Source organism: Marmota flaviventris, chromosome 10, assembly GCF_047511675.1.
Source record: "Marmota flaviventris isolate mMarFla1 chromosome 10, mMarFla1.hap1, whole genome shotgun sequence".
NCBI classification, from domain to species: Eukaryota; Metazoa; Chordata; class Mammalia; order Rodentia; family Sciuridae; genus Marmota; species Marmota flaviventris.
In genome coordinates this window covers 91,120,964-91,193,052 of record NC_092507.1, presented here as the reverse complement: position 1 = coordinate 91,193,052, position 72,089 = coordinate 91,120,964, and the positions used below count along the sequence as shown (strand labels likewise).

General features: G+C 34.6%; 1 pseudogene; it reads left to right on the top strand.

Moving 5' to 3' along the window:
• The first annotated feature begins 31,334 nt into the window (after positions 1-31,334).
• Positions 31,335-44,118, top strand: LOC139707392 (cytochrome P450 3A19-like; annotated as a pseudogene).
• The last annotated feature ends 27,971 nt before the right edge of the window (positions 44,119-72,089 follow it).

Sequence of the window (72,089 nt, the reverse complement as noted above, 5' to 3'; positions counted from 1 at the left end):
GATATTAAGAGAAGAAATTAAATGTTTATTTGAATTAGAGCCTATGCAAATACATATGATTATGATTTGTGAAAAAATTTCAAACAGAAAATTTATGACTGCAGAAATTCACTGAAATTATGTGAAATATATATACAGAACCATTGACAATAGCGGCAATAGCTATTGCAACTATGACAGCATTTATATGCCACATATCATGCTGAGGCTCATAAATGTACTATGTCTTTGAATGATGATAAGAAATGGACAAAAATCATTGATTTCACTCTCAGTTTACAGATAAGGAAATAGAGTTACAAAATATTTTATAAAGGCTTTTTGGGTAATAATCAATAGAACTGATATTTGGATTTGAGAATTTTCTCTCCAGAACCTGTGTTTCTATTCACTGTTATGCTTAAATAGTACAAATAAGACATAGTAGAGGGCAGGAGATCAGAGGAGAGTCACTTATGGAAGTGTGGCATACCAACTCATGGAAAAAGCAAAACAGTAGTCTGACTTGGGAAGGAAAAACCTTCATCTTAAATTTATAATCCAAGAAAAATTTAAGTCTAAATAAAACCTCAAACTTAAGAGTGTAATTAATGTAAATTTTTTCACCAAGTTTAGCAAAAAGAGATAACAGGAGTACACACTACTATAAACTCAATCAGTAATGTTGCTTAAGTTAGATTACCAACAAGTTTATAGCCAATAAAACAATAGAATTAAGACATGATTATTAAGCTCTTACTTAAATTAGATTTTTAGTACAATTTTTATGCTGTAAACTTGATTCAGAGTTCATCCTCACTCCATGCATGGAAATTAAGGAGCAAGATAATTTAGGAATAAACTTCATTTTTGACAAGCCACATACTTTACAAGGTTGCTGAACAAATCCAAATGCATAAGCAGCTGTAAGTGGTGTAAAACGATAGTTCTCCAGATAGTTCTCCAAAACAGAGCCTTAAATGGCTGTGAAAAAGAGCACACCTGTAACCAGAAAAAGATTTGGGCTTGCTCTTGTCTGGAATTTCTTTGTTCAGAAAAACAATAAATGTGGCTTAGGAATCCTATAACCCGTTTTCATTTTGCCTTTCCTGGAATTCTTGGAAATTCTTAAGTTTCTCCCCCACTCCTCTAAACACAATCAAAATAAGATGTGCATGTTCTTTTTTTTTTTTAACAGTCATAGAGTTTATTAATTTTTTCATTTGGAACAAGCTGCACATTAAACAGTGTATATAAAATCTGTGTGATTTTAAACAAAAAAACTCCTTGAGTTACAGAGGATTTACATCCTGATAAACCCATGACAAGTTAAAAATATTATAGGTCAAAATGCAGTTAATCCACCTGACCTACCACACATCATAACTTAGCAACACAGCACACTGTAAAGCTGGGCAGCATGCATGTTCTTTTTTTACAGAATTAGCAAAATATCAATAAGGTAAATGTACTGAATTTGTAGCATATTTGAGCTCACTAACTATAGAGACCATCCTCTAAATGCAGGTCAAAGTATATGCAATTCTTCATGCATTCAATCAAGTATGTTAGTATTCTACAGGTAAAATATGTTTTCCCCTCTATTCTGACCTCTATTTTCAATCAATTTTGAAGCTTTAAATGATTAAGCCTTCAAATAAATAATTAACATGTCTGTGATAAACTGTGTTTGTCATAAATAGATGGCAGACACAGTTTTCCATTGAAAGCTGAGGAAAAGTACCTTGTTAAAAGATGTAACCTCAATAGAGGTAGTAGTCTACAAAGGACCTTTATTTCTTACAACTTTAGAGATCATCACAACATACAGTATAATTTCTGACTACTGGAATTATGCCAATAACAGTTTATCACACTGCTAAAACAACTCTTCCTTTAGTGAACAAAGACCACATTTAAAATATTATTTTTTTTTAGATTTCACTGTTTTTTAGGTAGAAATAAATTTTCATTATTCTAAGTTACAAAAAGCATTCTCGCCTCTTTTTCATAATCCCTTTTCAGTTTTTTATAATTTCCTCCCTTCTTGCCATCTCCATTCTTGCTATAAAATCTAGTCCTAACTCTGGCCAAGCAGTCTCTAAGAGAATCTATTTCATGCCCCTCTCCTTGCTTTTGGTGATACTGGTCATCCCTGATATTCTTTGCCTTATGGATGCAACATCCAATGTCTACATGTGAACTCAGAAGGCTTGCCCCTGTGTCTCTGTATCCTGCACTTTTCTCTTTCTGATAAAGACACCCTTTATTTGATTTGTCTGTCTTAATCCATCTTGATATACCTTCTAATTCCTTTTGCAAAGTGCCTTATTCAAAACAAAGCCAAATTTTGAAATCTGGGAGGACGAAGATTTTGGGCGAGACATCATGTAACCCATAAGAGCAATGATATTTTTTAATCTTATTCTCATTTATATCTATACATTTTATGTTTACAAAACTAATTTACTTGTTGATGAAAAATAGATTTCTTCTCCCCCCAATTTTCCAATTAAAAAGAGGTAAAAACTGTATCACAGTCACTTTCCAGTTGTATGGTCTTTAGGAAATAACAACTATGGATTTTATTTTTTCATCTGTATAAAGATATTGAAAGTACTACCCTAGCTTTTGCACAAATATATTGAAATCAAAGAAGTGTAAAAGTGATATAAGTCAGTAGAGTACAGACCACAGACACCTTTGATGTTTTATTCTTACTTCAAATGTATAAATTAATGTTAACTTGCAAATATATGATTCACTCATCCTACAAGAATGCAACTATTTAAATATTATCTTTTTTGAAAAGAGCAAGAATATAAAGATATTCATGAAGCAATTTGAGATTTTTTTCTACTATTTTCAGATGTCTCCTAGGTTTTAAGCAACTTTTAGAGAATTGTTATTTTAAAACTTTGCAGTTTTCAATTTGATTTACATAGATTTGATTTTTCTCAGGTATTTCATTAGTAAATTATGTAATTATAGCAATAAACACTATTAGCAAAACCAGGTTTTGGGATACATACATGGCTCTTGATAAGTGTTTCTTTTAACTGTTGCAAGGAAACAGCATGGCCTTGTTAAAAAACAACCTAGTTACTGGTGGTCAGAATACAGGGGACATTAATTGGAATGATTTCTGGAAAGAAAAGAGAATTGTAGTTAAGAAGTCTTTTGGGGCTAGGGATGTGGCTCAAGCAGTAGCGTGCTCGCCTGGTATGCATGCCGCCTGGGTTCGATCCTCAGCACCACATACAAACAAAGATGTTGTGTCCGCCGAAAACTAAAAAAATAAAAATTAAAAAATTCTCATATTCTCTCTCTCTCTCTCTCTCTCTCTCTCTCTCTCTCTCTCTCTCTCTCTTATTAAAAAAAAAAAGAAGTCTTTTTGGTTACCTGGAGGTAAGTTAAGACAACTTTCCCATTACTTAATTTCATGTTCCACATGAAATATTTGTCTCCCTCCCCTATATTGTTAATTCCTTAATGATTTATTGTACTACCAAATATATTTTTTCTCTCTGTGAGAATAGTTTACATTGTCTACCAGGTTATATGCCCATAAGTAATATCTTGTTAATCTTATATTTTTTCATCTTCTCCTGACATAAACCTTATACATACTGAATTTTTCCAAATAGATGAATGTTTCTTTAAAAATATTGAATTAGTTTTTCATTAAATTAGAAATGTATTTTTGGGGGAGACATTGTCATTATTTTTGTTTTGTTTTGTTTTAGTACTTAGAAATTTTTTGGAGGCTTTAGAAATAATATGTGATATGCTGTTTAATTTGTACTATTTTTATGAAGAAACTTCAAGGAAAATAAAGATTTATCTATGATTCAGAAAAAAATAATGCTGATATATTTCTAAAAAGTATAAATTCGTTATGTGTACTTAAAAATCATGTGTTTTTAAATTTTAGCAGTTCAACTCTTTACATATTAGATAACTATATTCTATTAATAATCTGTATTTCTAATCACATAATATTGCATTTTTGGTTTTGGACACAGGTATGCTTATTGATAGAGATCTTCATTGTTGATTAATTTTTCCATAAACACAAATCAATTACTGTACTACAATAAATACAAATTTAAAATTAAACAATGTATCATAGGTTTAAGTCACAATAAATATTCCAAAGTCGAGGAAATATGAAAATTAGATAAGAATTCTATTTGCCTTTATCTTTTTTTTTTCTTTTCTGCAGTGTTTGAGTTGGCCTTCCACATGTAAAGCAAATGCTCCATGACTGAGCTACAGCCCTAGCACCAGAAAACCACTAAACTGAATTTAAATTATCTAGTGCATTGTGGTATCTGAGTACCTGGTAAAGAGTGTTCAATATGTGTTTGTAAATGTATTGATTGATTAATTTCTCTGATTATTATATTAGTCATTTAGCACCTATCTCAATCATCAGACTATAGTATTGTAGTGCTTGTGTTTAAGTCACTCTTATTGTACTTAACAATAGCTTCAAAGTACAAAACTAGCCACTCGGATATGACAGTGAAAAGCCATAATGTACTTCTTTTAAGTGAAATGCTGAATGTTACCAACATAGTCAGGATAGAAGAAAAACCATATGTGGAGATTCCTAAGGTCTATAATATGAAAAATTATTCTAGCTGTGATATTGTAGAGGATAAAGACATCATTGAGTTTTTCTGTCTCACCTCAAATTCCAAAAGTTATGGCAATAGTAGTTAAAGTTGAAAAGGAATTAAATTGTGGTTGGAAAATATAGCAGAAAATGTGTTCTGATTGAGGGTAATGTGTTGTGTCAGAAAACATGAAGCTGATATTATGACTTATTGTTGTGACTCCCTTACTCTGCTTAATTCATAAATGAAACATTGTCATAGGTGTGTTGGTTAGCTTTCCACTGCTATGACAAAATACCAGAGAAAAATAAAATTAAATGATTGATTTACTTGGGCTCATGGTTTCAGTCCATGATCTGTGGACCCCATTGTTTCTGGGTTTGTGGCAAAGCAAAATATGGTCAGGAGTATGAGGTGTAGACAGACAGACACACATGTACACAGAGAGATAAAGAAAGCAAATTAAAAAATAAATAAACAAACAAAAATGAGAGAGACTGGGTTGGGTTTCAATATCCCCTTCAAGAGCATGTCCTCAATGATGTAATTTTCTTCCATTAAGACCAGTCTCCCAAAGCTTCCACCACATCCCACCAGCACCATGGTCTGGTGACCATGCCTTCAACACATGGTCAACACATGGCTTCTGGGGCACATTTAGTATCCAACCATAACACTCCACTCCTGACCCCCAGAGGGTCACAATGAAAAAAAATGCATTCAGTCAATCCTAAGAGCCCCATTGTCCAAAGAGATCCAGTATTAGTGTAAAGACCAATTCCAAAGTTTTTGCTGAGATTCAAGACAAACTCTATTGTGATATTCTGTAATTTAAAAAAAGTAAAAAAACAATTTACACACTTTCGAGATATAAGGCACAGGAAACATACCCATTCTAAAAGGAAAATAAAGGGGAATATGAAGGAAGGATTAGATCAGAGCAAGACCAAAACCCAGAAACCCAGAAGGGCAAACATTAAATCTTTTTTTTTTAAGTTTTAGGTGAACACATATCTTTATTTTACTTTTATGTGGTTCTGAGGATCGAACCCAGTGCCTCGTGCATGCTAGGCGAGCACTCTACCACTGAGCCACAACCCCAGCCCCAAACATTAAATCTTATCACTCAATGTCCAACATCTGGGGCACATGAATGACATGAGCTCCAAAGGACTTGGGAAGCCCTGCCACCACAACCTTGTTAAGTCCATAAAGCCACCCTCTTGGCCTGGCTCTACTTCCTGTCTTCAGGTTTCCACAGCACGAGTTTCATGCTACGAACATATCTAACTTCTTGGGCTTTCTATTGCAGCTTCAATTTCACTCTTATAGCTTCACACATTGCCCTTTCAGAGAGTTTGCAATGATTGTGACCCTGCAACCCACTGGCTGACCTTTCAAGCTTTCCTTTGAAATGTCAGTGGAAGCTTCCATGACCCCATAACTCTAGCTTTCTGAATGCCTACAAACCAGCATCATGTGCATGAATAGCAAGTGTTACTGCCATCATGGGCTTTCTGGAATCACAGTTGCAGCAGCCTCTGAGTAACTTTCTAGCTGAACATTAGGAAAGATCTATATAAGTAATGCACAGGAGTGCGGTGCATTTTCTCAAAAAAAAAAAAAAAACAAAGTCTTTGAGATGGGTGCTATCTTGCTGGTTTCTGAGATACCTTCAAGGCATGTTTTCTATTATCTTGGTGCCAAGTATTTTACTTCTTTTAAATGGTTCTAATCTCTAGCAACTACACTCACCTCTACTGCAATTTTAATGTGTTCCTTCCCCAGGAGCTAAAAATCTTGTATCTTCATGTTCAGCATCTGGGCACATGATGACGTGCGCTCCAAAGGGCTTGAGAAGCCCTACCACTTCAACCTGGTTAGCCAAGGTTACTAGGCCAACACTGCAAGTCTTTCATATCTTTCTCCTTTGTTATTCCCAATTCTCATGTAAACATGGATGAAAGAAGCCAATAATATCCTGTGCCACAGCCTGAATGCTGTGCTGCATTGAAAATTACTCCACCAGATAAACTAGCTTATTGCGTTTAAACTCTGCTTTACATAAAGGCTCAGGACATGCACAAAATTTAGACAATTTCCTTTCTAGAATGTAACAAAAATGGCCTCTAGTCCAGTTTCTAATAGAGTTCTCATTTCCATCTGAAACTTCATCAGCACAGCCACATTTCTATATCATCTAGTCTTCTAAACCCTCAGCAGAATTGCGGGATAATCTCTACTTAACAATTCTATTGTTTTCTCTCCCCTGGTTCTCCAAACTTTTTCAAGCTCCTCCCCTAAACCATTTTTAAAGGCTTCTGAACCACATCATAAAAGATAGTCACATTAATAACCTTGTTCCTCAATACTAATTTTCTGTGTTAGTCAACTTTCAGTCACCGTGTCAAAATAATTGAAAAATAAACTTAAAGGAGGAAATATTTATTTTGGCTTATTGTATCAGAGATTTCAGTCCATGGTTGGTTGGCTTCATTGATTCTGAGTTTGTGGAAAGGCAGAACATTATGGTTGGGAGTGTGTGATAGAACAAAGATTCTCATGTCATCAGAGCCAGGAAGAAAAAAAAGAAAAGAAAAGAAAAAAGGAAGAGATAAGCACTGGGTCCCAGCATGCCAGCAATGACCTAACTTCCTCCACCAGGTCCCATCTCCTAAGGTTTCATTACCTTCCCATAATGCTTTAGTCTGGTGACCAAATTTTCAACACATGGATTTGGAGGAATATTTGCTTTAGTCGTTTTTTTCCACCACTGTGACTAAAAGACTTGACGAGAACAATTTTAGAGAAGGAAAAGTTTATGTGGTGCTCACATTTCAGAGGTCTCGGCCCATAATAGTCAGCTCCATTGCTCTGGGCCTTAGATGAGGCAAAACATTATGGTAGAAGAGTGCAGTGGAAGAAAGCCACTCAAGATGTGGCTGTAAGGAAGCTGACCAAAGGCTCTGTTCACCAGGGACAAAATATAAGTCCCAAAGGCACAGCACTGGAGATGTGCTTGCAGTTACTGCCCTGTTAATTCATTCAAGTAGATTAATGCACTGATTGGGTTAAGACCTTCATAACCTATCATTTCACCTATAAATTTTCTTGCATTATGTCTCACAGCAGCTTTTGGAGGAGACCTCATATCTAAACCATAACAACATTTAAAAACCATAACAATTCATGTGCATGTGAAGGAAAAACACAGTATATATAGGAGGCAGTAATACCCATGGTTTGCTGCATCTACTGGGGGTCTTGAAATATTCCTCACAAATAAGAGAGGACTCGTATACATGTACATAAATTGAGCATTTCTTAGTTTGATCAACAAAGCTTGTTACAAAAATAAGGAGATACAAGAATAATGGGGAATAAAGATATAAATCTCTAAAGAATAATTAACTTTTCAAGTCTTTCTATTATTATTTCTTATAAAGTTATTCAATATTCACACAGGAAGCCAGAGAATTTCTAAGATTGTTAATAATCTGGCCCTTCTTACTCTCGGAAAATGACTACTCTCAGACCAAATTGTGGGGGGAAAATAGAGTAACAAATTACACACTCACCACTGACAATTAAATAAAAAAATAAAAAATTCCATGTAAGGTATAGGTTCCTCCTTTACTCTGTGCATTCATTTCTCTTTCTAAATTACCCCTCACACTCTTATTTTAAATTTTCTGTTTCAATGTTCAAACCACTGTGCATAAGAATTGAACTTGATTTTATGTATTTATGTTTACAATTAGATGCCTAGCATTGAGTTTGCTGCCCAGTAGACAATGGGAATTCACTACATGTTTGATTAACTATAAGTGACAAATGAAAATCAGTAAATATGAAATGAATTATAAATTACAAACAGATGACTGAATGTCCCTGTGAGGTGTTAAGAATTCAAAGATAAATTATACATCTACACTGAAGTAATATATTCATTATGTTTTAAAGAAGACAAGCAGATACACAATTCATCAATACTGAAAGCTGGGTTGTTCATAAATCCAGCAAGATTATTCATAAAAGTTCCAGAGGAATACAGGAGAGATAATGATGAATTCTGGTAGTAGTCAATATGGTAGAGGAATCAGGAAGATCTTGCCACAGAAACTGATAGTTGAGTCAAGTTTAGAAGGATATATAGAAATTTTGCATCATATAGAAAAGAGATAGGTCTGGACAAAAAATTTCAGACAGAGATAAAGTACCATCACACACACACACACACACACACACACACACACACACACACATCTCACTAAGGCATACAACGTATGTATGCTTAGTACTTTGGAGTATAATAATCTCATTCCCTATGACCATTTAGCATTCAAAGATCATCTAATGTACTCTATCCAGTAACACTTTTTTTCGACATACTTCTTAAAATGTATTGAGCATTTCTCTTATTGATTTAGCTTTGCCATAGCGTCTGTTTCACTGTTATGGAGAATCCCACAAAAGTTTTCACATTTATCTATGCAAACAGAATATGAAGAGGCCGTGTCCCACACTAGAATAAGAACTCAACCAAATGCATTATAAAAAAAAAATTGCTTGACTACCATAAGAAAAAAAAAGTCTACAGATTTATCAGTGCTCTCAGAAGCTCATTTCTCTTCAGTGATATTAAAATGATGATCTTTCTTTTTATGTATAGCAAATACAGGGAAGCAATAAACTTTCCATTTTGTGTATCTATGAGATGCTGACCTAGCTTGCTATAGACATCTATCTTCTCCTAGAAAGCTCATCCTATATTTCATCAAAAGGAAGCAGTCTGACACGAGAGAGTGGACCTAATAAGATGGCAGCGAAAAATGCACCAAAAATTTCTCTTCCAACCTAGACAACGGTTGAAGTGGAACAAATGTCATCATTCTAATGTAACGATTTTGGAATTCAGTAGTCTATCAAAGGTTTGCAAGTTTCAGAGGAAGTCTTAGGCTGTAAAATCAGATTAATTTGGGTTAATTTCAACTCTTGACATAGTGACAGCTACCATTCTCCCACCGTCAACCTAGACACATATTCCTGGAGCAGCTTGCTGAAGATATGACAGAAACCAGATGGACAAAAAGGGATCTGGCTCCAAATGTTATGGGTCCACATTCTGATCATTGATTGCTACTTTTTATCACAATAGTGCAAATAAAAAATGTTGCTATTGTTGTTAGATTTTCTTACATTGTTACAAGCCTCTTCCCTACGGCTGTAGTGACTTCCAAGGAATTTAAGAGCCATGGGCTTCCCCTTTCAATTTTGCCCTTTTCCCCTTCAGGAGCCAAACCCTGAAGACTTGGCCATTCAAAAACAACTACATACTGGAGGAAATTAGAATGTCACATTCTCTAAGGAAGGTGCAAGCTCAGAAAAGCTCTGAAAAGACATCTAATTTATAGCTCAGCTGATCCTAGCACAGAGTTCACCAAAAACCATAATGAAAATGAAAAATAGAAAAAACAAAAATCAGAAAAGGGGAAGAATGTAATTTCCAGAGTTGACAATGGCAGAAAAAAGAATCAGTGAATTTGAAGATAGGGCAATGGAAATTTTAGTCTAAAAACATAAAAGTAACAAGTGACTGTGGAGAAACATCAAGCTCACCATTGTCAAAGTACTAGAAGAAGAGAGATTTAAAAAAAAAACAGGCAGAAAGAATATTTGAAGAAAGGAGATCTGAAAACTTCACAAATTTGATGAAAGATATGAATATATATATTCAAGAGACTTAACAGACTCTAAGTAGAGTGGTATCAAAGGTCCCCATACCAAGACACATTACAATCAAATTGTCAAAAGATTAAGAATCTTGGAACTGGGGATATAGCTCAATTTGTAGAGTGCTTGCCTCCCATACACAAGGCCCTGGGTTCAATCCCTAACACCACACACACATGCATACAAAAAAAAAAAATTATTTGAAACTAGTGAGAGAAGCAATGTGTCATACACAAGGGATCCTTAATAAGATTAATAAAAAAATTTTTACGAGAAACTTTGGAGCTTAGATGACTGTAGCATGGTACATTCAAAGTACTACAAATAATCTACTAACCAAGAATCTTGTATCTGTGAAAACTGATTTTAAAAAGTAAGGAAATTTTTGAGCTATTCTGAGGTCAATGAAAGTTAAGAGACCAATGTATTAAAATAACACTGAAGTTTATACTTTGGACCGAAAGTATGATGTAATTTTGTGACATCAAAACTTAAAGGGAACTCTTAAATAAGCAAAGATTTCATTGGTCACTTTAATCATGTAGGAAACAGAAAGTAGAACTATATATCTTTGTTAAAAAACATCAGATATAAAAATCTTCTGTAAACTCACCTTTACTGAGATCTTTATTTCTATGATTTAGTGTCTGTTGACCTTTTATTTCAACCCGTATGTCTCCATTTATCATTTCTTGCAGGACAGATCTAATGATGTCATATTTCCTTATAATGTAATCCCCATGGTCCCACAAAGAGAATAGCTAAATAATATACATAAAAATAAGAAAGGAATTTAAATGTTTCATCCCCCAAATAGAAAAACTAAGCACAAAAGAAGAGAGTAAAGTGGTAAAGGGAGGAGATCATTTTATAAAAGGCATGTACAAAAAAGTAAAATGCCAAAATAAAATTCCTCCATATCAACAATTACTTTAAATGTAACTGAATTAAGCACTCCAATCAGAAAATAGAGTTTGGCAGAATGATTGAGAAAACATAATCAATATATGTGGCTCACAGAGATTAACATTAAATATAAAAATGCAAATATGTTAAAAGATACAAAAAATGAAAAAGTATATGCCATGCACACAGGAATCAAAAAAAAACAGTAGTGGATATATTATTAAACAAATTAGGGGATCCAACATGGCGGCCGGCGAGGAAGCAGCACTTTCAGTATCTCCACATTAACGGGATCAGAAAGACCCATTAATACACCTAAATTCTACCTACTGAGGAACTTCTAGCAAAATTCCGCTGAATGGAGACCTGCCGGGAATTAGTAAGTTTATTAGAGGTGACAGTTTGTCCCAGACGAGTGAATCTTGAACACACAGCGCAGAGGTCCAGTCACGTGGCCTCCGCCTGCCCGGCTCTGCAAGCGGCCCCCAACGGCGAGAAGGGTCCCCGCCTGACCCGGCAGACGGCCCCCGCCATCCCGGCTCTGCTGGCGGCCCCGCTCCAGCTGCCAACGGCCCCCTCCCGCCCGACCGGCTCTGCGAACGCCCCCGCCCACCCGGCAAACGGCCCCCCACCAGCTCGGCTCTTGGCCACGCAGCGCAGAGGTCCAGTCCCGCGGCCGCCGCCTGCCCGGCTCTGCAAGTGGCCCCTGGCGGCCCAGCGAGAAGGGTCCCAGCCAGGCCTGGCAGACGGCCCCCCGCCCTCCCGGCTCTGCTGGCAGCCCCACCCGCTCGGGCGAACGGCCCCCCGCCCGCACGGCGAACGGGCCCCTGCCCGCACTGTTCTGCGAACGGCCCCGCCCACCCGGCAAACGGCCCTCCCGCCGGCTCGGCTTGGTGAACGGCCCCGCCCGCCCGGCTCAGGAGGAGACGTGAAGGGAATCTAACCAAGCCTTTATGAAACAGCGAACTGGGAACTAAAACCAGAGATTGAGTCAGACCAGAGACAAGCCAGTCCCACCCCTCCCTTTGGACACTCTGGCAAGGAGCCAGGGGCCCGCCATAGCAGAGAGGGGAAGTCACCAAAGTTCGGCCAACGAGATTCCTTCCCAGCGGAATCTACTTTAGCAGGTGTGTGACTCCCACCCACATCAGATACAAACAACCGGAAAACTTCAAAAATCTCTCCGTGGGCGCGACCGTAAGGGCCAAGGGACTCCCAATCCCCAACTCCCCCTAATGCCAGTGACGTGGGCATGACTGTAGGGGCGGAGGGAAGCAGAGAAGACTCCCCACCCCCAACTCCCCCAACCGCCAACAGAGAGGGCGTGACGGTAGGGGCGGAGGGAAAAAGAGGACACTCCAGACCCCCAACTCCTCCTACCACCAGTGGAGTGGTCGTGATTGTAGGGGCTGAGGGAAGCAGAGGGGATCCTCGACCCCCAACTCCCATTACCACCAGAGGCGACACCAAAGGTCTTAGCCGCCAGCTTCCGAGGGTGTGCCCACCAAAGGGGTCTGGAAAAATTAAACTATTGACTCCCGGACCACAGCTCCACAGCACTGGGGCTTAGATGAATGACAGAGAGAGTGCTCAGTCGTTCGGGAAATAGGGCACTCAGTGGGGCTGAAAGTGTAACCAGATCCCTGGGGAACCGCCTCCGGTGAGCAGGACCTGGCTGGCTGGCAGGAGGAAGGGGAGGAGGGGCTGTAGAAGTGAAACGGCTCTGGACCAACAGGATTGAGAGACTGTCAACACATTGAGGGCAAAACTCAGCCCGGAGGGCACAGCTTTGCCTACGGGAAGAGAAGAAAATGGATCGCTAAGACCTAATTTTATTTCTTATTTTATCTTATTTTATTTTATTTTTTCTCTCCCTTTTCCCCTCTTTCTTTCCCCTTCCAAGTTTTATTGTTCTGTCCATTCTCCTCTATGCTATCTATCTCCCTCTCCTTCTTTCTTTTCAAGAACACTTTCCTTCCCCTTCCCCCCAACTTTCATCCCAAGCATTATGTCCTCCATTTCGTGTAACTGTCTAAATGCAAATAGGTGAATGTTTCGAGGCCGTCCATAGTGCTCCTAAATACCTAGCTACTACCAACACCCTGATCCAATCGACGGTTAATATCCCCCTTCAGTAGAGCAATCTTCTAAAGTAGCCAAGACATACTAACCCTTATACCTTCATAGCACCTAACCTAAAGTCCTAAGAACAAACAACAAATCACTATATGCATACAAAATCTGGAAGCCCTTTATAAATTGAATGAACCAGCTCTAAAGTATAATAAAGCCCAACATCTCTAGGCATAATCTCCCACCACAAAGGAGAGACAACAGAGATATACAAAGCCAAAACAAATGTATAGGAGAAAGCAGTTACAAAGCAGTCAAACAGAGCTGGAAAGTAACGTGAACAATGAAAAAACAAGGGAAAAAAGGATTACAGATAATGCAGGACAACTTAAATCTACAGGAGGACCTAGAAGCATCAGAAACATGGACAGGGAAGGAAATCAAGGCATACCTAACTCAGATGGAACGGAATTTTAGAGAAGACATGAGACAGCAAGTCCAAGCATTGAAAGTATATTTCGAAAACGAACTAAACAAACAAATTCAAACTGCAAGAACAAACTTTACCAGGAGATAGAGATCTTAAAAAAAAAAAAACCAAACAGTAATTTTAGAAATGCAAGAAACCATAAACCAGATTAAAAACTCTAACGAGAATATTACAAATAGACTAGATCAAGTAGAAGTCAGAACATCAGATGATGAAGACAAAGTTTATCAACTTGAAAAGAATATAGTCAACACAGAAAAGATTCTTAAATCCCATGAGCAATCTATCCAAGAGATATGGGACCTCATCAAAGAACCAAATTTGAGAGTCATTGGGATAGAAGGCACAGAGGTTAAAACCAAAGGAATGGACAACTTATTAAATGAAATAATCCTAGAAAACATCCCAGAGATGAAAGATGGAATGGATTGCCAAATCCTGGAAGCCTACAGGACCCCAAACATCCAAAACCGTAATAGACCAACTCCAAGACATATAATTATGAAGATAGCCAACATACAGAACAAGGAGAGAATATTAAAAGCTACGAGAGAAAGGAGGCAGATTACATTCAGGGGTAAACCAATTAGGTTAACGGCTGATTTTTCATCACAGACTTTGAAAGCGAGAATATCCTGGAACAATGTATTTCAAACGCTGAAAAATAATGGATTCCAACCAAGAATACGGTATCCAGCAAAATTAAGCTTCAGATTTGAAAAAGAAATTAAAATCTTTCATGATAAACAAAAGCTAAAAGAATTCGCAGCCAGAAAACCAGCACTGCAAAGCATTTTGGGCAAAATTCTACGAGAAGAGGAATGGAAAAACAGTGCCCAAAACTAACAGCGGGAGGTATCTCAGTAAAGAGGGAGGAAAATAACCAAAAAGTAAAAACTACCCAAACTAAAATAAATAAATAAATAAACATGACTGGAAGTACAAATCATATTTCAATTGTAACCTTAAATGTTAATGGACTAAACTGACCAATCAAGAGACACAAGCTAGTAACCTGGATCAAAAAAAAAAAAATCCAACAATATGCTGCCTTCAGAAGACTCATATGATAGGAAAAGACATACACAGGCTGAAGGTGAAAGGTTGGGAAAAATCATACCACTCACATGGCCCTCGGAAGCAAGCAGGAGTGGCCATACTCATATCGAATAAAATCAACTTCAAACCTAAGTTAATCAAAAGGGATAAAGAAGGACACTATATGCTGTTAAAAGGAACCATCCACCAACAAGACATAACAATTATCAATTTGTATGCACCAAACAATGGTGCGGCAATGTTCATAAAACAAACTCTCCTCAAGTTCAAGAGTCAAGTAGACCACAACACAATAATAATGGGTGACTTCAACACACCGCTCTCGCCATTAGACAGATCCTCCAGACAAAAGCTGAATAAAGAAACTAGAGAACTCAATGACACAATCAATAACCTAGACTTAACCGACATATATAGAATATATCAACCATCATCAAGTGGATACACATTCTCCTCAGCAGCACATGGATCTTACTCAAAGATAGATCATATATTATGCCATAGGGCAACTCTTAGTAAATATAAAGGCATGGAGATAATACCATGCACCATATCTGATCATAATGGAATGAAATTGGAAATCAATGATAAAAGAAGGAAGGAAAAAATCCTGCATCACATCAAAAATAAACAATATGTTACTGAATGATCAATGGGTTACAGAAGACATAAAGGAGGAAATCAAAAAATTCTTAGAGATAAACGACAATTCAGACACAACATACCGGAATCTATGGGACACAATGAAAGCAGTTTTAAGAGGGAAATTCATTTCCTGGAGTTCATTCCTCAAAAAAAGAAAAAACCAACAAATAAATGAACTCACACTACATCTCAAAACCCTAGAAAAGGAAGAGCAAAACAACAGCAAATATAGCAGAAGACAAGAAATAATTAAAATCAGAGCAGAAATCAACGAAATTGAAACAAAAAAACCATTGAAAAAATTGATAAAAGTAAAAGTTGGTTCTTTGAAAAAATAAATAAGATTGACAGACCCTTAGCCATGCTAACGAAGAGAAGAAGAGAGAGAACTCAAATTACTAACATAGGGGATGAAAAAAAGCAATATCACAACAGACACTATGGAAATATAGAAGATAATTAGAAAGTATTTTGAAACCCTATATTCTAATAAAATAGAAGACAGTGAAGATATCGATAAATTTCTTAAGTCATATGATCTGCCCAGATTGAGTCAGGAAGACACACACAATTTAAACAGACCAATAACAAAGGAAGAAATAGAAGAAGCCATCAAAAGACTACCAACCAAGAAAAGCCCTGGACCGGATGGGTATACAGCGGAGTTTCACAAAACCTTTAAAGAAGAATTAATACCAATACTTTTCAAGCTATTTCAAGAAATAGAAAAAGAAGGAGCTCTTCCAAATTCATTCTATGAGGCCAACATCACCCTGATCCCGAAAACAGACAAAGACACTTCAAAGAAAGAAAACTACAGACCAATATCTCTAATGAACATAGATGCAAAAATTCTCAATAAAATCCTGGCGAATCGAATACAAAAGCATATCAAAAAAAATGTGCACCATGATCAAGTAGGATTCCTCCCTGGGATGCAAGGTTGGTTCAATATACGGAAATTAATAAATGTTATTCACCACATCAATAGACTTAAAGATAAGAAACATATGATCATCTCGATAGATGCAGAAAAAGCATTCGACAAAATACAGCATCCCTTTATGTTCAAAACGCTAGAAAAACTAGGGATAACAGGAACTTACCTCAATATTATAAAAGCTATATATGCTAAGTCTCAGGCTAACATCATTCTAAATGGAGAAAAACTGAAGGCATTCCCGCTAAAATCTGGAACAAGACAGGGATGCCCTCTCTCACCACTTCTATTTAATTTAGTCCTTGAAATACTAGCCAGAGCAATTAGACAAACGAAATTACAGGCATAAAAATAGGAAAAGAAGAACTTAAAATATCACATGAAAAAATGCTCACCGTCTCTAGCAGTCAGAGAAATGCAAATCAAAACCACCCTAAGATACCATCTCACTCCAGTAAGATTGGCAGCCATTATTAAGTCAAACAACAATAAGTGCTGGCGAGGATGTGGGAAAAAGGGTACACTTGTACATTGCTGGTGGGACTGCAAATTGGTGCAGCCAATATGGAAATCAGTATGGAGATTCCTGGGAAAGCTGGGAATGGAACCACCATTTGACCCAGTATCGCCCTTCTCGGTCTATTCCCTGAGGACCTTAAAAGAGCATACTATAGGGATACTGCCACATCAATGATCATAGCAGCACAATTCACAATAGCTAGACTCTGGAATCAACCTAGATGCCCTTCAATAGATGAATGGATAAAAAAATGTGGCATTTATACACAATGGAGTATTACACAGCACTAAAAAACGACAAAATCATGGATTTTGCAGGGAAATGGATGGCATTAGAGCAGATTATGCTAAGTGAAGCTAGCCAATCCTTAAAAAACAAATGCCAAATGTCTTCTTTGATATAAAGAGAGCAACTAAGAAAAGAACAGGGAAGAAGAGCATGAGGAAAAGATTAACATTAAACAGAGACGAGTGGGGGGTAGAGAAAGGGAGAGAGAAGGGAAACTGTATGGAAATGGAAGGAGACCCTCATTGTTACACAAAATTACATATAAGAGTTTGTGAGGGGAAAGGGAAAAAAAACAAGGGAGAGAATTAAACAACAGCAGATGGGGTAGAGAGGGAAGATGAGAGGGAAGGGGAGGGGGGATAGTAGGGGATAGGAAAGGCAGCAGAATACAACAGTCATTAATATGGTATTATGTAAAAATGTGGATGTGTAACTGATGTGATTCTGCAACTTGTATTTGGGGCAAAAATGGGAGTTCATAACCCACTTGAATCAAATGTATGAAAGATGATATGTCATGAGCTTTGAAATGTTTTGAACAACCAATAAAAAAAAATAAAAAAAACAAAAACAAATTAGTCTTCATGTCAAAAAAGAGTTAAACAAGATAAAGAGGGAAATTGTGCATAATAAAATCTTCAATGTAGCACAATATAATAAGTATAAATATATGTACAAATAATATCTAATCAAAATATATGATGCAAAATTGACAGAAATTGAAAGTTGAAATAGCTCTACAGTATTCATTTATACACCTATGTTCATAGCATCATTACAATAGGTTAAACATGTAGGCATCACAAGTGTCCATCTTTGGATGAAGCTAAAAATAGAACATGGTAAATACTTACAACAGAATATCATTCAACTTTGAAAAGAAAGGAAACCTACCAGGTACTACAACATGAATGAACCTTGATGATATTAAAAATAATTCAGCCACAAAAAACAAACATATGATATAATTTGCATGAGGTACTTAGAGGATTCAAAATCATAGAGACAGAAAGTAAAAAGTTAGTTCCTGGGAACTGAGAAGATGATGAAAATATTACTTGAAGGGTACACAGCTTTGGTTTTATTATGTCTAGAGTTCTAGAGATGGATTGTATAGAAAGTTGTGCAATGGCATGGATATGTTTAAAACCACTGAACTCTATACTTAAAAATGGTTAAGATAGTAAAATGTGTTAAGTATTTTACCACCACCACAACAACAAAAATTGGAGGAAAACAGAAAAATAAATATGCTGGGGCCTCCTGTTACCAGATCTTCCAGTTAAATACCTCAGATATCCCAGAAGGAATCCTAAGTCCCATGTTGCTCTCATCTTCAAAATACACACTTCCTCCATACTGCAGACAGGTTCTTCTAGTCAGATGACCAAATGTATGTCTCTTAGCTTCTATCCCCAAACTATTATTTAAATGCAATCATAAAATATACAACCTTTTGGGATCTTTTTTTCATTCAGCATATTTCTCTGAAGATTCATCTAAATAGCTTTGTGTATGAATAATTTATCCTTTTTATTGCTGAGCAGCATCCAATAGATCTTATACCACAATGTGCTTAAGCTTTTACCACTGAATGATGTCTGGATTATTTTTGCAATTACAAATAAAGCTGCTGTGAACATTGTATATAGGTTTTGCATAAAAATGTTTCTATATATTCTTTAGAATAAATGCTCAGGAGTACAATTGGTAGAAGGAATGGTAGTTGGATGTTTTAATTTTTGTTTGTTTAATAATCTGTCAAGGTGTTTTCCATAATAGCTCACTATTTCACATTTTCACTACTGTAAAAGTAATCCAGTTTCTCTGATTTCTTTCAAACATTTCATGTTGTTTGTTTGCTTGTTTTTGTCATTCTGTTAGGTGTGTAATGATATCCCATAGTAGTTTTAATTTGTATATTCCTAATGACTAATGATGTTGAACTTCATTTAATGTACTTACTTGCTACTTATATATTCTCTTTGGTGAAATTCCTTTTCATGTCCTTTGCCAATTTTCTTTTCTTTCTTTCTTATTCTTTTCTTTCTTTCTTTCTTTTGTGGATATCAGGGATTGAATTCAGGGGCACTTGACCACTGAACCACATCCCCAGCGCTATTTTGTATTTTATTTAAAGACAGGGTCTCACTGAGTTGCTCAGCTCCATGCTTTTGCTAAAGCTGGCTTTGAACTCCTAATCCTCCTGCCTCCTCCTCCTCAGCCACTGGGATTATAGGCACAGGCCACCATACCCAGTCCTTTTTCCATTTTCTACTTTGATAGTTTGCTTTCTTCCTGTTAAGTTTTAAGAGTTCTTTATATATTGCAGATACTACTCTTTTATTGAACATATGGTTTTTTAAAAACTTTCTTATACCCCATGGGAACCTCAGTCCACAAAAGTCCCTGCCCATACAGGGACACTCACCTTGGCCCATACCCCTTGCATAAAGATAACCTGGGAAGTCTTCTTTCTTGGCTTTCTGAAATCATTTTTATACCTGCTTAAGAGGCCTGCCCTGCAAGAGAGACCTAAATTGTGTAACTAATAAAGCTTCTCATGTTCCATTTGTGTCATCATCATTCTAGACATGAGAGACAACTTCTGGATTGCAAAGGGATCTTTCTTCTCCTAACTTTATGTTTTTCTTTCCTTTTTTTTCCTTCCCTGTCATTCTAGAGATAAAACCAAGACAAGCAAGTATCCTATCACTGAGCTATACCCCCAGTGTAAACAATAATTTGTATGCCTTTTATTTATTTTCATTGTTTTTTTTTTTTTTTTTTTTTTTTTTTTTTTTTTTTTTTGCTTTTTTACTAGCTAGCACTTATAGCACTATAATGGGTAAAAGTAAGGAGAGCAGATACATTCATGATCATAAAGAACAAATATTTAGTCCTTCAACATCAAGTCCTTCACTTAATCATTCTTATAAAGATATTTTTTTCCAAAACATTTTCATTTTCAGGGATTTGAACTGAACTTATTTTGGGAGACAGTTTTTCAGACTATCACCACATTTGTAGGAGAAATTTTCTGTACTTTTAAATTGATTTTGCTTTTGTATTATAAGATTAATATTAGCTTAGTAAAATTAGTTGAGGAGTTTTTCATTATCATCAACTATCTGAAAAAGATTGTATTTAACTATTTTTAATTTTTTAAATGCTTTCTAAAATTCTTCAGTGAAATTATCTGAATTTGAAGATTTTTGGGGGGAAGTTTTAAAATTAAGAACACACATTTATGTTGTGTTAGTTATCGTGGCTTGTGGTTTTTAAGGAAATGTTTCACTTCAGCTTCCCAATTAAATTTATATGTATAGAGGTCTTTTTGGTAGTACTCTCTTTAGTCTTTTTATGTTTGACAGGTATGTAGCTATTTCTATTATTTCATTCCCAAACTGGAAATTTGCATCATCTCATTTATGGTGTGTGTGACCTTGCTAGAGGCTGGACAATTTTCTTAATTTAATCAATCTTTGTTTCATTAGTTTACTCTATTATTTTATTTTAAATTTCATTTTTCTTCTTTCTTTTATCATTTCCATCTTTCTGCTAGATTTGAATTTATATTGTTCTTTTTCAAGGTACCAGGGATAGTAGCTTAGATTAGATTGATAGCTTACTTTTACTAATGTTTTCATTTAGTGCTATAAATTTCCTTTTTCATTCTGCTTCAGTTGTGTAACACAAATTTTGATATGTGTTTTCATTTTTATTCAGTTTAATGTTTAGCGCTATTTCTCTTAAGATGTCCTCCATGACCTATGCATTATCTAGAAATGTATGTTTGTTTCCAAATGTCTGATGATTTTCATATTATTTTATTGTGCATTATTTTTAGCTGTATTCGTTTGTGGACAGAGAAGACATTCTTTATGATTTCAATTCTTGTGAGTTTGTTGATGTTTGTTTTATTACCCAGGATATAGTTTATCTAGGAATAAATTCCATGAGAAATTGAAAAGATTATACATTCTGTTGTTATTGAGTAAGTTGTTCTATAATACTGTACCCTGTTGGTTGATGGTGTGTTTTAATTCTTCTGTACTATTCTTGTTGATTTAACATCCACTAACTTTGGACAAGGATGGAAATTATGGCTTCCTACTCTTGGACACAACTCTGGCAGAAAGGACAGAGGGTGTCTTGTTAAAATCTGGTGAGCATGATGTCTGCATTTTCTCTTGACCTTTACTAGTATGAAAGCAGTTAGGGTCACAGTTTTGGCTTAGTATTTTGGGGACTACAGTACCATGGCTATGTGTTAGAAGTTTTCTGTATTTTCACTTTTCCATCTTCTTTATCCTCTCTCTAGATATGGCAAGATTTTGATAAGGTTACTTTTTGTGTATGTGTTTTTGTCTTCATTAATCAACGTTTCTGAAATGCCATCTTCAACATCCTGCCAGGGATAAATGGTACAAAAATCAATATCAATCAATCAATCAATCATTCATGGAACTCACCACCATATGTGACCTGAGATCCCCAGCCAGGCTCTCTTCTTTTTGCCACTCTTAAAATCTTATGTTTGTTTTATATGTACATTCTATGGCTTTTATTTTTTTATTAGCCAATTTGTTGTTTTGGCAAGTGAAGTAGCAGAAATGATATATGGTAGTTCAGAGATAAGAGTTCTAGAGCAACCAAGTGATTTCATTTGACTTTTGTCATAAGAAGGTGATTCATATCAAAACTATTCTTCCAGGATTCTAAGAAGTAAATCACATAGAACAGGATTGTAGCTTATCTACAGCTATCATATCAGGTAAAAGAAAATGTGATCCACAGAACAGTAGAGGACTTGCCCATTGATAGAATAGTCACTTCTATAATTTTATTAATTAGAGGAGGCAACATTCAGGCAATGATAGGTGGAGCTTTAGCCTTCATAATGGGAAGATGAAACCATCATGTGGAATTCATTATAGTTCATCACAGTTCTTTTTTTTAATAATAAATGATAATTAACTAAAAGTGATGTGGGAAAGTATATGGAAAATATGAAATATTTATCTCAAGGAATAAGAAAATGTCTCAAAAAAGTAGTAAGTAATACTATTTATATTACATACTTTATGATATGCAGAAAAAATAAAAGTGTCAAGTTGAGGTATGAAATCAAATATAAATGGAAACTAGCCTTCTCAGTTGTGAGCTGTCTTATGCATACCCCAAAGTGATAGGTGTCATTTTCTATTTAGAAATAGTGATTTTTCCAGGATTTTAATATCAGTGTGAGACAGGAAGAGAAAAATTAAGAATATATATTTTTTTCAGTGCTGGGGATAGAGTCCAGGGTTTTGTTCATGCCTGGCAAGTGTTCTACCACCAAATCACATCCCCTGTCAAAATTAAGAAGATTTTTGAGGGAGTAATTATAAGGAGAAACATTAGATTTAAAAATTGATATGGAAGAAACAAAAATCAGAATATTGTAACAGAATGATAGGACAATGGTGATTTTTCTTTTCACAATTGCTCACATAATTGAACAGAAATAGAAATATTATTGCTTATGTTTGCCTTTTCTTAAATCCTTTGAAGAATTAAGGATTAATAGTATTAATAGTTAAGTTACAGCAGAGGAAGCATTTTATAAAATCTGACATTCATGTCCCATAAAAACTTTCAACAAACTAGGAAGCAGAGGGATCTTTCTCAAGAAGATAAAGAACATCTTAAAACCTACAACTAACATCATACTTAATTGTGAAAGACTGAATGCTTCCCCTTAAGATCATAGACAAAAAAAGGATATCTACTTTACCAGTTCAATTCAAATTTGTACTGGAGGTTCGAGGCAGGCAATAAGATAAGAAGGAAAAGAGAAAGTGTGTTTATCCATATAAAATATGATTATTTGTTTATAAAATCCAGCAAAATCTAGAAAATAGCCACTAAAAATAATAAGCAAATTTAGCAAAGTGTTAGAATACAAGATTAGTATGTATATATATATATATATATATATATATATATATATATATGCATTTCATTTTAATACAAGGACAATCTGATATTTAATAAATATGTAATTCATAATAACATTGAACCATTTAATACACAGAGATATATATGACCAAAAATATACAAATTTTATATTCTGAAAATTATAATACATTGCCAAGAGAAGTTTAAAAAGATGATATACAAGTGAAAAAATGTACTGTTGTTATGAATTGAAAGACTCAACATTGTTATGTCAGTTTTCCCACAAATTATCTATAGAGTCTATAATCCTAACCAAAACCTGACAGATTATCTTTCATAGAAACTGACAAATTTATTTCTAAATGTATATGGAAAATACAAAGGACCAGGTATTTATGACAGCCATGAAAAATGACAAAGGTGAAGGACTAACACTCCTCAATCAAAGCTTATTATTTAGCTGTAATAATCAGAACAATGTGAAATTGATATAACAATGGTGATCAGAGGAAAAAAATATTCAGAAATAGACCAATTCATATACAAGCAAACAAATCTCATAAAAGCTATGAAATAAATTCAATAGACAGTCTTTTCAACAAATTTTAATCAGTTGTATACTCATATAAATTTTTTTAAAAAAATCCATATCCTGTGCCATATATAAAGATTAACGCTTTATGGACCACAGGTCTAAATGTAAAACCTAAAATTTAAAACTTCCATAAAAAAACATAGAGAAGTCAAGTGTGCAGGAATACACCTGTAGTCTCAGCGACTAAGAAAGTTGAGGGAGGAAAATTGCAAGTTCAAATCCAGCCTGAGCAACATAGCAAGGCCCTAAGCAACTTAGTAAGACCCTGTCTCAAAATAAAAAATAAAAATTAAAAAAAGTACTAAGGAAGTAGCTCCATAGAAGCAGCCCAGTACTGAAAGAAAGAAAGAAAAAAAAAAAGAAAAAGAAAGGAAGGAAAGAATAAATAAAACATAAATGAATGGTTTTGTGATTAAAAGTACAGTTTATTAAAAAAGAATGGATTTACAAACCATTTCCAAATTTTAATAATCTGCTATTTAAAAAGTACTAAGAAACAGAAAAGCAAGCTGTAGACGCAGAGCAAATATTTCCAAGTTGTATGTCTGATAAAGGACTTGCACTTAGAATACAAAAACATTAGGAACTTGATATTCAGGAAACAATTAATTCATCAGCAAAATGTACAAAAGGTTTAAACAGATATTTTAATGAAGAAGATACATGGGATAGCAAATAAGAACATGAAAAGATACTGGATAGCATTAGTCTTAGAAAAATCCAAATACAAAGCCAACTAGGGTATTAATGCACACATATTACAGCAGATGAAATCAAAATGTTGGAACCTGTGAAGACCATGTAATAAGGATGTGGATCACTGAAGTTCTCAAAACACCAGTGACCGAATGCAAAATGGTGCAACTGCTTTGGAAACATTTTTTTAGTTTCTTGTAAGGTTAAACACATGCTTACCAGAGAATCTGACATTCCACTCCTAAGTATTTGCCCAAGTAAACTGAAAGTATACGCTCATACAAAAGTTATCCACTAATGTTCACATGTTTTTCTTTGTAATAGTTAAAACCCACGAAGAACTCAACTGTCCATCAGCAAGTAAATGGTGACACCGCCAAACAATGTAATACTGCTCAGCAATAAACTGGAACAAACCGTTGATATCAGCACAAACATGGATAATCTAACAAAAGCATGCCAAGCAACATACACCATAAAGAAAAGAACATTTACATTTGTGTGATTCCTTTTATATGTTATTTTATAAAATACAAACTACAGATATTTCCTGGGGAATGTACATGAGGCATCGATAAGACCAAAAGAAAGCTATTATAAAAAGCTACCAGGAAACATCTAAAGGTACTGGATGTGTTATCTTAAATATGGTGAAAATACCTCAACTGAAATTTGTCAAATAACTAACATTATATGCAGTTTATTGTATGGCAAATACACCTTGATAAAGTTGATGCAAAACAAACCAAATAAAAGAGTTAAAGTCTAAATTGTCAAATAGAAGAAAAAAATCTTTTGAAGACCTGAACTTTTTATTACATCATTTAAATTCTATCACTTTGAAATCTTGGGTTCTTGCTCATTTTTAATTGCCTAAAAATGTTCCCTACAATCTATATTCATAAGAGCTTGCAGCACACTTAAAAATAATATGCAAACTAAATTATAGAAAGAACTTCATCATTTTGTCAATATCACAACATAAAACAGAAAATGCAAGCAGGTGGAAAAGGTGTTAATGGGTTTTTAAGAAAACACATGTATAAAAATAACCTCAAAGTTTTATTATTATCAAAATTATAGAAGTACAAACATTTATGCAACTATATCAGAGTGCAATATGGTCTTCATTTACATCTTAACAGTACTGAATGTGTTTATTCCCTAGTTTAGCCAGCCTGAGAGAATTTTCTGCCATTGTTTCTTTTCTTTTTTCACATTAATGTAATGTATGGAAATGTACACTTAGGATTTTTATGCTAACACCTAAAAGCTTTGCACATAAAACTATAATAACAATTTCCCTAAACTATAAACCATATAAGTCACATGACTCTCCTGAGATAGATGACCAGATAGCTGAGAGCTATCAGAGTACACTGTCAAAACCCTTCCTGGTAAACAGGTACAAGCCTGTGTTACTCTTTAATGTTAATTTTTGATACGACCATGACATTTCAGTGCTACAGGTAATGCTTAGTTGTAGATGTCACAGTCTTCTCCTTAGTATCATTTCACCTGGTATCTAAAAAATAATGACTCCCAAACTAAATATAATACAAACTCTCATCCATTTCAGTTAAAAAAAAACATTTTCCCTTATATGTTTACCAAATCTATTAATGTCAGAATTATCATGTTTACTCACTATCAGTAGAGCTTATTGTGTGCCAGGAATCGTTTCAAATGCTATGTAAGTAAAATTACTCTCAATACTTGTTAAATACACTACAAGACAGATAATAATGTTATTCCAATTTTAAGAGATACAAAAACTTTACTCAGGGAGGTTATTGTAAGGAGTTGCAGAGAGTGTAATTGTATTCCCTACACACTAATATGTTAAGACCTGTCTATACTTCAGAATGTGAATTTATTTGCAAATCAGATCCTTGTAGATCTCAATGGTTAAGATGAGGTCATACTTGAGTAGGGAATATCCTTAGTCCAATATGACAGCCACCCAAAGGGGAAATTTAGAGACAGTCAGGGAGAAGGCCACATGAAGATGAAGGCAGATGGTGTTAATGCATCAAAAGCCAAGGATCCCTAAAGACTACCAGGAAAACAATAAATACATAAATAAATAAGCAAGATAAAGGGGGAACAAGACATGAAGCAGATTCTCCCTCAATGTTCCCTCCATGTAATGAACTTATACTAACAACACTTTGATTGAGCCCAAAGAACTCTTTAAGACAACAAATTTCTTCTGGGAAAATCTTCCAGTTTCTAGTACTTTGCTGTTAACTCTAGAAACCAGTTCAAAAATGGAATCCAGAAATCTGACTCCAGAATATGTGCTGGCTGTTTCTAGAAAGTATATATTAATTACATAGCAACTCTGTGTCATAAAGGAAAACATTTCAGTTCTAAGAAGGGTACATAGAAATAAGTCAGAAGGAAGAAATTCTGGAGGCAGGAATGTTTTTATGTACTGCAGTACCAATTACAGGACATTCAAACATTTTGAATGAAGGAACAGCTAGAGGTTTCTTATGAGATAGAGTAGAATGAAGGACGGGGAGCCCCATGACAAGTAAGGACAATTACACTAAAAGAGAGAGAGAATTAACTTACAGAATCTCACTTATTTTTCAATGTTCCTAAAAATTTAGCTTTGCCTAAATCCTAGCATTACACGAGATTAAAAAAAAGTTGAAAAATATATTTTATTGCAAAACCAGGGTAAGTAGAATTATAGTAAATTGCTTCTGTCACAGAATAGCTCTCATAAATAACCTCAAGCATGGCTGATATAAAATTTCAGGCAGATTGACCTGAAAGGGTCAATGACATCCTCAAATATCTTACAACTAAAAAATAACTTGCTCTGAGAAATCTGATGTATCCAAAATTTTTTTAAAAAATCATTATTAACATTTAGCATTGCCTAAAAGAAATCTAAAAAAAAAGTATAATGCTTTTTGTTGGGTTTTGTTGTTTAGTTTTAGTAGAGAAGCTTTTTTATATTATTTCTGGAAGTGTTGGGATTTTTTCTTTTCAATATAAGCCAATATCTGAACAAATGTTTAGCACACATCTGGCAGCTACTTGGATAATGAATCTGTCTTGTTCCACAGCACCGAGTTCAGGAATGTTATCATAGGCAGCATTACTAGAGAGAGTAATGAGACATGATTAAGGGTGTTATTTCATGGATTATAATGTGCAAAATTTTAATTCCTATGATAATGATGTACTACTGATGGTCCAAGTCAGGTGGTCCCAGCACCTATCTGACTTAAGATACAAATGGAGTCCTATAGCCTTGTGCAATATGTAGGTAAGGCTGGCTCTACCAGGCCTTGTTCTCCTAGAAATTATTACATGACTTTTACTCACCAAGACTTCTTTGAAACTGTACATTTGTAGACAAGAATTTTGTAAGACAGGAAGCTCTGCTCTTTGCTGCTTTCTGTACTGTTTCATAGCCTGATTGCAAGACATGAGCATTCCTTTTATACTGTAAATCAAATGGAACACTCTTTCACAGTGTTACTTTTTTAAAAAAAATCAATGAGCTATAGATTTTTTACTTATGTATTTGAAATTCCTTGATAGTTATCCTATGATTACTGCTCTTTTAGAGTCCTAAAATGTTTTTATTCTGAGAAAATTTAAATTACTTCAAAATCAAATATCCACTTATATATCATTTTCTTCCTGGAAGCAAATAAAATTTATTAATTAATGTCATCAACTATGTTGATGATGTTCTTTATATTGGAAAATCAATTTTCTTGAAAAACAGGATAAATCAAATATAGAGGTTATTTTTTTATTCGTGGGTAACATGGTTGGAAGAACTAGCACAACATCATACATTCTTCTCCCCTGTAAAATTGCTAAGCTTGTGCTTCCAAAACAAAATAGTAGAGCAGGTACAGAATAAATATTTCCATTCTGAAAGGGAGAAATAGGCAAGAAGAGATAAATCCAAATAGATAAGTCCAAAACTCAATAGGAAAGTAACATTGTCACTGAGTCCTGCACAACAAGGGATCAGATAATCATACAGAGGTGTGAGCTGGCTGAGAAATTAAAAGTCTGAAATAATTAATAAGAAATAAAAGACAAAATACACAGGGAAATAGTTTCAACAGCAGGGGCCTGGTGGGTGGATTGGACCTGATGGGTCCAATCTCTAACCAAGAATGAGTCTCCGCATGCTTTCTTTATAGAGAAGCACATCAATGGGATTTATTGTGAGAAAATGCTTTTTTAAGAAGTGAGAGGCTATATAATAACTGGCCTGATTGAGACTTATCATTTGCACAGTAATTCTTCCTCCTCAAGGCAGCTTGCATCTACAGGCTATTTGGGCACACTGGTATTTCTTTCCACCTCCAGGGGAGTTGCATTTGAACCTAGGGTTGTCTGAACCAATAAATTCCACACAGAATTCTCTTTGAGCAGGACGTTGCCAAGGCAATGGAGCAGTCTCAGATCAATGAGAGGACACCGTGAGTTCTCCGAGGGCACACCTCCACTTAAGAGATGACTCAGACAAGCCCATAATTCATTCGCAGCTCCCAACACAGCTGGAAAAATATCATTGACTCCATGTCCTATATCCTGGGTACAGTGGGGCAGAGATTGGGCTCCAAGAACTAGCAGATCTGCTCCTATGTCTTTGCTGGGCTCAATCTACCTAAGAAGGTCTCAATGGGCTATAGTTTGATCCCTGTAGCTTTTTTCCCCATATTTTTTTATCGGTGTGTTATATTTGTGCATAATGCTGGGAGACAGTTGTAACATATTAGCATATGCACACTATACAACAATATAATTTAACCCATGTAATTCCCCAGTATTTCTCCCTTCCCTCTCCTCCTTTTTACTGATCTCTCTTCAATTTCATAAGATTCCCCTCATTTCTACATAATCACATCTCTTTTCCTTGTTTCCATTCCAGCTTTCACATAGAAGAAAAACATACAACTCTTGACCTTCTGAGTTTGACTAATTTCACTTATCACAATGGTCTCATATTCTTTCCATTTTCCTGCATTGTCCTAAGTGGGGACTTTTTGTGGTGTTTCTGAACCTGTGACACGTCTCTGTATAACTCCCCAGTTATGCATATAATTCTTTGAAATCTAGATGGAGTCTATCATGGCCCCCCACAACTCCTGCACTCTGTGTGCATAAGAACTAGCACCACAAGGATGCTGACAAGATTTACAACTTACACCTCTCATAGTAGATATTGGGACTGCAGCTACGCCCACTTGATTAAAAAGACACCCCCCATCTGTCACCAATGTGTTTCATCATTTTAGTTTCATTATTTAATAGCCCTTGAAAGATATGAATTTTTTTCCTCCCCATTATATTGTTACCACAGCAAATAGTCACAGATACTTCTGGGGAAGGACTTGAAGAATTGCTACCATATATATAGTTGTCATGGTGGCTGTTTCCTCATGAGAATCTGGTTTCTTATTCTGCTTCTGGGTTTGAAAGGCAGATTATGACCATAAATGAATCAAGGCATGATAGCTTTCCTTTAAGGAAGTGGATGTCAGATTTCGACTCATCCATTCTTGATCTCTTTTGATTATATTAAACAATATCATTATTGAATTTCTACCAGTTTTGTTGTTATAAACATTGTGTTTCATTAGTCATTATCATAAGTCTTTGAAAGTCAGGGTCCTGGCTACTTTCTGACCTTATTGCCTACCCTGCTTCTAAAAGACAGATACTACCTTGAGACCTTGTGTGATCTGGGATCCTGATTTTCTCATTTTTGACCAGGGAGGCCAAATTGTTTAACAGCATCTTCTACTATCATTCAGTCCTGTCCTACAGAGGATAGCTACTATCAAGCTTCTCAGTAAGCTTCCCTTACTCCCCTCACAGAACATTCCTTTTTGATTTAGTAAAGTGAATGTCCCATTGGCCCTTCTGAGGAATATAGACAGCTGCTATGCTTCCTGTCCCAGGTAGTAAACCCCATCTAGCAAGGCTACTTCTCCAAATAGTCTTTATCCTTTTCTCCTCAGTCTTCCAAGTCCGTTCTGGAATCTGTACTTCATTTAGTAGGGCCATAAACTTTTTAAGGCACATTAGGGCCGTTACAGGAGCATAGTAGAACCAATTGCTGCAGCATTTGCCAGGGTGATAAACCCTCTTTCCTCAGAGAATTCTCCTTGTCAAAAAGTTCCCTGTTTTGCAGTTTATTGACCTCCTTGATATGCCACCCATAATGTATACTCCCAGACATTCTTTTCCAGTTTCTACTATATATGTTAGCTTTTGCAGTTCTTTTTTCTTTTTTTTGAAAAAAGAAAATGTCTTTTATTTATTTGATTAAGATAAGTTAATGAATAGTGAGAATCTGCATGTAGTATGTCAAAATCAGACTTTACTAAATAAGATGTAGCTGTACTATAAAGGAAAAATGGTAAGTTTGCGTATAAGTGTACATTTTTATGCAAACACAGAAGATGATATTTAAAATACTAAAAGCACACTTCAACCTAGGGAAAAATTGTAATGCATGTATCATGTGGAGTATACTGTCTTCTGTTTATTTAAAAAAAAAAAAGTTCTGTAAGTCCTCTAAATAAAACAAGTAACAGTCAAATAGAAAAACTAGCAAAGTGCATAAGCAGGCAGTTTGCAAAAAAAAAAAAAAAAAAAAAAAAAAAAAGGCAAACTGATTCTGGACACTTATTTTACATGAAAAATAAGGAAACCAACATTGCTGGAAATCAAGGGAGCCAGTGCTCCGAGGTCTGTTTCAGGGAATAGAAGGGCACAATCCCTCTTTCAAGTGTGTCCAAGTGCAGTGTTCATCTTCCCTCTTGGCACATGCACAGCCCTGAGAGTCTATGATGAGTGGACCTGGGATGTGCTGCTCTCTGGCAGTGCAGTACAAAGGCTCATTCCCTCCCTGGGAGCGGTCAGCCAGTCTCCCAGGCCAGCATGGAGCACGGTCTGCAGGAACCTATAGGAGTCTGTGGTGTGCCTTCTCAGTACTTTCCCTACATCTTCATTTCCTTCCCTTCCCATTCTTGTGCCTGACACCAAGTGCATCCTGTGGAATTCTTTTTTTATTATTGGTTGCTCAAAACATTACAATGATCTTGACATAACATATTTCATACATTTGATTCAAGTGGGGTATGAATTCTTATTTTTACCACGTGTACAGATTGCAGATCACATTGGTTATACATCCACGTTTATACATACTGCCATACTAGTGTCTGTTGTATTCTGCTGCCTTTCCTATCCCCTTCCTATAGCTTTTGCAGTTCTTTTGATGTAAATATACCCAGATATCCATCTCCACATTTAGTTCCAAGTTTTCATAGGATACTTCACTGATTTGTTTATAATTTCAGCATTTGTTTACGTTATACTACTGATCTTTAACTATGACTTCATTAAGACTTCAGGAGATGAAGGTTTTCTTAAGTGTTCTAAGGAAACTTTGAAACCTTCATACTTTGCTTTACGTGTTGATTAGCAAATTAATAAATTTGAGTCTATTATGTTATCTTGTCGATGAATTAGTGGTGTTTAGCAACAACCACCTCTCCTTACTATGGATAGTTACTTCTCTTATACTTCTCAATCTCCAGAGATATTACACCAGCTCCATCTGTCTCCAGTTTACCAGTGTGAAATTCAACCAGGGATGTAGTTACTGTCTTATAGAGATTTTCAATAATCCATTTACAATCAGTGATGAGATTCTTATTGCTTTTTGAAAGGCTAGATGTCTATTCCTAACATCACTTCTTCAGAGTATACTTCCTTTTACCACTCACAATATCAACTACTTGCCTCTGAGATTTCCTAGATGAAGAGTTTGAAAGAGGAATCCTTAAAAATGTAATTTCTTGATGACTACTCTCAGAAAAGGAGAAAGGAAAGTAAATTAGGGCAGGAAGAGAAGACTGAACAAGATTCAACTTTGTCACTTAGAGATTCAAATTTTTGTCACTTAGTTCTGGATCACAAAGTGCCTCACTGAGTTTGTACTATATGAGGCACTAGGTCATTCTTTTGTAGAATTACTGATTGGCCATTGGGCCCTGGAATGGAAAGCCTGGGATATTGCATATAGTTTTCGGCAAGCTGGCATCTATTCAGCCAGGAACAATTATTTGGAGAAAAAAGGATATGACTCTTAATGTAAAAGATCCACATATGTAAGGAGATGGATGCACAGTTCTGGGGAAATATATCTGGGTGGGAAATTAACAGTATCTGGTATACGGAGACTTGAATGTCAAGGTCAGTAAGAAAGCACAAAATTTACCTATTTGATTCCTGTTATCCTAGAGGCCATGTGAAAGTCTGGGGAAAATGGTAGGTGTGCCGTGGATTTATATAAAAGAGATGCTTCTTGTATTTTGATTTTAACAGAATGGAGGGCATCTTACACAAAGAGGAGAAAGGTTTTATTATTTCATATCTTTGTGCTCTGAAAGGCATTCTACTGGTACTTAGGACTGTAAATGTGTGCCTGGTGTCTCTCATTTGGATAGAGGTAGGAATCCCAAGGTTATTTCCAGGGTAATTTTCAAAATGTTCTTCATAGCCCAAAGCAGAAGGGAGGTTTATTGTCCTCAGAGCTCATAATCACTTCCAGAGTGTGAGCACAGATGATGGAGCTGTACCATCCACGTGTAGTCACCTCAGTGAGCACAGTACAGAACTCACAGCAAAGCTTGTAAGTTTGAGCCCCAGGTTAGACCTCACCTTGTGAAATTATGGTGACACAGCCTTTTATTGGACATGTGAGTGAGCAGGCTTTATAGGGAAAACTCACAACTCTATATTCCATTTGAGAAACATATATCCCTAATTTGACCATATATATTCTATAACTTAATAGTTTATAATGTTCTTTGTAATGTTTCTTTGAAATATAACTTTCATTACTTAGAAATACATAAGTTTACATGAAGTAATCTCAGCAGGAGGAAGACACCACTTCATACCTGTTCTGATGACCTCCTTCATAAAAATTATTATTTTTAAAAATGTTTTCTCTCTGATAAGAAACATTTCTGAGACCTTTGGTCAGAATTTGTATCTTTAAGTCAGCCAGCGCATGATTAACCCTTGAGTAATATCTCCTCAATCTCTTTCTTTCCCCGATCATGCAAATGAAGTAGGGGTTTTCTTCATTTATATTTCCCCTGTCCAACATTTTATTAACTGAAGGCTTATCATTGTAATGGGATTATTATTATATAAATAGGCTAAATCAGAGCATGAAATGACCAGCAGAAGTTGATGACCCTTTCTCTCACTTTGCCAGGTCCTGGAAAATTTCTAGCAAAAAATATAGAAAATAAACAAATAGATTAATTAATTAACTTCCAAGGATACACAGCATGAAGAAAATGAACCAAAAAGGAGTAAGCAAGGGTAAACTTTATTAAATGAGGAGGTCAAGGAAAACATCTTCAAAGTGGTGACACCTGGCACTTGTTACAGATCTAAACTATGGGGTGGTTTGCAAAACACTTGATTTTGGCTTTTAGAATATGGTATTATGATCATTATGCACTGTATATGTGTATCAAATTTTCACATTATTCCTCATAAAACTTGTAAAATTAAAATAATAATAAAATTCAAAGATATGTTTTAAAGCCCCAAGAGTCACTGAGCTTTTCACAGTGAATGAAGATTCTCTTCTAGAGTGACAGATAGAAACTTGTTTCCTCTGTAGCCATTTCATACATGGGTTTGTTCAAAAGTCATTGTAAAATAGAAATTCGCCACATCTCAACCACAACTATCACCTAGGACATGTTTCTATTAATGACTGTTCATACTAGGACTGATAAGATGGTATAATCATGTATATAATCAATGCCTATTAAAATAAATTCACATTAATTTTTCATTTCCTTTTCCTATATTTGTGATTCCCAAATGAGTTGATATTTTTCTTTCTGATGTATTTCTTTTAGGGAGAATCTATGGTGACAAACTATATAACAATGGTCCAATTTTTCAAGCATTTTTGCTTTATATATAGTTTTCACTTGCTAGTCATTTTCTTTCATTGTATTAATATCATCCACTTTTTTGTCTTTCATTGTTTTTGCTGAGAACTCAGATATTAGTTTTAGTTTTATCTCATTGAACGTAACATGTTTTCCCTTTGACTGTACTTAAGATGTTCTGCAATATTTACTATGAGACACAAAATATTTAAGCAGTCCTTAAGAGTCAGTGCAGTTGGATGCTATAGGTTGACTTGTTACAGCTCCAGAGAAAGGACAGAAGATAACAATTGATTCATATAAGTTTAGATAATTTATTAATTACACATATGGCAAAAGGAAAATCACCATGGTATCATCTTCCTGTATTCCTAGTTCCACACAATTAGACTGAGCTGGAGGGGTAAGATAGCAAAAGACTGGAGGAGAAGGCCACTTCACACTGAGGAAAAAAACTGGAAATTAGGGGTTGATGTTAATCTGTGTATCTATCTGAAAAAGAGGAAAGAAAGGTAAAATGTCACATGCCTTACACAAACAACAGAAACAAATGACAGGAAATATCATCTCATGGAAACCACCTGCAAGAGAGGCAAGTAAGAAACAGACACAAAATTGCCTATTTTTCCATATCCCAGGGCAAACCACAGGGCATTCCACCAGGACAAGTGTCAGACTGCTATTAAGGCCTGTGTTTAAGGCCTGTGTGAAGACGTGGAAGGTCTCCCCAAGGTGCTACACTGAACTATTTCTCTACAAAAAGCATGCTTAAGATATTCTTATTTGTATGCATGTATTTATTTATTAGTAGGAATGATTTATTTTAATCTTGAATATATGACTAAAGGATATTATTCAGTTTTGGAATTTTGTCAACCCTTATTACTTCAGATATTCTTTCTTATTAATTATTTCTCTCCTCCATTTCTGTAACTCAAATTTTATATATGTAAGGTTTTTATAATTTTATATTGCAAACCTCTTATTTTCTTTTTCTTTTTTGCATTCTACACCCTTTTTAATCATTATATACTTTATTTTCTTCTGACATACCTTCCAAATGAGAACTCTTTCCTTCCGCTATTTCTAGTGACTGTTAACTTTTCTATAGAGATTTTTAACAGCTTTATTGAGATGGAATTTATATACAATGAAATTCACCAATTTAAAGAATACAATAAACTATTTTTAATGTAATCACAGACTTGTATAGCTATACTGTACTCTAATTTTACAACATTTCATCACCCCACACTGAATCCTCATAATCAGTCTTTCCCCATCATCTCTTTCACTCCATCTTGCTTTCTCAGCCTTAGACAATTAATAACCTATATTCTGTCTCCATATTTTTGCAGATATTGTCTATCATTATGAGTTGGCTGCTCACATTCTTCATGAAGTAATTTGCTAAAGAGAATTGTAGTTTTTTAAAAATTATTTTGGTATCCAACTTATATAAATATTTTTTTTCCTTTATTGCTTGCATTTTTGACATCAAAATAAGAAGTGTGGGCTTAATGAAAGATTTAGGATATTTCTTCCTATGTCTTCTTCTAAGTTTATAGGTTTTCCCAAAAATCTAAAGCTTGAAAATTGCTTTAAAAAGTAAGATGGATATTGAATGGGATTGTATTGAATACATGGATTGAGTTTGGGGTATTTCCACATCAACAATATTCATTCTTCTGGTTCATGAATACAGAATGTTTTTCTGTTTATTTACATCCTAATTTCTCTCAACAGAGATATGTAGTATTCAGAACATCAATTTTGAGTTACTTTCAATTTTTTTCTTATTTTCTTTTTATTTTATTCTTTCTAGTACTATTTAAGTAGAATTATTTTCTTTTTTATTTCCATTGTTTCTATATAGAAATAAAAATTATAGTATTATATTATGTCCCCAAAGTGATTTTTTTAAAGCATATTTGTTAATGATAATAGACTTTTTGGCCAAATTTAAGGATTTTTATATGTAAGATTATTTTATCTACAAATATAGTTTTTTGCTTCCTTTCTGATCTTAACACCTTTTAATTTATTTTCTTTTTTTTTTCATAAATAGAATCAGTATAATGTTGAATACAAATGGAAAAAGGATACTTCATTTTCTTCTTCTTGATCTTGGGGTAAAGGATCTGGTTTTCATCATTAAGTAGAATGCTGATTGTGGGTAGTCATCAATACTCTATATCTTACTGAGAAAGTTTTATTTTCTTCCTATTTTCTAAAATGTTTTTGATCTTTAAAGGCTGTTTGACTTTTTTCAAACACGTTTTTGTGTGTCTATTGAAGTGATCATGTATATTTTGGTCAATAAAATGTTATCTTATACATTTTAAAATGTTATCTTATACATATAAATTATACATATTAAACCATCTTAACTTTTTTTAAATCTAATTTGGTCAAGGTATTGTACCTTTTAAAGATGCTATATTTTATTCATAAGTTTTTCTTTTAGGATTTTTCATCTACATTCATAAAACATACGAATCAGGAGTTTTCTTATGATGTCTTTGTCTGATTTTGTCATTAGGAATATGACATTTTAAAATTTCAGTTATTATTATTTTTAGAACTTCCTTTAAATTATATAATACATGTTAAATTTATTATTTTTACATATACCTTTATTTATTTGTCAGGAATGGGAGTTGAACCAGAAAACTGTATATCACCAGCCCTTTTTATTTTTTTAATTTTAATTAAAAAATAAATTTTTAACTTTTAAATTTTTTTAAATTTCTGCTGAGTGTGGCCTTGAATTTGTGATCTTGAATTTTCTCAGCTTCCCAAGTTGCTGGGATTACAGCAGTAGGAAAATATGTATTTCTTTTTTTTTTTATTTTTAATTTTTTATTGTGGGTTGTTTAAAACATTACAAATTTCTTGACATATCATATTCCACACTTTGATTCAAGTGGGTTATGAACTCCCACCTTCACCCCATACACAGATTGCAGAATCACATCAGTTACACATCTATTGATTTACATATTGCCATACTAGTGTCTGTTGTGCTCTGCTGCCTTTCCCATCCTCCACCCTCCCCCCTCCCCACCTCTCCCCTCCCCTCCCCTCCTCTCTCTCTACCCCCTCCACTGTATAACCCTGAGGGTCTCCTTCCATTACCATGCAATTTCCCTTCTCTCTCCCTTTCCCTCCCACCTCTCATCCCTGTTAAATGTTAATCTTCTTCTCCTGCTCTTCGTCCCTACTCTGATCTTAGTTACTCTCCTTATATCAAAGAAGACATTTGGCATTTGTTTTTTAGGGATTGGCTAGCTTCACTTAGCATAATCTAATAGAAGAAGATCTTAGAAGATGGAAAAATATACCCTGTTCATGGATAGGCAGAACTAACATCATCAAAATGGTGATATTACCAAAAGTTCTCTATAGGTTTAATGCAATGCCAATCAAAATCCCAACGGCATTTCTTGTAGAAATAGAGAAAGCAATCATGAAATTCATATGGAAAAATAAAAGACCCAGAATAGCAAAAACAATGCTAAGCAGGAAGTGTGAATCAGGCGGTATAGCGTTACCAGACTTCAAACTATACTACAGAGCAATAGTAACAAAAACAGCATGGTACTGGTACCAAAACAGGCGGGTGGACCAATGGTACAGAAAATATGTATTTCTAAATATATCATACATTTTAAATTCTATATATGTTAATTCTAATTTCTGAATCATCTTACTGTTTCCATTTTCCAGTAAATTTTAAGTGAATGTCAGAAATGTTAAATAAAATTATTATAGATATACAGAATGCTGTTCTCTCCTGGTCTTTTTGGTAATTTCTGTTTTGTAGTTGAGACTGTGAACCACTTTAATCCAAGTAGAAACAGACAACTCAAGGGTGAGTTTCAGTGCTTGCATGACCTGGATTTCTGGAATGCTCTCAGAAATGAGAGGTACAGTCTGTATGATGTTAACTGAAAACCTGGGATCTATTTTATCAGTACCCATCTACTTTGGTGACAACTTTACTTGAGTTTGTAAGTTCTTAGCACTTAGATACTGCTGCTTGATTTTAGATTCTTAGAATTTCTGCTTAGCTACTCAACCTCTCCTTTTCAACTTATAAATAATTGAACAGGTAAAAGTAAAAAAAGAGGCATGGGCTCTTGGTTGGAGATTTCTGACCTCTGTTCCTACCCAGGATCATGGTTTCTCATGTCCTGGATCATTAATGTTTGAATCCCAATTTTATTTTACTAGCCTCATGAGACTCCTACAAGCTCTTATCAGCTCCTTTGCCCCTCAATAGCTATTTTATGCTCAACTTCTCAGTCTCTTGGCTATATAGTTTATATATTAGCAAGTACCTGGATAGTTGTAAAAGTTGGAAATAATGTTCCAAAAGCTTCAATGAGTTTACCTTATTTGGGGCTCCCCCCGCACCTGGTAGGGTTTCAATGTTACAAAATAGATATTTTAAAAATTCTACATGCCTTCTCTATTTTTTACTCACTGAGTAGAAAAGTCACAAATATTTTGAAAATGGATTTTTTTATGGCTGAAGTGAAACTAAAAGTAAAATTTTAAAAGTTTATGAAAATGTGGTCATAGCTATTGGCAATAGAGACAAGAGAAAAATTACATTATTCAAGGTAAGAAATATTTTTCCAATTTGGTGTCCTTTGACAAATTAATTTTAGTTATTGTTAAGGTAAACAAACAAATTTCCCAAATCATGCAATTTTTTAGAATTAAAATTTCTGAAAACTGAAAGGACAAATAAAATTGAGAGGTGGGAATCTTCTACATACAAAATTATCTTTATTTTAAATTTAAAATACCAAGTATTGGTTCACAAGCTCTTGTCAGCTCCTTCTAAAGAACAAATAAAGTTGAGAGGTGGGAATCTTCTACAAACAAAAACATTTTTTATTAATGAATGAATTATTAATTAATGAACAGTTCCCATTCATTAATAGCTTTGCTTTTCCAGTGATTATGACCCTACTCTAAATTTTAAAAGCTTTTGGGAAATCATATTACTCACAGGATATTTCATGGATCTCTGTTGAATATAGCAACCCGGCCACATTTAACATTGAGAATAATTAAGAACCATGTGATTCATTACTTTTGAATCTATAGAAAATGCTTGTTGTGTACTATTCCAGATGTTGACACAATAAGATCTTTAACTTTAAAAAATTCAGAAATATAAACTAAGGTAGAGATATTTTGGGGAGCACCACATTCATCAAGATCACGATTTAAAACTAGTTGTGTTTGTTATTGTTATAGTTTCATTGAGCCGTGGTTTTCTTCGGGGGGGAAAAAAACAGCTTTTTTCCTGAAGCTTGTGATTTTATCCAATCCATATAACCTGATATATGAAAACATGTTTAACTCTTAGTATAACCCTTTACTAACCTTAACATCTCCCCTAGTAACATGCATTATTAAAGATTGACTGTAAAAGACATCAAAAAAATAATTGATTATTTATTTATTTTAGATAACATCAAATGAAGGATTGTGGAGTCTGATCTATAGTGTCCAAAGACAAGTGCAATCCAAAATCTCAAATGTGGTCTCTTAATTAGTCCAAGTATCTGTTCTACTCTTGCATGAAAATTGAACAAAATTGATCTTCCTTTGAATCAGTACCTGGCTTTAGTTCCCCTACCTTTAGGATGATGTTGTAATACCAATCTGATTATACATCTAAAACAAGGATATTCGAGTCAGTCTTATTCCAAAGAATCCATGGTTCCCATTCATTAATGAGTTTCATTGAGTAAACAATTATTATATCATCATTGTAAGCTTATGTCACAAAGACATGTTAAACATTTTTGTATTCCATATATAGCCTCCCCATTCCACCACCAGAGTATTTCTATGCTAGAATAAGTCCTCACACTTTAATCCAACCATTCATTTTCCCAACAGGTCTTAGGTCTGTGTAATCAATAATACACTTCACTCATTTGGAGACTCACTCAGTGTTTTTCAAAGCTCATCCCATGGGCTGGTGTCCCATAAGGTGCTAGTGTTTCTACTGTCATTTTTAACATGGTTCCCAAGGCCTCATATATTTTGAAATATAACTGGTGTAATGAAGTTAAATTTGTTTGGCTTTTACACAGGAATCAAAAAACCTTACTATGACAAAGAATAGAAAAAAGAGAATTTCATAATCCTTCCTTTGTTTAAGGAGACCAAATTTTCTTTGACACAAAACTGGCCAAGATTTAATGGTGAGTAAAGTGACATAGCATCTACATTAGTGAATTCTCACGTTGTAAATTGTAGCTCTGTCATAAATCTCCGGATTTTGCATAGTGCTCTTCCCTATGAAACAAAGAATCCTTATGAGTGAAATTTAAAAAGTACCTCTCATAACAGAACAAAAAAGAAGCATTATGACCAAGGGAAGTTACTTAAAACGTTCTCTCCACATCTTCCTTGTGACCTACAGAGAGAATTTTTAGATCCTAAAATAACATAATTGTATCAATACTCAACCTTTTGTTTGAACTTCTATTTCTAGTTTAATGTAATACAAAAGTTTATAAAATGTCATGTCTGCTCAGTAAAATAATAACTTTTAAGCCACCCATGTGTGATTTTAAAAAATGGCATAGCTGAGTGCCTTGAATAATTATTTTTAGTAGCTCTGGATATTGAGAAATTAGCTTTTATATTTTCAAGAGCTTAAGAGAAATGAAAAAAAAAGACTTTTATGAAGTTAAATTTTCTAGATGGAAAACCACATGCAAAAAATAGCTACAAATAAATTAAATTCTCATTTGGAACTGCCTAATATATAAATAAGTAAAGAGTTTTTCAAAATTAAACCATAATAAAAATTTTCTATGTAGATATATTATGGAAAATGGTATGTTAGAGCTAATAATTATTCATGTTCAGGCTTTCTATATTGAACTAAGGGGAAATGAGTGTTTCTTTTAAGACTATTAGCACATAGATACAAATTATTCTCTGAAGCTAAGGTGGAAATGCATGATTAATGGGAGTTAGCTTCAAATGCTTCAATATAATGATTCCATTAAGGGAAAGAGAATGTGGATGGTGGGAGTGCTCTAGACACAGAAAAATGAAAGAAGATCATGAGCCAAATAACAAACATCCACTACTCTAAGCTGGTAGAGTGGACTAAACTTTTTACTAAAAGTAATACAAAATGAAGATGAGAATACTTTCCCCCTTTACTTTGCTACATAGTCTAAGTCTGGGAAGTCCTTGATCTGTATCTGGAAGATGATCTCTACCACAATAGATATATTTAGTGAAAAGAGTAAAGGATGTGACTGCAGGTAAGAAAGCCACCATAATGATCTGAAAAATCTAAGTATCTTTTCCCTAATATTACATCAAGGGACACGTACATTCTACTTCTCTGATATTAATTTGCAGTTTAATTCTGAGTGTAGGTGAGGAGACCTATGCTCAGTGTCTGCTCAGATAATACTTGACAGTACTTCATGCCTAAAATCTATTAGTGAGTTCTATTTTCAAAGCCATTAGCTAACAAAGTAGAAGTGATATTATTGGTCATCACATTACCATTGTGGAAATAAGCCACCTTACATGGCTTCCCAAAGACTAGCTTTCCTTTCTTGACACCCTGCCATCATTTAACTGACTGCCCATAGTCCCCAAAGAAGTTTTTAGACAGTTATCAACATTACACTGTATTTTCTGTTGATTCAGAAATTAAACAGCAATTAACTTAAAAATGATTACAATATGATTAATGTAATCACAAGTTACTAGACAAAATAAAATATAAATTGTTTTATCTACTATTTATTAATTTATTGACTTATTTGACTTTCTGCTTTTGATGTTGCTTGGGTGTTCTACATTATTCCCAGTCATAGGGGAAATAGTATATTCCAGCATATTATTTTACTATGATCTTCCCTAAAACTAAACTTTTGCCAGGGTGTCCATGAGCTTGGACAAACTTGTACTGCTCAGAAAATGAAGGCTCCTTAATGAAAATAAAAATATCAAGCTTCGTTACAAAATAAGGTTACAAAATCTCTGAATAAAAATACAATTTTACTTGTATTTTTAGATATTTATTTTTATGAGGTAAATAAAGTGAAAATCCCTTAATTTATTTAGAAAGTTTTATTTCAAACCTCAAATAAATTAGTTGCTATTTAGGAGTCATGGGCAAATCACTAATCTCTCTGTATTTAAGTGTAGCCATCTGCAGAAAAGGGAATAATATGCACATCTGACATCTTACTGATGGTAGGATAATCAGTGGAGGAAATGAATACAGTTACTTTGTAAATTCTGAAGAAATATATGCTAAAGATTATGTGCTTTGATTAATGCTTCTGAGGACTCAGCTATATTGTTTCTTGTGCAAAAAGGTCTGAGATACATTCAAAAAATTGATGTGACAAGTGAGATGGATCTATATCTTTAGCCTAGAAAATGTCTCAATAAATCAAACAATAAATGTGGAATGATGGAGTCTATTCCAGTGTGACAACAATTTCCTCTAGTCTATTGATTTTTAGAGCGATTTATTACTCTTTAGGTAGTAAAGATGGAGTTGAGATTTCACAAACATGATCCTAATTGCAGGAGTACTAGCTTTAGAAAGGTGATGCTATCACTCTAAGTGATTTTTCTTTCATTAAATTTAAGGAAAATTAGTATAACTTGATTACTTTTCAATAAAAATATGAACAATAGTGTGGAGAAAGGGAGAATAACCTGTTGGTTACATTTTGTTCTACTAAGAGAACTTTAACCATGTAACAGATATAAGCAACTATTTCAATTAATTTACCCTAAAGATATTATCTAAAATGGAAAAAGATGTGGCCAATAAATAAAATTATTTTTAGTGTGAATGAAGACCTTAAGATTTTAAAAAAGCAAGCTAATACATTTAAATGACATTCCAAAATGACATTTTAGCTAAACAAGACCTCTTACTTATAAGCATTTTTATCATAGCATTGGGAAAAAGATAATTATGATCATCTTAAAGGAATATCAAATAAAAAATGAAACAATGTCAGATCTCATTTCTTTTAATACTATAATCTCCAATGGTGATATTTTATGCTATACTCTTGACAATTATTGATTAATGCAATATACTGATCATTTAATCTTGATGTGGCTTTGCCCAATAAGGCACCTGCTACCTATGATACCCTGATGCAGATGAAGTACCTGGACATAGTGGTGAATAAAACTCTCAGGTTGTATACAGTTGGTGCCAGAATTGAGAGAATATTTAAGAAAGATATTGAAATCAGTGGAGTATTCATTAGTAAGGGGACGCTGGTGGTGATACCAATCTTTGTTCTACATCGAGACCCAAAGTATTGGCCAGAGCCTGAGGAGTTCCGCCCTGAAAGGTTCAATAAGAACAAGGACAGCATCGATTCTTACGTGTACATGCCCTTTGGAAATGGCCCCTGAAACTGCATTGTCATGAGGTTTGCTCTCATGAACATGAAACTTGCTCTTGTCAATACAGAACTTCTCCTTCCAAATTTGTAAGGAAACACAGATTCCTCTGAAATTAAGCTATCAAGGACTTTTTCAACCTGAAAAGCCTATTATTCTGAAGGTTTTGTACAGAGATGGGGCAATTAGTGGAGGCTGAACTTCCCTAAAAATTTTTGCATGGTTCTTCTTGGAGACTGGGATCCAGAACATCAGAGAAAAATTTTTTTGTGAAGAAAACTCAAAATGAAGATAGACTCTATATTCCTCAGTGGATGAATGATAATAGATGCTGGATCTTTGCTGAACTTGCTCAGTGTCTGTGCAGAGTATTATCTATTTTATGATGGAAAGGAGGTGCCCACCTCAGTGCCACATGTGAAGACTCAGCCTTCTGGGTCTAATGGACTCTTTCTTCTCACCACCAGTTAGTCCTGGCAGCTTCTCCTGAGCTCTGATCAGAGAATCAACAATTATCACCAAATTTATCAACTATTTTTTAATGAAAATGAGGATTATTGTGGTGGCTTTTGTAGTGACATTGATATATGATGTGTTCTTTGAAATATGCTGTAATAAGTTTTATAATGAGAAAGTCAATAAACATATCCTTATAGAAGTTTTAAAAAATAAAATATACTATGAAGACAATGAGCTAGAGGAAGGCTGCATTCTTAGTTGCTCTATGAATCAAGATTCAAGCAGAGGAAATACTGTTTCTCTGGGAGACAGACCTCACTGCCCACAGATCCCCTGTTCTTTGTCCCAGATTTGTACACCATGATTATCAGCCCTTTGGCAGTGTATCTCCAATTTTTGCATGTAGATCACTCACTGACCACCCCAACTGCCCACCAGTTGCCCCTTTGCCTGCCTCTTGCCTGCCCACTGCCCACCACCCAATGTGCACCCACTGAGCATCTGCCTTTGCCTGCAGACCACCCACAGATCACCTGAGGAGCACCCACTGTCTGCTGCTGACTGGAAGTCCATTGTCAGGGTACCCGCAGGTTTGGTTATACATGTTTGCCACAATCTTGGTACATCATCCAGGGCCTGGATGCCCAGGGCCAAAGGGTCTGCAGGTTTGCTGCCACCACTGCTACCATCTCAGGGCACAGCTGCCTCAGTCTTGGGACACCAGCCAGGACCTAGAGATATATTGTCAGAGTACCTACAGGTCTCGTTGCAACTGACATCCTCCTTTTGGGTGTGCTGGTGGCTGCCATCTGGCTACGCCTTTTCAGGGTTGGTCCTTTATGTGAGCACATCCCTAGTGGTCTTTCTGCAAGTTGGAAAGGCATTGAGCTCTTGGGACTGTAGGAAGGCAGAGCCTGGGGAATCTGAAGCCTGGGTCTGTCGGATTGCAGATGAGACTATGTGGGCCAGTCTGGGCCTGGCAAGACTGTGGAAAGCCATAGATTGAGGGCAGGTCCCTCAAGGGAGCACAAGTTCAAGAAACTGGAGAAAACCAGGCTCTCTACCGCTAGTAAATCCTGAAGTGAACAGGGATGGAAGGGGCTGGCTACAATGGGTGGGACTACCAAACAGAATAAGGATAGAATTTTAAAAGCTGCAAGAGAAAAAAAAATCAAATTACACATATGGGGAAACTAATTCAGATCTCAGCTGATTTCTTAACCCAGACCCTCAATACCAGGAGGTCCTGCAATAACATACATCAAGCTATGAAAGAAAATGGTTGTCAACCGAGAATCTTATGTCCAGCAAAACTAAGCTTCATATTTAAAGATGCAATAAAAACTTTCCATGATAAACAAAAGAATTCATGATGAGAAAATCTGCACTACAGAACATTGTCAACAAAATATTGCATGAGGGGGGAATAAAAAAAATGAAAATCTGCAAAGGGAAGAACTATATTAGAAGAAAAGTCAATCAAAGAAGAAACTAAGTCAAGTTAAAAACTGAAAGTAAATAAAAATGACTGGGAATACAAATCATATCTCAATAATAACCCTGAAGGTTAATGGCCTAAACCTATCAATCAAAAGACATAGACTGGCAGATTGAATTTTAAAAAGAGACCAAAATATTCTGTCTTCAAGAGACTCACCTCCTAGGAAAAGACATTCACAGACTGAAGGTGAAAGTTTGAGAAAAAGCATATCACTCACAGGGGCCACTTAAACAAGCAGGGGTTTCCATCCTCAGGGAAAAAAAAATAACAGAAAAAGTGTACTTCAAGCCAAAATTATTCAGATGGGATAAAGAAGGTCATTTTATAACTGCTTAAGGGAATCATACATCAACAAGACATAATAATTCTTAAATATTTGTGCCCCATACAATGGAGCATATATATGCACATCAAACAAAACTTTCTCAATTTCAAAAATCAAATAGACCACAACACAAAAATACTGGGTGACTTAACATACCTCTCTCACTACTGGATAGTAGTTTTGTTTTTTCCCAAACAAAAACTAAATAAAGAAACTACAGAACTAAATAATACAATCAATAATTTAGACTTACACACAGACACACGTAGTATTTCATCCATCATTGAGCAAGTACACTTAATTCTCAGGAGCACATGGATCCTTCTCTAAAATAGACCACATGTTATGCCACAAAGCAACTCGTAGCAAATACAAAAAAAAAAAAAAAAAAAAAAAATGCTACCCTGTATTCTATCAGATCACAACAGAACAAAACTAGAAATAAACAATAAAATTTAAAAATGGAAGCTACTCCAACACCTGGAGACTAAAAAAAGATGCTATTGAATGATGAACTTAGAGCAGAAGAAATCAGGGGGGGAATTAAAAAATACTTATGTAAATGAGAATATCAATACAATATATCAAAATCTCTGGGACACTATTAAAACAATACTAAGATGAAAGTTCATCACATTGAGCCTATTCATTAAAAGGCCAACAAATAAATGACCTAATATTTCATCTCAAGGCCAGAACAAATAAACATCAAATTCAGGTGTGGCGGCGCAAACCTGTAATCCCAGTGCCTTGGGAGGCTGAAGCAGGAGGATTGCGAGTTCAAAGCCAGCCTCAGCAAAAGAGAGGCGCTATGCAACTCAGTGAGACCCTTTCTCTAAATAAAATACAAAAAAGGGCTGAGAATGTGGTTCAGTGGTCAAGTGCTCCTGAGTTCAATCTCTGGTATCCCCTCCAAAAAATTCAACACCAAAAGCAGTAGAAGACAGGAAAAAATAATTACAATCATGGCTGAAATCAATGAAGTTGATACAAAAGAAATAATTCAAAGAACTGTCAAAACTAAAAGTTGGTTCTTTGAAAAGATGAATAAAATTGGTAAACACTTAGCTACAGTAACAAAGAAAGATAAAACTCAAATTACTAAAATTCATGATGAAAAGGAAATATCAAAGAGGACACTAATGAAATACAGAAGATAATTAGGAACTATTTTTAAAAATTATATTCTAATGAAATAGAAAACCTCAAAAACATTGACAAATTTCTAGGGACATATGAACTACCCAAACTGAATCAGGAGTACATACACATTTAAACAGATCATTTTCAAGCAATGAAATACAAGACATCATCAAAAACCTACCATTTAAGAAAAGCCTAGGATCAGATCAATTCTCACCCAAGTTCTACAGACATTCATAAAACAAATATTAACACCAATACTTCTCAAATTATACCAGAAAATAGAAGAGAGGGAACTCTTCCAAACTCATTCTATGAAGCCAGTATCACTCTGATACCAAAATCAAATAAAGACACATTAATGAAAGAAAACTTCAGACTAATAACCCTGATGAACATAGATGCAAAAATTCTCAATAAAATTCTGACAAATCACCTACAAAAACATATTAAAAAGATAATGCACCAGGATCAAATGGGATTCATTTCAGGGATGCAAAATCAGTTCAACATATGGAAATCAATAAATGTAATTCATCACATCAACAGACTTAAAGACAAGAATTATATGATCATCTCAATAGATGCAGAAAAAGCATTTAAAATAATACAGCATCTATTCCTGTTAAAAAAACACTAGACTAACTAGGGGGAAGAGCAACATACCTCAACATTGTAAAAGCTATCTATGCTAAACCCAAGGCCAACAACATCATTCTAAACAGACAGAAATTGAAAGCATTCCACTGTCAACAAGATAGGAATGGCATCTTTCACCAATTCTTTTCAATGTAGTTCTTGACACTCTAGCCAGAGCAATCAGACAGATGAAAGAAACTAAAGAGATATAAATAGGAAAAGAAGAATTCAAACTATCACTAGTTGCTGATGATATGATTCTATATTTAGAAAATGCCACCAGAAAACTTCTAGTACTAATAAACGAATTCAGCAAAGTAGCAGAATATAAAATCAATACTCCAAAATAAAATGCATTTCTATACATCAGTGATGGATCCACCGAAAGATAAATTAGGTAAACTACCACATTCTAAATAGCCTCAAAAAAAAAAAATAAAATACTTGCGAATCAACCTAACAAAAGATGTGAAAGACTTCTATAATGAATACTGCAGAACACTAAAGAAAGAAATTGAAGGAGATCCAACATGGCGGCGGGCGCAGAGAGATCAAGTCTCTGACCTCTTCAGCTGCGCGGGCATAGGGAGTCGTAAACCGTCTAAATGCTGTTTGCTCAGGATCACTAGGCAATGCTGAGCTGAAGTGGATCTGGGGCGAACGGTCTGGGCCTCTCAGAACACACACTGAGCCCAGATCGGCTGAATTCAAGCTCCCATTCGCCTGCTACTCACAGACAAACTGCTGTGACTCAGCACTAAGCGATCCTGCTGAAACAACTGGTCGGCCCTTCTGATTCTACAGAGGTTAATGCCAACCGAGCCTTCATAGGCAGTGGCCACTGGATTGAAACGGGGCTTGGGAGAGCCAGTCAGGACCCACCCGTTGCATTGGTCACCCGGCAAAGGGAACGAACTGTCGCCATTTGCATGGGATACCACCATGGCAGAGAACTAACGTCACCAGAATGCGGCAGAGGAGATAACTCCATTGAAACCGGTGGCAACAGGTGTGTAACCCCCTAGCCTTCCCTCTCCACACAGCAGGGAAACCTTAAGGGCCCCTCCCAGCTCTCCCGTAAGCGCAATAGCCAGACTGAGGGAATCAGGAGTGGCGCGGGACCCGCAGCGCGGAACTCCCAGCTACCGCTCCCACCAGTGCTGACAACTGAGGTCTCTTGCACCAGCTACAGGGGGCGTGGCTACCGGAGGGCAAGCAAAATTCGCTGAGGGTTCTCAGCCCCAAGCTCTACAAACTTAGGGTCTGAGGGAATGGCAAACAGGGAGAGTGTGCCCAGTCGTTCATGAAAATAGGGGTCCCGGGAGCAGCAGACCTGGCGTGTAGCCAGTATTGTGGTGAGCATCACCGTTGAGCGGGGCCTGGCTTGAGGAAAAGTGGGGAAGTGACTAGACACAAGAGAAGGCCCTAGGCACTCAGGATTGGAGACCCGCCAAGTCTGGGAGGAGGAGCTGCTACACAGTGATTGGTTCCTGCATATTGAGAAGAGAAGCTTGGCCCAGTGGGAACAGCTCCACCTACTGGAAGAGAAGTTAATCAAACTCTAAGACTGCATTTATTAATTTTTTTTTTAATTTGTTTTTTTTTTCATTTTCTTTTTTTGTTGTTTTTAAATTTTTTTAAAATTTTTTGTATTATTTTTTAATTTTAATTTTTTTAAAATTTTTTTTAATTTTTTTTCTTTTTTATTTTTTTCTTTTGTCTTTTCATTTCTTTTCAATTTCCTTATTCCCCCTTCCTTGAATTCTACCTGCTTACTCTCATTCTCTTTAGTGACTTCTTCCCTTCCCTTCTAATACCTTTCCTCCCAAGCATAAAATAAATTTATAGGAGTAAACAGTAATTCAGCAGTCAAACAGAACATGAGCAGCATGAAAAAGCAAGGAAGAAAAGGAGTACAAACAATGCAGGACAGCCTAAATATTCAGGAGGACCTAGAGGCATCAGAAAAATGGTCAAATAAAGAATTCAAGGAATACCTTAGACAGATGGAATGGAACCTTAAAGAGGATATGAGACAGCAAATTCAAACAGTGAAAGAACACATTAAAAATAAATTACATAAACAGACAAAAGAAGAAATTAAACATATTTATCAGGAGATAGAGATTATAAAAAAATCAAACAATAATTCTAGAAATGAAGGAAACTATAAACCAAATTAAAAACTCAAATGAGAGTATCACTAACAGAGTGGAGCAAGTAGAAGCCAGAACGTCAGATAATGAAGACAAAATATATCATCTTGAAAAGAGTCTAGCCAACTCAGAAAGGCTGGTAAAAAATCACAAGAAAAACATCCAAGAGATATGGGATAACATAAAAAAACCAAACTAAGAGTCATCGGGATAGAGGAAGGTATAGAGGTTCAAACCAAGGGAATGAGCAACCTGCTGAATGAAATAATTATAGAAAACTTTCCAGAAATAAAATGGAAGCGGATATACAAATTGTAGATGCATACAGGACACCGAGCACACAAAATCACAGTAGACCAACACCAAGACACATTGTTATGAAGATATCCAATATACAGAACAAAGAGAAAATATTAAAAGCTACAAGAGAAAGGAGGCAGATTACATTCAGGAGTAAACCAATAAGGTTAACAATGGATTTTTCATCACAGACACTGAAAGCGAGAAGATCCTGGAACAACGTATTTCAAACACTGAAAGACAATGGATGCCAACCAAGAATTTTGTACCCAGCAAAATTAAGCTTCAGGTACGACAATGAAATAAAAATCTTTCATGATAAAAAAAAGTTAAAAGAATTTGCAGCCAGAAAACCAGCATTGCAAAGCATCTTGAGCAAAACACTACACGAGGAAGAAATGAAAAACAATAACCAAAACCATCAGTGGGAAGTGCCTCAGTAAAGACAGAGGGTGGGGGGAAAGCTAATCATGGAGAAACAAACTAAATTAAAAAAAAAAAAGATAAATAATCAAACATGGCTGGAAGTACAAACCATCTATCAATAATTACTCTAAACGTTAATGGCTTAAACTCTCCAATAAAGCGACGTAGGCTGGTAACATGGATTATAAAACAAATCCAACAATATGCTACCTCCAGGAGACACATCTGATTGGAAAAGACATACACAGGCTGAAGGTGAAAGGATGGGAAAAAATATACCACGCACACGGTCCTCGTAAGCAAGCAGGGGTGGCCATCCTCATATCAAATAAAATCGACTTTAAGACTAAGTTAATCAAAAGGGATAAGGAAGGACATTATATTCTGTTAAAAGGAACCATTCACCAACAAGATATAACAATTATCAATATTTATGCACCAAATAATGGTGCTGTGACGTTCATAAAACAAATTCTCCTCAAGTTCCAGAATCAAATAGACCACAACACAATAATTATGTGTGACTTCAACACACCTCTCTCACCATTGGACAGATCCTCCAAACAAAAGTTAAATAAAGAAACTATAGAATTCAATATCACAATCAATAACCTAGACTTAACTGACATATATAGAATATATCAACCATCATCAAGTGGATATACTTTTTTCTCAGCAGCACATGGATCCTTCTCAAAAATAGACCATATATTATGCCATAGGGCAACCCCCAGTAAATATAAAGGAGTGGAGATAATACCATACATTTTATCTGATCATAATGGAATGAAAATGGAAATCAATGATAAAAGAAGGAAGGAAAATTCCTACATCACATGGAAAATGAAAAATATGTTACTGAATGATCAATGGGTTACAGAAGACATAAAGGAGGAAATCAAAAAATTCTTAGAGATAAATGAAAATACAGATACAACATATGGAAATCTATGGGACACAATGAAAGCAATTTTATGAGGGAAATTCATCGCCTGGAGGTCATTCCTCAAAAAAAGAAAAAACCAACAAATAAATGAGCTCACACTTCATCTCAAAGCCCTAGAAAAGGAAGAGCAAAACAACAGCAAATGTAGCAGAAGGCAAGAAATAATTAAAATCAGAGCGGAAATCAATGAAATGGAAACAAAATAAACTACTGAAAAAATTGACAAAATGAAAAGTTGGTTCTTCGAAAAAATAAATAAGATCGACAGAGTCTTAGCCATGCTAACGAAGAGAGGAAGAGAGGGAACTCAAATTACTAACATACGGGATGAAAAAGGCAACATCACAACAGATACTACAGAAATACAGAAGATAATTAGGAATTATTTTGAAAACCTATATTCCAATAAAATAGAAGATAGTTAAGACATCAATAAATTTCTTAAGTCATATGATTTGCCCAGACTGAGTCAGGAGGATACACACAATTTGAAGAGACCAATATCAATGGATGAAATAGAAGAAGCAATCAAAAGACTACCAACCAAGAAAAGCCCAGGACCGGATGGGTATACAGCAGAGTTTTACAAAACCTTTAAAGAAGAATTAATACCAATACTTTTCAAGTTATTTCAGGAAATAAAAAAAGAGGGAGCTCTTCCAAATTCATTCTATGAGGCCAACATCACCCTGATTCCCAAACCAGACAAAGACACTTCAAAGAAAGAAAACTACAGACCAATATCTCTAATGAACCTAGATGCAAAAATCCTCAATAAAATTCTGGCAAATCGGATACAAAGGCACATCAAAAAAATTTTGCACCATGATCAAGTAGGATTCATCCCTGGGATGCAAGGCTGGTTCAATATATACGGAAATCAATAAATGTTATTCACCACATCAATAGACTTAAAGATAAGAACCATATGATCATCTCGATAGATGCAGAAAAAGCATTCGATAAAGTACAGCATCCCTTTATGTTGAAAACATTAGAAAAACTAGGGATAACAGGAAATTACCTCAACATTGTAAAAGCTATCTATGCTAAGCCTCAGGCTAGCATCATTCTGAATGGAGAAAAATTGAAGGCATCCCCTCTAAAATCTGGAAGAAGACAGGGATGCCCTCTCTCACCACTTCTATTCAATATAGTTCTCGAAACACTGACCAGAGCAATTAGAGAGACGAAAGAAATTAAAGGCATAAAAATAGGAAAAGAAGAACTTAAATTATCACTATTTGTGGAAGACATGATTCTATACCTAGAAGACCCAAAAGGGTCTACAAAAAAATACTAGAACTAATAAATGAATTCAGCAAAGTGGCAGGATATAAAATCAACACGCATAAATCAAAGGCATTTCTGTATATCAGCGACAAAACTTCTGAAACGGAAATGAGGAAAAACACCCCATTCACAATATCCTCAAAAAAAATAAAATACCTGGGAATCAACCTAACAAAAGAGGTGAAAGACTTATACAATGAAAACTACAGAACCCTAAAGAGAGAAATAGAAGAAGATCTTAGAAGATGGAAAAATATACCCTGTTCATGGATAGGCAGAACTAACATCATCAAAATGGTGATATTACCCAAAGTTCTCTATAGGTTTAATGCAATGCCAATCAAAATCCCAACGGCATTTCTTGTAGAAATAGAGAAAGCAATCATGAAATTCATATGGAAAAATAAAAGACCCAGAATAGCAAAAGCAACTCTAAGCAGGAAGTGTGAATCAGGCGGTATAGCGATATCAGATTTCAAACTATATTACAGAGCAATAGTAACAAAAACAGCATGGTACTGGTACCAAAACAGACAGGTGGACCAATGGTACAGAATAGAGGACACAGAGATTAATCCACAAAGTTACAACTATCTTATATTTGATAAAGGGTCTAAAAGCATGCAATGGAGGAAGGATAGCATCTTCAACAAATGGTGCTGGGAAAACTGGAAATCCATATGCAACAAAATGAAACTGATGGGGTAGAGAGAGAAGATGGGAGTGGAGGGGAGGGGGGATAGTAGAGGATAGGAAAGGTAGTAGAATACAACAGTTACTAATATGGCATTATGCAAAAGTGTGGATGTGTAACCGATGTGATTCTGCAATCTGTATTTGGGGTAAAAGTGGGAGTTCATAACCCACTTGAATCTAATGTATGAAATATGATATGTCAATTGCTTTGTAATGTTTTGAACAACCAATAAAAAAAAAGAAAGAAATTGAAGAAGATCTTAGAAGATGGAAAGATCTCCCATGCTCTTGGATAGGCAGAATTAATAATGTCAAAATGGCCATACTACCAAAACTATTACACAGATTTACTGCAATTCCTATTAAAATCCCAATGACATTCTTCATAGAACTAGAAAAAGCAATCATGAAATTCATTTGGAAAAATAAGGGACCCAAAATTGCCAAAGCAATACCTTGCAAGCAGAGTGAAACAGGAAGCATCATAAAGCCAGACCTTAATCTATAATACAGAGCAATATAACTAACACGGCATGGTACTGGCACCAAAATAGACATGTAGACCAATGGTACAGAATATAAGACACCGAGACAAATGCTCATATATACAGTTATCTCATTCGAGATAAAGGCACCAAAAACATACATTGGAGAAAAGATAGCTTCTTCAACAAATGGTGCTGGGAAAACTGGAAATGCATATATACAAAAATGAATTTAAACATCCATCTCTCACCCTGCACAAAAATCAACTCAAAGTGGATCCAAGACTTAGGCACTAGAATAGAGATGCTGTGCCTGACAGAAGAAAAGTAGGCCCAAATCTTCATCATGTCAGCTTACTATCTGACTTCCTTAACAAGACTCCTAAAGGCCAAGAAGAAAAATCCATAATCGATAAATAAGATGTATTCAAACTAAAAAGGTTCTTCTCAACAAAGGAAATAATCAATAACATGAAGAGAGAGTCTACAGAACAGAAAAAAAAAATCTTTACCACATGCACCTTAGATAGAGCACTAATCTTCAGGATATATAAAGAACCCAAAAAACTTAACACAAAAAAACCAAACAACCCAATCAATAAATGGGTTAAAGAACTATACAGACTTTTCTCAAAAGGAGAAATATGAACAGTCAACAAATATATAAAAAAGTGTTCCACATATCTAGCAATTAGAGAAATGTAAATTAAACCTACATTGAGATTTCATCTCACTCCTGTCATAATGGCAATCATCAAGAATACAAACAATAATAAATGCTGTGGAGGATGTGAGGAAAAAGGCACACTCATACATTGCTGGTTAGACTGCAAACTGTTGCACCACTCTGGAAAGCAGTATGAAGATTCCTCAGAAAACTGGAATGTAACCACCATTTGACCCAGTTATAACACTCCTCAGTTTATAATCAAAGAACTTAAAATCAGCATATTACAGTGATGCAGTCATATAAATGTCTATAGCAGCTCAATTCACAATAGCTAAACTATGGAACCAACCTCGATACCCTTCAACTGATGAATGGATAAAGAAAATGTGGTATATATACAAAATGGAGTATTACTCAACCTTAAGGAATAATGAAATTATGACATTTGCAGGTAAATGGATGGAGCTGGAGAATATCATGCTAAGAAAAATAAGACAAACCCAAAAAAACAAAGGCTGAATATTTTCTCTGATAAGTGGATGATAATCTATAATAGGGGTGTGGAGAATGAAGAAACTTTGGATTGTGCAGATGGGAATGAAGGAAGGGGAGGGGATGTGGGGATGAAAGGATGGTGGAATGAGATGGAAATTATTGCCCAATATACATGTACAATTACACTACCAGTGTGACTGCACCATGTTCAGCCAGAGGAAGGAAAAGTTGTTCTCTCTGTACAATGTGTCAAAATACATTCTACTGTCATGTATAATTAACTAGAACAAATTTTAAAAATAAATTATAAAATAATAAAAAAATATATATATTTTTTACTATAAGAAGGAAAAATTATTGGAAATATTATAATTTAATTTAATTCAGTAAGAAGAAAAGAGAATTTTATTCTTTATTGATTTTCCAGCTTCACAAGCCTCTCTGCTTTGCTTTTATGTCTTTTTCTCCTTTGTATTATCCTTGCACAGGTAGAGACTAAAGTAATATTATTTTTGAAAGTTTGTTCACAACCGAGTTGTCAATAACCAATTTAATTTCAATGATGAAGTGTGTGTGCTTTGCTCATTTAACTACTCTTCTTATTCAAAGAACAGGATAATCCTGTGGTCTGCATTATTTTGTGTACTCCAAGTATATCAGGATGTATTCCAAGACAAGTCAGTATATTAGGACATAGCGGAGCACAGACATGCAAGAAATGGGATACTGACCTTGAAATAAAAGGAACCAAATGTTTCCACACTTCCTGATTTGTGTGAAATGTCAAATATTGCAAACTGCCTATCTACAATCTGTTCAACACAGAGAATCCTATATAGACAGAAACATTGAAGCAGGTGTTTGTTCAACTAGAACAAATATTGAAAGCATGACACTGCAGTCATTTAAGACAATATACAAACCCTACTGCAGTTGGTCATCTCAGTATATGTAAAGATAACAAGTGTTGAACTAAGTTCATGCTGTATCTACTCCCTGTCCTGTTTTTATTGCATACGTCAGGCTAATTTTTACTCACGATTCAGTTGCGAGATTAAATGTGGGGTTCTACAGAAAGCTTTTGTGGTTCCTATTAGCTTCCTCTAAAGTATTCTATTTTTTGTTAGTAATATTTATTTTATTTGTAATATCATATTTGTTTGGTGGGTGCTTTGTAGGTGTCCTCACTATATTGTAAGCTCCATAAGGATAGATTACTATAAGTAAGTTCACTGCTGTTCATTCAGTTCCTAGCAAGAGTAGTGCACATTTTAAACTGATAAAGATTCTGGACAAATAAAGGCAACCATTGGGATTATCTTGAGCATTGAGAGGCCTACCTGGCATATCAATAGGATGTGTCAAGATACCCATGTGAACTTCAATGAGCTAAGCCTTCTATGGAATCCTTAGAAGAATTCTAATACTGGATAAGATGCCTGTCTCTGTGGGGGAAACAAAGAATGAGCAGGGCATGAAAACATGACCAGTGTGTTCCTTGGGACAACTTTTTACTTGATTCCACAGATGAAAATAGAATGTGTCCTTCGAATGCATTGAATCACCAAGCCTGGGACAATAGTGTCACTTTCTCATTTGGCCTTGTGTTCTGCCCTCTTTTTATCCCAGAAAACAGGGATATTTGAAATGGTAAAAGGATAAGAATTTATGAGTCTTTGCTGAATTCAAAGGGGGCTCTTCACATTTCCAAGAATGGGACACACCAGCATAACTTCCTTGAGTATTTATGATGTGTCAGTATTTGAAACCCAGCAAACTTCTACCAGCTGTACTACTTCCACTTTAATGTAACAGAAAAGCTGTTTTGCATGACAAATTGCACTGTTGTAACCAATATTATAGTTAGGATAGAAAGCAGATACATTAGATTCACATTTACGAAAAAGCTACAGAAGATTAATTACAGTCTATTAAAATTCTAAGTTTATCATCATTTAAATTTTTTCACTTGATGCCAGAATGGAAGGATTCCAATATATTGGTGAGCTGAAACGATCATGCACTAATCTACCATGCTAAACCCATTCAAATTTAAGGACCCAAATGTGTTATAAAGCATAATTACTTCAGAGTTAAATCTTAAGCAAGACTGAAATCCAAATTAAAATTGCCAAGGATCACATATAAATAGATAATATAATCCAGGAGAATCCATATAAATAAGGCCTCATCTTTAAATAGTACAAAATCAAAGAATTTACAAAATTATTTGGTTCATGTTGCCTATTATAGTTTAATACGGATTCTTCTGAATTAATTTTTAAGACATTGAAAGACATCCTCTTTTCATGTATTTAAACTTATTCACTTTATATTACCTTTTATATTAGCTGGCAGATGTCACAATAGAATGTCATCTGAATTTTCTATGTAATTATGCATGCAAACACAAAGACTTTAGCAAGAATATTTTAATGTGAATTCCTCACAGCACTTTTTTATTTTTATTGGACTAATTAATATAATTGCACACAATACCATTTGTGAATAAATTTCAATAACAAGCTGCCAATCTTTTAAATATAATAAAAATGATAGTACATTTTGGTGGATCATATCTAAAACTACAATCTTAGATTTCAGAGCTCCATTTGCCTTTTCTAATAATAGACTAGTGCTCTTTCAGTGCTGATCATGAATGTCTTCCTGGTGAAGATACTTCAGTGTCAAGAAAGCTATTCTGGAATTAAAATGTTCATTTTCAGCTAAACTTCTCAGATTAGGTTTTGAAAATTCTAGTTTCTTTTTCTTTTTTTTTTTTAATGCAAACAGGGCACAGTACCAATTAAACTCATCCTGTCCTTGTCAAATGAATGTACTGCATACATACAAAAGATCCCTCTGACACAGCACTTCATTACTTTTCTTACTTGTCTTTAATACCCATAGCTTAATTTATCCTGGAGTAATTATGGCTCAATGATCAGCTAATTAGTAGTAGTCATTATCATTTTCATAGGTTGTTTGTAGAGAATTATATCTGAGTGATTTAATAGGCATTTCTTTTTGAGCACTCTCTTGCAAGTAACATACAAACACAGCCATAGAATGATTAAAGCAAATGTCATTTCATGGCCATGAAAATCCATTTATTTTAAACCAGAGTTATTAGTCCAAGCAAAGTCATGTGTTTTAAAATCAAAAGAATAAAGAGCTGCTTTAATCTTCAAAAACATATTATATTTGTATTTTGATGTAATTTTCTGGTTCTTCACATAATACTCACTACATGTGTTATATATGTATATATAAAAAATATATATAAATATATATATATATATATATATACATATATATATATATAATATTGAAAGACATCCTCTTTTCATGTATTTAAACTTTATATGGTTTATGAATTAATTATATTCAAGAAAGACTTCTGAGGGGCTTTACCAGGCAACTTTAAAAACAATAAAATGTTTAATGACTCTAACCTCAATAACCTCACCTTAACATGAGTCAAAGAGTTCTCCTCTATTTTGGTATGGTTGATTTTTAAATTTCAAACTAATATTTGTGTATCTAGAACAAGATATGTAAAGGGTTTGAGTGGAGAGTTATATTCCTTGGCCAACACTGTAAAATTCAGGATGGTATTATTATTAATATAAATATAAACAAACACACATACATTCCATGCACACATAAATGAATATACAATTTGCCTATTAATGTGATGATGTTTTCTTAGATACATGAGAAGTCAGTTTAACATGACACTAAAGAGAAAATTTCTATAGGAAATTTAGAAAGAGTTAAGTGAAAGAATGAAAACTACATTTCCTCTAATTTTGGTGTCAAGTTTTATATATATATTTTTTCAAGTAAACATAAATTTATTTTTGTAAAGGTAGACATAAAAATCAAACATTGATGTGGCCCAGATATTTTTGTAAGTCAAATGAGGCTTGGTCTCTATTCTCTGTTCTCACCAGGAAGACATTATCAAAATGAAGAAGTCACACACACACACAAACACTCTCTCTCTCTCTCTCTCTCTCTCTCTCTCTCTCTCACACACACACACACACACACACACACACAAACACACACACACACACACACGTGAAAGATGAGAGAAAAGTTATATCAATTGCCAGTATCCAAATATTCTAAAATATTTTTAAAATTATCTAATCCTTCTATAGCTCCTTCTTTTGGCCTATGCCACCAATGCCAACATGTTCTTGCAAGGTCTTTTTCATTCCTTAATTTCCCCTTTGTGATAATCCCCTGCTTCAGTCTTCCTGTTTAACTTTTTTCACCTTCATTTTGCATCATTCTTCTCTGTATAAAACCAGTGAAAGAACATCTTCACTTGGAAATATCCGCTAAAAATTTTAGAGAATTAAAAATAATATATTTAGGATTTTTGAATAAAGATGACTGAGCATATGTAGCTTCCTCTTTGCCTAACACCAATTCACAAAAATAACAAAAATGAAAGTAACTAAAATGATAAGAATGCCAAGCAAAATAGGATTGAACGTGAAAAACATAAATATGAAGAGGCAAATAAATTTCATAACAGTCAAAGAAGTATTCCTTCAGGTGATATTAATAGTCATCATCTTTAATAATATAACTTTGACATAAATTAAAAACTTTTAAAATACAAGAACAAGTTGATAAAACTACAAATATAATGGGAAATTTTAAAATATCTCTATCAAATTAATAGGTGATGTTAAAAAAATATTGCATTTATTTATGTATAAGATTTCAATGAAACAGCAAATTTGCTTTAACTGACATATATAGATATTGTTCCAGATCACAGAAAGATTAAAAAGTCATATAAATTTACATGAAAAAAAATGTAGCTCAAGTTGTTACTAAAAATAATCATGTATTAATTATTTTCACTAAAATATACTAAAAATAAGTTATAGCAGTGAATTTTACTGTATATCAAAGCAATTGTTTCTTTAAAGAGGAAAAGAAAAATATTTAGAAGTTAGTTACAAACAGATTAAAATTAAAGTGCTATATACCAATGTACTGCATCTTACATGGCCGTTAATTAAGGTTTCTGGACCAGGTAGTCAGGGGATGAGAAAAGACACACACATAGAAAAAAAAAACCGAGTCTCAGCAGTTGACTCCTCCTTGGTGAGAAAGAAGTGATGCACAACAAGCTCAGCATGTTTATTAAATAGGTATAAACATCAAAAAGATTTATTGTGAGAAATTTTCTTCAAAGTAAGCAGAACCAAGGTCATGAGTATGAAAAACTCACAGTTGACATTATACTTAATGTGAAAGACTGAGAGCTTTTCTTCTAACACTAGGAACAAGACAAGGATACCTTCTTTTATTGTTTTTATTCAAGAGTATTATAAGTGCTTGCCAGAGAATTCAGAAAGATATAAAAAACATCTAAATTGCTCATGAGTATGAGCAATCCAGTTATAATTATTAGTTTGTGCCCATAACTTTCCACCCGACCAACTTCAAGGTCAAGAACTGAATAGCTCTGTGGCTGACACAGAACCTCCTATTGAACAGGGTGTCAGCATAGTAACTAGGCAGTCTCAAATCAATGCCTTCACACAGAGAATTCCCAAGAGAAGCTGCTGCCCCCAACACCAAGGCATGTAAATTAAGGATAAAAAGATAGACAAGAAAAAAAATGTACAGCTTTTAATTTGTCTATTAGAAATAAAGATGCATCTAAAGTGAATATATAAAGATAAATCAAGAGACTACAGTAAAAAATATTCAATTAAATACAAAGTTAATTTTGGAAAAAGAAATGGAATAGTTTAATGTATAAATAAAGAACATGAAAAACTTTCTTCGAATTAGAACTCACCAATAAATCAAAAGCCTCCTTTTATATTGTCTTAAAAAATATATAGCATATAATGGTAAAAGAGAGCAAGGAAAGAAATACCTCTAAATTATTCCAGTATTCATTTAATCAAGCAAAAATTTTATGCTAGTTTAACACTGAACATACCCTAAATTTTTATACAATTGATAAGACAAAATAAGCACATTACTAAGCAAACTTACCTTTAATCACATATAAAAACTACCTCCTTGAAATCCCACTCCCACACTGTATTATAACAGATTAAAATATTTTTTTATATTTTGTAACTTAAATTCTGTAAAAATAATTAAAGTGAAGTTATGTACTAAAATTCCAATAATAATAGCTATTCTATTTACTCATGCATTTATCCATAGCTGTGCTATTTTTATCTTAATTTCCTTTTATATCATGAAAGGTATTACAGCCCTATAAAGATTCATTTTTACATATTTTCATAATAAATTCCCCTTCATTAAGACACTTTGAACATGTTTCTTAGTCTTTGAAAATTGAGTTCAACTAATATCTAGAATTAAAACTATTTTTTTAACAATATTTTTCTCTAATAAACTAGTTTTTAAAACAATGAATGGAATAAACATACAGATTTTTTCCTATGACTGCCATGGTTAATATAAAATTTTGTCCTAATTGTAAAACTTAATTTATTAAATTATCACAGGCTTTGGGTGTGAACCAAAACAGTGAATCACTAGAAGTTTTGCTGATAGGAAACAAACAGAATGGTCGATGCACAGAACTTGTGTAGTAAGAAAGAAAGGGTGAAGTCCTTGAAGCACTGCAGGTTTGTTTTCTTCTGCGTATATTCTCTGACAACTATCAACATTTTAGTTGGGAAGGGTAAAAAGAAAGCTGAGAAATACTTCAATTTTCGGTGACCATTTCTAGAAACAGAGAAATAAGAATGCGCTGTGGGAGATTATGCTGGCAGGTGGAAGTAAATCAACAACTGCAAAAAAAATTCACTCTATGTAACTATTTTTTTCTTTTGTGAATATCAATTTTTGTTTTTATAGTCTTCTCCTCTGAAAATGAAGAATGCCCTTAGAGCACTATAATTTGTGCAAGTTAATTGGATTTTTTAATACAGTATTCATAGGACAGTGCTTGAAAATAAATTTTTATTCAGAATAGTCGTCTTCCAAGTGGAAAATTAAAAGTATGTAATTGAGAAATAAAACTTCCATGAATAAATACACAGAAGCACTCACAAAAGAAATTGTGTGAATTTTCTGCTGTAGAGATGAATGTACATGAATGTGTTCTGGCCCCATAGAATATTAACATGTATGATTTAGATATGTAATTCCTTAAATTTAAAATTTCTTCATTTCCAAATGATCTAAAACACAGTGAATGAATCTTGTTTTAATTCCACAAAAGTGTGAAATAATTGACTTTTGTGTCTCCAATGTTTAAGAAAAAATTAATCTTAATTGAATGAACTAAGTAAAAATTAAAAATGAGGTTCACAATAAAACCCAGGTTCTCTAAAACTACAAGGCTCATAAAGAGGCAATTTTTTCTCTGGGTTGGCTTGAAGTTATGCTTTTCTAGATTCTGAGCTGAAGGGATAAGAGTAGAGAGTTCCCAAATTTTTAAATAAAATTAGCTCCTTACAAAATTGTTGATTGTAAATGTTTTCATATTGTTGAGTGAATATTTTGAAAATTACTTTGTGATTATTTTCAAAGAAGGAAAGTCCATGTGAGGCCACTGTTGTCAGGAGCTGGGGCTCTGGACAAGGGGAAATGACAGAATATAGACCCATTTTGGTGCTTAGTTCACAGCAACACAGCCATGAGGATCCCCTCACTCACTGATACTGTGAAAGGCAACATATCTTTCTTGTGCATCAGAGGTAAATTTGCAGTATAGTTGTGTAGCTATGGATCCACACATAGACTAAAGCACTAATATCCTTTAGTTTAAAGTACAATTGTTACTTAGACAAGCAACATTTTAACTTCAAATATGATTACCTGCAAACAGATAGATAATTTTAAAGTGTTATTTTAAAGTGTTAATTTACATAGGATTGCTAATGCATAAGTACCTGTAACCTATATTCTAGCCAGGATAGAATAAAAAAGAACATATTTAACCTTCTCAGCTGAAACATATAATACAAGTTCAAATTGAAACACATGGCAAAACAATTTTCAAGACACTGGACATTAAGAAAACCCAAGAGGAGAAACATGAGGTGAGCTCTATCATTGCCTCAGCATACTGCCTTAGAGAGTTTCTAGGACCCAGCAGGAGGAGGAACACATCGGGCAGAGTCCAGCCATTTCCACAGATGAAAATGGAAATCTGAGGATACCACGGAGACTAGAGTACACGGAGAGGAATACTGTGCAAGAGAGAATGGAGAAGAGAATGGCAGAAGGGCTCCTGTGAGTACTCCTAAGTATATGTGAGGTAACCATCAGAACCAGGAGAAGATCCTGTGGAAGGATTAGAAGAAAAAGGCTTTGGAATTCACAACAGGATGATGATAGTTTCTATTCTCACAATCCAGACTAGACCGTACAAGAATTTATGGGGCATTGAGTAGAATACACAAGATGTTTTTGCCTCAGAAAATGGAGACAAAATTGCATTAATTAAGTGCTTTTCTGTGACCACCTAGAATCATTGACTAAAGATCAAGAAGGCTTAAAGTGTTTGTGGTTAACTTTAACATAAACCAGAACAAAACTCAAGATTATTTATAGTACACAAAAGGTAAAATTCACAATAACTGGTGTCCAATAAAATAAATACCAGGCCTGCAAAGAAACAAGAAAACATGAGATATGCTAAGTGACAATATCAATATAAGCTGATTGGCACATTTGATATAATTAACAGGCAAGATATGAAACATTTATTATAACTGATTTTCATCACTAAAAATGAGGGCTAGTATTGTGATGCCTCCTGCTTCATTCTTCTTGCTATGGAATGCTTTGGCTATTCTGGGTTTCTTATTTTTCCAAATGAATTTCATGGTTGCTTTTTCTAGTTCTATGAAGGATTTTTGGGATTTTAATAGGAATTGCATTAAATCTGTATAATGATTTTGATGGTAGGGCCATTTTGAAAATATTAATTCTGCTTATCCAGGAGCATTGGGAAATTTTTCTATCTTCTGAGGTTTTCTTCATTTTCTCTCTTTAGTGTTCTGTAGTTTTCATTGTAGAGGTCTTTAACCTCTTTTGTTAGATTGATTCCCAAATATTTTATTTTTCTATGAGGTTATTGTAAATGGGGTAGTTACCTAATTTATCTTTCAGTGGATTCATCACTGATGTATAGGAACATGCTTGATTTATGGGTGTTGATTTATATCCTGCTACTTGGCTGAATTAATTTATTAGATCTAGAAGTTTTCTGGTGGATTTTTTGGATCTTCTAAATATAAAACACTATCATCAGCAAATAGTGATAGTTTAAGTTTTTCTCCCCACCCCCATTCATATCCTTTTAATTTCTTTTTTTTTTAAAGAGAGAGTGAGAGAGAGGTAGAGAGAGAGAATTTCAACATTTATTTTTTAGTATTTGGCGGACACAACATCTTTGTTTTGTATGTGGTGCTGAGAATCGAACCCAGGCCGCACGCATGCCAGGCGAGCGCGCTACCGCTTGAGCCACATCCCCAGCCCTCCTTTTAATTTCTTTCTCCTAATTGCTCTGGCTAGAATTTCAAGGAAGATGATGAAAAGAAGTGGTGAAAAAGGACATCCTTGTCTTGTTCCAGTTTGTAGAGGAAAAGCTTTCAATTCTTCTCCATTTAGAATGATGTTGGACTTCGGTTTAGCATCAGTAGTTTTTATACTGTTGAGGTATGTTCCTACTCTCCCTAGTTTTTCTAGTATTTTTGAACATAAATAGATATTGTATTATGATAAATGCTTTTTCTGTATATATTGAGATTATATATGATTTTTGTTTTTTAAGTCTATTGTAATAAATTATATTTATTGATTTCTGTATATTAAACCATCCTTCTATCTCTGAGATGAACCCCACTTGATACTGGTGCATTATATTTTTAATATATTTTTGTATGTGATTTGGCAGAATTTTATTGAGAATTTTTGCATCTATGTCCATCAGGGATAGTGGTCTGAAATTTTCTTTCCTTGATGTGTCTTTCTCTGATTTTGGTATCAGAGTGATACCACCTCATAGAATGAATTTAAAAGGATTCCATTCTTTTTTATTTCATGGAATAATTTAAGGATCATTGGTGTTAATTCTTCATTGAAGGTATTGTAGAACTCAGCTGAGAATCTATCTGGTCCTGGGCTCTTTTTATTGGTAGGTTTTTTTTTTAATATCTTTATTTTATTTTTATGTGGTGCTGAGGATCGAACCCGGTGCCTCACACATGGTAGGCGAGCACTCTACCTCTGAGCTAAAACCCCAGCCCCAGGGCTTTTTTTAAATTCTAGTTTGTTATATATGACGATGGAATGATTTACAATTCATATTATTACATATAGGGCACAATTTTTCATATCTCTGGTTGTATACAGAGTATATTCACATCATTCATACATGTAAATGGGATTTATCTTTCAGTGGATTCATCACTAATGTATAGGAACATATACAGGTTTAATTTAATTTTGTTGCATATGGAATATTTTTCCATACATATACTTAGAGTAACGATGTCCATCTCATTCCAGCATCTTTTTTACCCCCTTGCCCCTTCCTTCCCCTTCTTCCTTACTCTATCTAGAGTTCGTCTAACCTTCCCATATTCCTCCTCCCAACCCCACTATGAATCAGCCTCCTTATATCACACTCAGCATTTGTTTTTTGGGGATTGGCTAACTTCACTTAGTATTATATTCTCCAACTCCATCCATTTACCTGCAAATGCCATGAATTTATTCTATTTTATTGCTTAGTAATATTCCATTGTGTATATATACCACATTTTCTTTATCCATTCATCTACTGAAGGACATCTAGGTTGGCTCCACAGTTTAGCTATTGTGAATTTTTCTGCAATAAACATTGATATGGCTGTGTCCCTGTAGTATGCTGTTTTTAAGTCCTTTGGGTATAGACCAAGGACAGGGATAGTTGGGTAAAAAGTCGTTCCATTCCCAGTTTTTCAAGGAGTCTCCATACTGCTTTCCATATTGGCTGCACCATTTTGCAGCCCCACCAGCAATGTATGAGTGTGCCTTTTCCTTCACATCCTCACTGACACTTATTGTTGTTTGTATTCTTAATAGCTGCCATTCTGACTGGAGTGAGACGAAATCTTAGAGTAGTTTTCATTTGCATTTCTCTAATTGCTAGATATGTTGAATATTTTTCTATATCTTTGTTGATTGATTGTGTATTGCCTTCTGAGAACTGTTCAGTTCCTTGGCCCCTTTGTTGATTGAGTTATTTGCTTTTTTGGTGTTTAGCTTTTTGTGTTCTTTATATGTACTAGAGATTAATGCTCTATCTGATGTTCAAGTCGTAAAAATTTACTCCAAAGCTGTGGACTCTCAATTCACCTCACTGATTGTTTCTTTTGCTGAGAAGAAACTTTTTAGTTTAAATTTATCCCATTTATTAATTCTCTTTTTATTAGTTGTTCAAAACATTACAAAGATCTTGACATATTATATTTCATACATTAGATTCAAGTGGGTTATGAACTCCCAATTTTACCCCAAATACAGATTGCAGAATCACATCGGTTACACATCCACATTTTTACATAATGCCCTATTAGTAACTGTTGTATTCTGCTATCTTTCCTATCCTCTACTATCCCCCCTCCCCTCCCCTCCCATCTTCTCTCTCTACCCCATCTACTGTAATTCATTTCTCTCCTTGACTATTTTCCCATTCCCCTCACAACCCCTTATATGTAATTTTGTGTAACAATGAGGGTCTCCCTCCATTACCATGCAATTTCCCTTTTCTCTCCCTTTCCCTCCCACCTCATGTCTCTGTTTAATGTTAATCTTTTCTTCCTGCTCTTCCTTCCTGCTCTGTTCTTAGTTGCTCTCATTATATCAAAGAAGACATTTGGTATTTGTTTTTTAAGGATTGGCTAGCTTCTTGCATTACAGGAGTCGTATTAAGGAAGTAGGGAGATATGATGGAGATTTGGGCCTAATTTTTCATCTTTAGACTCAGGATCTGTGGTTTAATTCCTAGGTCTTTGATCTGCTTTGAGTTGAGTTTTGTGCATGATGAGAGATAGAGGTTTAATTTTATTTTGTTGCATATGGATTTCTAGTTTTCCCTGCACCATTTGTTGAAGAGGCTATCTTTTCTCCAATGTATGTTTTTGGCACCTTTGTCTAACATAAAATAACTGTAATTATGTGGGTTAGTCTCTGTGTCCTATATTCTGTACCATTGGTCTACCAGTCTATTTTGGTGCTGATACCATGCTATTTTTGTTACTATTACTCTGTAGTATAGTTTAAGGTCTGGTAGAGTAATGCCCCCTGCTTTACTCTTCTTGCTAAGGATTGCTTTAGCTATTCTGGGTCTCTTATTTCTCCAGATGAATTTCATGACTGCTTTTTCTATTTCTATGAAAAATGTCATTGGGATTTTGAATGGGATTTCATTAAATCTATAGTGCTTTAGGAAGTATGGTCATTTTGATAACATTAATTCTGTCTATCCAAGACCAAGAAAATCCTGGGACCAGACAGATACACATCTTTCCATCTCCTAAGGTCTTCCTTAATTTCTTTCCTTAGTTTTCTGTAGTTTTGTTGTAGAGGTCTTTCACATCTTTTCTTAGGTTGATTCCCAAGTATTTTATTTTTTTCAGACTGTTGTAAGTGGGGTAGTTTTTTTCATTTTTCTTTCAAAGAATTTTTCATGATATACAGAAATGCCATTGATTTATGGGTGTTAATTTTGTATCTTGCTACTTTGCTGAATTCATTTACTAGTTCTAGAAGTTCTCTGGTGGAAATTTTTGTGTATTCTAGGTATAGAAGTATATCATCGGTAAATAGTGCTAATTTGATTTCTTTTCCTGTCTGTATTACTTTAATTTCTTTCATCTATCTAATTGCTCTGGCCTGTGTTTCAAGAACTATGTTAAATAGAAGTGGTGAAAGAGGGCATCCCTGTCTTGTTCCAGTTTTTAAAGGGAATGCCTTCATTTTTTTCTCCATTTAGAATGACATTGGCCTGGGGCATAGCATAGGTAGCGTTTATGATGTTGAGGTATGTTCCTGTTATCCCTCATTATTCTAGTGTTTTGAACATGAAGGGGTGCTATATTTTGTCAAATGCTTTTTCTGTGTCTATTGAGATGATATGATTCCTATCTTTAAGTCTACTGATGTGATGAATTACATTTATTGATTTCCGTATGTTGAACCAACTTTGCATCCCTGGGATGAACACCACTTGATTATGATGCACTATTTTTTTTTGATGTTTTTGTATTTGATTTGCCAGAATTTTATTGAGAATTTTTGCATCTATGTTCATTAGAGATATTGGTCTGAAGTATTCTTTCTTTGATGTGTCTTTGAATAATTTTGGAATCAGGGTGATATTGGCCTCAGAATGAGTTTGGAAGTGCTGCCTCTTTTTTCTCTCTTCTAAAGTAAATGGAAGAGTATTGGTATTAGCTCTTCTTTAAAGGTCTTGTAGAACTCAGCTGTGTATCCATCTGGTCCTGGGATTTTCTTGTTTGGTAGGCTTCTGAAGGCATCTTCTATTTCATCACTTGAAATTGATCTGTTTAAATTGTGTATATCATCCTGATTCAGTTTGGGCAATTAATATGACCCTAGAAATTTGTCTATGCCTTCAATATTTTCTATTTTATTGGAGTACAAGTTTTCAAAATAATTTCTAATTATCTTCTGTATTTCTGTAGTATCTGATGTGATATTTCCTTTTTCATTATGTATTTTAGTAATTTGAGTTTTCTCTCTCCTTCTCTTCAAATTAGCATGGTTAAGGGTTGCCAATTTTATTCATTTTTTTAAAGAACCAACTTTTTGTTTTGTAAAGCTTTTTCAATTGTTTCTTTTGTTTCAATTTCATTGATTTCCGCTCTGATTTTAGTTATTTCCTGTTTTATACTGCTTTTGGTTTTGATTTGTTCTCCTTTTTTAGGGCTTTGAGATATAATGTTAAATAATTTATTTGTTAACTTTTTCTTCTTTTAAGGAATGAACTCCACTCAATGAACTTTCCTCTTATTACTGCCTTCAGAGTGTCCCAAAGATTTTGATACATGATATCTGTGTTCTCATTCACCTCTAAGAATTTTTTCATCTCCTCTTTGATGTCTTCTGCAACCCATTGTTCATTCAGTATTATATTATTTAGTCTCCAGGTGTTGGAGTAGCTTTAAATTTTTATTTTACCATTAATTTCTAATTTCATTCTATTATGATCTGACAGAATGCAGGGTAGTATCTCTACTTTTTTATATTTGCTAAGAATTGCTTTGTGGTATAATATATGGTCTATATTAGAGAAGGATCCATGTGCTGCTGAGAAAAAAGTTTATTCATTCATTAAAAAAAAATATTCCAAATATGTCAGTTAAGTCTAAGTTATTAATTGTATTATTGAGTTCTATAGTTTCTTTGTACAGCTTTTGTTTGGACGTTCTATCCAGTGGTGAAAGAGGTGTGCTAAAGTCACCCAGAATTATTACATTGTATTCTATTTGACTCTTGAAAGTGAAAAGAGTTTGTTTGATGAATGTAGATGCTCCATTGTTTGGGACATATAAATTTATTATTGCTATGTCTTGTTGATGAATATTTTCCTTAAGCAGTATGAAATGTCCTCCTTTATTCCTTTTGATTAATTTTGGCTTGAAGTCCACTTTATTTGATGTGAGGATGGAAACCATGTGAGTGGTCCATGTGAGTGGTATAATTTTTCCCAACCTTTCACCTTCAGTCTGTGGATGTCTTTTCCTATGAGATGAGTCTTTTGGAGGCAGCATATTGCTGGGTGTTTCTTGTTTTTTTAATCCAATCTGCCAGTCTATGTCTTTTGATTGGTAAGTGTAGGCCATTAACATTCAGGGTTATTATTGAGACATGATTTGCATTCCCTGTCATTTTTGTTAATTTTTGGTATTTAACTTGACTTGGTTTCTCCTTTGATTAGTTTCTCCTTCAGTGTAATACCTCCCTTTGCTGATTTCCATTGTTGTTTTTCAATTCCTCTTCACAGAATATTTTGCTGAGAATGTTCCGTAGTGCAGGCTTTCGAGTTGTAAATTCTTTTGATTTTTGTTTATCATGGAAGATTTTTATTTCATTATCAAATCTAAAGCTTAATTTTTCTGGGTATAAAATTTTTGATTGGCATCCATTTCCTTCCAGAGCTTGATATATGTTGTTACAGGATCTTCTAGCTCTCAGGATCTGGGTTGAAAAATCTGTATATAATATAATTGGTTTCCCCCTATATGTAATTTGATCCCTTTCTCTTGTGGATTTTAATATTCCCTCCTTATCTATATGTTAGAATAATGTGACTTTGTGTGGAGTTGTTGTGATTTTGTACATTTGGCATCCTGTTAGCATGTTGAATTTGGTTTTCCAATTCATTCTTTATGTTTGAATTTTTTCTGATATTATTTCATTGAATACATTACTCATTCCTTTGGTTTGGAACTCTATGTATTCCTGTATCCCAACAACTCTTAAATGTGGTCTTTTTGTGCTATCCCATATTTCTTGAATATTCTGCTCATGGTTTCTTACCATTTTCACTGTGTTGTCTACATTCTTTTTAAGATTATATATTTTGTATTGATTGTCTAAGGTTGTCTTCCAAGTGGTCTAATATGTTGGTGATGCTTTCAATTGAACTTTTAATTTGGTTTATTGGTTTTTTTTAACCATTTTAACCCCATAGGCTTATAGTGTCCCCATAGGTGTCCAATATCTATCCTTTGAAGTGAAGGACAATGTTATCAGATCCCAATATAAACAGTATACATCCTTAAACAAATGTTTGGTATTAAGATGTTTACAATTTGGTCACAATGTACAGACATGGTGAATTCAATTATTATCTATAATATACTCAATTTGTAAAAGGGTACAGTTTCTGATGGTAGACAAAGAACCAGGGGTGAGGAGTAGGATGATATGCTGAGGAGGTAGGAGATGAGGATATAGAGTTGTTATATCTTAGGAAGTATGAAAGAGAAATCTAAAGAGGAAGATCAGTAACAGGAGAAAGGAGAGGAAGTCATTTTGGGTAAACAAATAAGTGGTAAGACAGTAGAGTACATAAAACAAAAACACATATATTAAGAAAAATAAAAAATGTTAAAATAGTAGAAACTGATGGATAAAAGAAGGGGGAGAAAGAATATACTACCTAACTGTAACATACTCTTCAGACATCCCAGTCCTCAAAATCCTAATTCATGAGAAATATTTGGTTTCACATATATTGGGGATATAAGGTTGGGAGAATAGAGAGGGAAATGAAAAAAAAAATCTTGAAGGAAGAAACAGCATTGTTTTGGTTGGAAATCGTTATCTTTCCTGCTTGCCTTCTCATCCTATTGGTGGGGTAGTCTATTAACTGGTATCTCCACCCTCAGGATGGTGAAAGTAACCAGGGTGTCACTGTGCCGGGGTAGTGGCTGCTGGGGAGAGAGGGGGGGAGTTACAAACTGGGTACCTGGCTAACCAGAGTTCCAAACTGGGTGCTGCCCCCCACTGAAGATGGTGATGAAGGTGACTCAAGATGGAGGCTTCTGCTTTCAGTGATGGGTTGTTGGTTCCTTTTGGGTGGCCA